The sequence below is a fragment of the Tetrao urogallus genome (assembly GCF_951394365.1).
Source record: "Tetrao urogallus genome assembly, chromosome: 29".
Taxonomy (NCBI): domain Eukaryota; kingdom Metazoa; phylum Chordata; class Aves; order Galliformes; family Phasianidae; genus Tetrao; species Tetrao urogallus.
The window spans coordinates 515,970-581,118 of NC_136842.1; the positions used below are offsets into that span (position 1 = coordinate 515,970).

The window sequence follows — 65,149 nt, forward strand, 5'->3', positions numbered from 1 at the left end:
GGGTGTAGTTGAGCTTCAAAACAACTCACAAGTGAATCTTGCTTCTCACCCATTCTGCTGGTTCCTACCACCAGTGGTCATTCATTCCCAGCAAGAAACGTTAGCCAAAAAACAAATACACTAAAAATGTAAGGTTATTTTTGTATTAAATTCTTAAATTAAAACTCAGGGAATGTCGAAACAAACAAAAATTTCAATTATTCGACCACTTGGGATTAGTGCTCTAAGATACACATGGCATTGCTCTGCTAGGCATTAACGAGGCTGTTTTCAACATGCCACATGCAGCCAGCTGTCCCATTTTCTAGGCTTAGAGCAACTCGGATCAAGTCTCAGGGAGAATCTGAACTCTTGGGAGAGGTTTGTGTTCATGCCAGAAAGCAGAGCAAGCAAGCAGAAATCAGAGCTTGCACAGCAGCCCAGCTATGGGCCAGTTACAGCCCTCAGCTGCAGTGCTGGCATCGTTAGCTGATTTCTGGTATTTAGGAGGCTTAAATTTCAACATCTGAAAACCAGAGGCCTAATATTGCAGCAGGAGGAGTCGTGCACAGAAGTTGTTTAAGCACTGATACGAAACTTGAGTTTGTTGGAATTGTATGTTATGTATGCTTGGTCAGCAATTATCAAACTCAATTTATTATCCTTTTTTAAAATTTAATCAGTTATTATCAAGCTCAACCCTTGTGCTGGTCGTACCACCTGTAAAATCTCACTCTGTGGCAATCACTGTTTGCATTAAAGTTTAAGGGACTTAAATCTCATTGCTGCTGTGTTTTTTTAGGCCCATCTCAAGGCATGGGTCTGTGGGCCCCCAGCCCATCAGTCATGGAACCAGGTGAACCAGGCCTGGACCGTGGGCACACATTCTATACGCAGCTGTCAGTGAAAGCCATTGACCAGGCTGGGCTCACACTGCAGCCTTTCCTTGCATTTGTTGGTCAGGTTTGTGTCGTCATATGTTCCTATGAAGTGTTCCTCATTTATGTCATTTCGCATCTGGAAAGTTCTTGACCAGAAACAGAAAAAATTTAGTAACATTTTTAACCCTTGAAATTCATTGAAAACATTCCCAATTCTTTCCCTGCCTGAAGAGCAGCAAAGTGGTAACTTAAAGTTCGAAAGAAGTGATGGAGACTTCTACCTTAGTCAGCCATGCTGATGAATGTATCCTTGTGGTTCGTGCATTAAGGGCTGTGGATCGTTGTAGCCCCTGTAAGTAGCTTCTGGATGGGAAAGTTTCATCCAGGAAAGAGCCAATAATGTGGCTCACATACAGAACAGACTCACGGTTCCTTTCATGAAGGAAAACCTGCAGCACAGTGCTGTGAGCCATAGCCCCTATCTAGGTGTTAGTGGGCATTTGTGTGCAGAAAAGCTCCAACAGAACTACCTCTGACACTGCTGTGAGTTGGGTATCAGGGTGGTTGGTGGTGCTCACATTCTCACACATTCCTGACGCAGGCTAAAGGTATAATTGCATAACAGAAAAAATCAAGCTTGGAGATGTACTGTTTTGTGAGGGATATCCTAACACCTCTACCAACTCCTGTGTTTCCTTCCTAGATCTCAGAAGTTACTTGTATTAACCTAGGGTCAGTGCTTGCCTCTTACACTCAGCAAAGCTAATAGCATTTGGAGAGCTGTGGGAGAGTCCTCTCTACGTGTACCTGGCCATTAAGGGCAGTAAGTTAGTGAGCAAGCGATGGAAACCAGTCCTGGTCAGAGCCACTGATCAGCAGGGCCATCTGAGAGCATAGAAAGGGTGATCTGGCCAAGGACTCCTCAGGGGTCTGCGCTTCTCTGGGTTATGTGCTCAGCTGTGTCGCAAAGGGGAAGTGGGGGCTGTGTCCCCATCTTGGGCAGAGACCTTGGGCAGCACGGCAGGAGGGGTGTGGGGCAGCAGCAGCTGCAGGAGGCTGCCACACTCTGCTCTCTGTGCACTGTCACACCATCCCTTCTCAGCTGCTTGTAAAACCTAACAGAAATGCTTCCTTCATTCACCTTCATTCACTTAAAGGTACTGAATTATCTTAGCATGACAACCAGGGAACAGGGGAGCATCAGAAAGAACGCTCACTTTTTAAGCATCACAGAGGCTTAGTAATGAGCTGCAGCAATGTTTTACATAGGACCACAGTTTAAGTCCTGGCCCTCTCGACTTCCCATTTGTTGAAGATGGCTCTATTTAGTATGGCACTGAGCACATATTTCAGCTCTGTGATCCGCAGCCATGACTTAGTTAATGATCTCAATAAGTCCTGCTTACACAGAGACAAGAAGAGAATTATGCAAATGCATTTCTGTACCACATCTATTGATAACTGGAATGGTACCATTAATGAGCCCCAGCATATCAACACCAATAACTTCCTTTTTGTAGCAGATAAGAAAAATGGGGTAGTTTAAGGAATTTTATTTGAGTTGAGTCACATCTGCAGAACGTGTAGCAAAAGTTGACAATTTTGTAAGAAAAGGAAACGTGACGTGGTTATACACACAAAGGGGGTGGTCAAAACTATAAGAGCTGACAAGATTTCTCAAACACAGCTGTGAAGGAGATCACAAATTACATTTCCAAACCGATTTTTCTAAAATGATGATTAAAGTCTCAGCACAGCATTGTGGCTTTCTGAGCAGCAGTCACACTTGGCAGCTGGATAAAATGTCTTCCACCAGTCTCTTGTAGACCCACGCATCCCCTCTGAGCCTCTGTCTTCTGATACCAACTGCTTCGTCCTTACTGAGCCCACACACTTCTAGCTCAAACTTCATGGATTCTTTGCCAAAATCTGGCTTTGTTTGGCATTTCAGGGTGTAGCTGTACAAAACAACAGAGAAGCAGAATAATCATTTAATCATGTTTCAAAGCTGGTGTTGGACAATTTCAAATGAATAAAAGCACTTCATTGCAGTACTCCACTGGCATTCATATTACTGAGAAAACAGCCCAGGATGAAGTCAGCTGAGAGCTGCGACACCCAAATCCAGCAGCGATAACTTTCTGAGGTCCCTTCCAACTCTGAGGATTCTGTAATTCTGTGATCTCTTGGCCAAATATTTGTGTGTTTTAACTACAAGAATGGGCATTACAGTTACACACAGTCTCTCTCCCAGTTGTACAGCTCACCTTTTGTATTACAGTTTTACAGGGGCAGACAACACTCACATCGGCCTCTAAGTGCCACATCATCATTACTGCTTCATGTTCGTCACAGAGCTCTACGGGAGCTCGTTTAACTCACTTAACACTGTTTTGCATCGTGGACAATTTTTCATGCACATATCCATTTACGTTCCCTATGCTTTTTCTAAAATGTTTGTATTTTACGGAGTGGGGCAGAGAAAGCAAATTAAAATGTTTGCTTCAAGGGCTGTGGAACTGACTATTTAGGCACATACAAGGTGAAGCCTTTCTGTTTTCCACTGACCCCTTTGAAAGGACAGAGATTATTTCATTCAGCACTTGGTCTGGATCCAGCAGTTGAGTCATGGTAACATCACAGTGTGCCTCAAAGAAGTCAGCTCCTTCAAAAAAATCAGAATCATAGAAATATCTTTTTCCTAAAACTGAAGATATTACGGAACCTTTCCACGCTGAAAGCTGCAGAACATCCAGCCATGCAGACAAATGCTTCAGCTCCCCAGTGTGATCATCGTACGACTCTGGAATAACAGCAGGAATGCCAACCAACAACTTCTCCACAACTAATATCAAAGCACTGCAAGTTCTAAAATCAGCATAGAACCCAAAGCAGCAGAGATGGGCCAGGGAAGCACGGAGACAGGCATGTAGCCAGAAGTGCTCCCTTGACAGGATGGCAGAAGACAGGCTTGAACCCATGTTTCAAGTATCCTATGGCACTGCCTCTACCACACAGCTGGGGAATTGCCTGTGCTGTGCTGCTCTGCTGAGACTGAGCGCTTCAGATGTCAAGGAACACACAAGGTTCCATGAGGCTTTTCTAGCCCTGAAGTGCAAAAAAAAACCACAACAAAACAACAAGGTACTTTCCAACCTTAAGTTAGTGGTTGCAGTTTTGTTTGTTTGTATCGTGTCTAATACTACATGCAACAGATTTGTCCACTAAGTAACTTCTGCAACCTTCAGACAGCCACGTGTAAAAAGAGACAGAGTACACCAATCGTCATGTCACAAAAACACTAATACTGCAACTGTCACAAAGACAGATCAGAGAAGGCAGGAAGGTAAAACAGCTTGAGAAATGAATGTAGGTTGTGGATGTAAAAGGCAGAGAGAGAAAAAAAAGAAAAAGAAAGTTCTTCAATTTCCCGTTCAACCTCGAACATGCAGGACTCCTTTCTGTAACATCTGCAGCAAAAATTGCATAAGGCTTCATCTTCCACTGTTGTAATCTAGTGCCCACAGAAGTGCATCAGTGATCTTGCATAATGCTGTGGGCAAGGGAAACTGATGCAGAATGATAAAAGCTTTTAGAGGTAAAAAATCTCACTTAGGTTTGTTTCCAATTACTCGACATCCTGAATTATTGGTGCAGCCTGGACGCTTGTCAAATTAGCTGGGTAGGTTTGTAGTCCCAAGTGTCTTGAACTTGTAACAGTGCCATCTTATATTTAACAAAGCGCTAATTGGATAAGCTTCCAGATCAGAATACAGAAGCTAAACTGCATTTAACCAAACTGCAGAACACAAAGTAATCCTCTTATTATAGACACGCTTGCATGCATTGACCATGAGACAGCTGATAACAGGATCTTGCATGGAAGAAACACAGCAATAATTAGGACAGCGGTCCTGGACTTCAGGAGATCCAACTTTGACCACTTCAAGAGCCTAACATCCCATGAGCTAGAGCACTGGAATGTAAGGGAGTCCAATAGAGCTGGTAGACATTCAAGCACCACTTCTTCCAAGCTCACAATTGGGGAATCCTTATGGGTAAGAAATCAAGCGCAGGTGGCAGGAAACCTACAAGGATGAGCTCAAGAGAAATCTCAAATGGAAAAAGGAAAGTCTATGAAATGTGAAAAAGGGTCTGTCCACTTCGTAGAAATATAGAAATGTTTTCAGGATGCGGGGTTACAGCAAGGAAGGCTAGGACACTTTTGGAATTATATCTGGTGAGGGAGGTCAAGGACAACAAGAAAGGCATCTTTAAGTAAATCAATAGCAAAAGGAAGGTGAGGGAAAGTGAGTCCCACTGCCGAATGCACTGGGTGTCCTGGCAACAAAGGACAGTGAGAAGGTGGAGTTACTGAATGCTGCTTTTGCTTTAGTCTTTACTGATAAGACTGCCCTGCAGAAACCCAGACTCTGAAGGTAAGAGAATGAGTCTGGAGAAAGGAAGATTTCCTGATGGTCAAGAAGGATCTGATTAGAGATAGGCTAGGCAAACTCAAGGCACACAGATCCATGGCTTTGATGGCACGCACCCACAAGCAGTGAGGGAGCTAGAAGAACTGACTGCTGAACAACTCTCTTTCATTTTTAAAAGGCCAGAGAGAACAGGATAGGTGCCTGAGGACTGGAGGATAGTCATGTCAGGTCACTCTTCAAAAAGGGCAAGAAGAAGCCAAGAAACCGTGGGCCAGGAAGCCTCACCTCTGTCACTGGGAAGATGATGGAGCAATTTATTCTAGATGTCATCTCCAAGCAGTGGAAGAAAAGATGGTTATCAGGACTGGTCAACATGGGCTCACCGATGGGAAGTCATGTTTGACTGATCTGGTACCAATTTATTTTATACATCCACATTTATTTATCCACCCTGTTTATTTTACACATCCACAAGTCTAATGAGATGCATCCCAGTCCTAATGGCATTGGCTGATACAATCTTCAAGCCATTCTCGATGATGTAAGTTGTGGCAATCAGGTAAAGTCCCTGGAGACTGGAAAAAAGGTCACATCATTTAAAAAGGATGACCCGGAGAACTACCGACCTGTCAGTCTCACCTCTGTGCCAGGAAAAATCACGCAACAGATCCTCCTGGAAGCTACATCTAGACAGGCTGCAGAGTTGGGAAGGGAGGAATTTAATGCGACATAACATGGGCGAGTGTAGAGTCCTGCATCTGGACAAAAACAACCCCAGGTACCAGGGTAGGTTGGGACAGACCTGTTGGAGAGGAGAGCAGGGGAAAGGGACCTGGAGTCCTGGTGGACAGCAGGATGACCATGGGCCAGCACTGTGCCCTTGTGGACAAGAAGGCAAAAGGCATCCTGGGGTGTAATAGAAGGGCTGTGGTCAGTAGGAGAGAGAGGTTCTCCTCTCCCACCACTCTGCCCTGGTGAGACCGCATCTGGAATATTATGTCCAGCTCTGGGCCCCTTCATTCAAGGACAGGGAACTGCTTGAGAGAGTGCAGGACAGAGCCACAGAGATGATGGAAGGAGCAAAACATCTCCCTCACAAGGAAAGAATGAGGGAGCTGGGTCTCTTCAGCTTGGAGAAGACCGAGGGTGACCTCATTAATGTTCATAAATATGTAAAGGGTGAGTGTCACGAGAATGGAGCCAGGTTCTTCTCAGTGACACCCAGCGATAGGACAAAGGGCAGTGGGCGCAGGCTGGAACGCAGGAGGTTCCACGTAAATATGAGAAAAAAATTATTTAGGTGAGCGTAACAGAACACTGGAATGGGCTGCTCAGATAGGTTGTTGGGTTTTCTTCTCTGGAGACATTCAAAACCCACCTGGAAGTTTCTGAGTGACCTAATACAGGAGCTCCTGCTCTGGCAGGGGGCTGGAATAGATGGATCTTTAGAGGTCCCTTCCAATCCCTGACATTCTGTGATTCCATACTAAGGCACATAGAAGGCAAAGAGGTGATACAGGAGAATCAGCATGACTTCACCAAGGGCAAATCCTGCTTGACCAACTAGCGGCCTTCTATGATGGTGTCACTGTATCAATGGACAAGGGAAGAGCCACTGATATCACCGACCTCAATTTCAGTAAGGCCTTTGATATGGTACCTCACAACATACTTCTCTCCAAATTGGAAAGATATGGATTTGATGGGTGGACTGTGGACAAAAAAGGGGAAGGAATCTTCAGCTGAGTCTGAAAGGACAAGGGGAAATGGTTTCAAGCTCAAAGAGGGTATTTTTTAGATAAGGAAAAACTCTTCTATGGTGAGGGTGGCGAGGCACTGGAACAGGCTGTCTCATCATGTGGTGGATGTCCCATCCCTGAAGACTCTCAAGGAGAGGTTGGATCAGGCCCTGGCCAACCTGATCTAGCTGTGCATGTCGCTGCTCCTTGCACGGGACTTGGACTAGATGGCATTCAGAGGTCCGTTTCCACCTCTAAGGATTTTATGATGTCATGACCAGCTGGGTAGATGAGGAAAGAGCAGCGGATGCTGTGTACCTTGAATTCAGCAAGACACTAATTGACACTGTCTCCCACAACATCCTCATAGGTAAGCTTAGAAAGTGTGGGATAAACACTGGATAGCGAGGTGGATTGAGAACTGGCTGACAAGCAGAGCTCAGAGGGCTGTGATCAGTGGCACAGTCTAGCGGTGCCTCCCTTATGAGGAAAGGCTGAGAGACCTGGGGCTGTTCAGCCTGGGAAAGAGAAGGTTGAGAGGGGATCAGTGTTTGCAAATACCTGAATCATAGGTGTCCAGTGGATGGGGTCAGATGATTTTCAATGGTGATCAGCATCAGGACAAGAGGCAATGAGTACAAACTGGAACACAGGAAGTTCCATGCAAGCACAAGAAATAACTTCTTTACTTTGAGGGTGTCGGAGCCCTGGAGCAAGCTACCCAAAAAGACTGTGAAGTCTCCTTCTCTGGAGATATTCAAAATGCCCCTGGATGTTTTCCAGCACTAGTTAATGTAGAGAACTTGTTTTAGCATAGGCCGGACTAGCTGATCTCCAGAGGTCTCCCTTCCAGACTCCTTGATCCTGTGACTGTCCTGGAGATGTCCCTAAAAGCTACAGCTCCAGCAGACAGCTAGCTGGAGAGATGCGTCAATTTCTTTTATGGAACTGTTTATGCCTTCCTAACAGCCTTGTTTTCACAGGAATCACAATTTTTTTGAACATGTCATCTACTGATTCAAATTTAAATTCCTCTCAAGTGATTTATACGATTCTGTTCACTTCATGGAAAAGTCAATGTATGTAGATTCTAAAAGTCTAAAACTTAGTTCCTGAACTAAGGAAAACAGCCAGCAAGTAATGTTATCAAAGCTCCCCCAAAGCAGAGGGAAAGCTAGCAGTACCTCTACAGAAATAACATCATTCAGTATTTTCAGCTAGGACTCCTTTAAACCCATCCTGCATCCTCCTCCAGTTTGGAGAGATGGCATGCAAAAAGCAATGGTCAGCCCTCTCCCATGACGTGCTGGTGACTCACCTGAGCTGAAGGCAGCACTAAATCCCTGGGCAATAACAGGGCCATTATATCAATAGAAAAACAGGACGAGCAAGTGCAATTTTCTACAGAGCGCAGGCAACTCAGATCACAGAATTTGTCACAAGGCCATTCCTAATAGTATTAAATGTTTTCAGGAGCTATCACTCCCATAAAATATTTCTCTAGCAAACATACCTTAAGCTTTCTTGGCCCCTGTCAGCTGAATCACTTCTTTGTGCCTGCTGTAAGCACTGTAATCACTTTATCCAGGCCTCTTTCAAGACTTCCAAGTAGTTTGGCCTTTCTCTTCTTTTGGCTGCTCTCCACATGAGCTAGGTTGAGATCTAAATCCACAGAATGACACCTGTTACAAAACCAAATTAATTAGTTACTTTTCCTCAGCAATCAGGCTGTAGTTATTTCATATGCACTATTAGAATATGATCAGATAGAACGAAGAAAACTAAAGGAAGTGTCGTGTATTATGAGAGTTTCTGCTTACATGTCAGTTGAGCTTTAAGCTCAGAGATGCTTTTTAAAACTGCAGCACTCAGGGAAAATGGGACAAGATGGGATTTATGTTATGGAAAACAGGAATGCATTCTGAAGATGAGTGACTTCTAGTTTTAATTTTTTTTTCTGCTTTCAGTGTTTCCCAGGGAATACAGCAAGAGGTTTTAGGAAAATTTTAACCAAGAGAAAGGAAATACAGCTTGCTGTTGTGAACAATGCTTCCTAGGCTGTTCACTGATTAAGGTAGCACTGCTCTAAACCAAAAACATATACAGATAACTGTACACCTACCTCCTCTCAGGAAGAATCTCTGTTGCTGTCAGTGCATACGTATTTGTTGGTGTTTTGGGCTTCTTAACTGCGATGACTGTCGTGCACTGGCTCTCTGAAAGAAAGTATCCAAACCAAAGCAGGTACATTTCTGCAGTAGAGGATTTACTTTTCTTCAGTCAGGATTTCTCACGATTAGCAATTACTTTTTTAAAGCCAGCCTCCTATCTATCTCTAGTCCACATCTTCAGCGTGATAAAATAGGTTTTAACTAGAACAACAAGACTAAACAGAAAACTGAGACTGATCCCCCCCGAGCTCTGTATTCAAGTCTTTGAGGGGCCGGCGCAGTGCAGTACTGCAGGTTTGGAAGGGATGAGGACCAGAACTGGTTTCTTGTTCTGCCACTGGTCTCAGGACAAACACTGAGGAATTTACTATGTCAAAAGGTTGCATTCCACATCAAGCATTTTCCTTCAGGTGAAAGGTGTGAATTGCATCACCACAGTTAATACTACATGTTGAGTAACGGCCTAAAACGTTCTACTGCCCACGTGTTGGAAAAGAACTCTGTGGAGCAGCTTTGCATTTGTGGAGACAACTCAATACAGCTTGAAGATTCAGCTTTCCACAGCAGCAGTTGGCCCCAGACAGCGATGTTCTCAACACTTCCAAGAGATATTCCCACCATTTATTGTTATATCTCTAAGCACTGCTTTAAGTGTCCTGAATGTAAGAACTTCCAATAGAACAACAACAGTATTTTAATTGCTTAACTCTCAGGAATATCTAACAAAAATGAGCTGAAATCACACTTCTGCACTTCTCATGTAAGAAATACCTACTTTTACTTTTTAAACTGACCAACATCAGAAGTTACCACATGCAGTCTTAAGACAAAAATAAAACCTGTGTGAACAACCAGCCTTCGTAATGCGCTTCGTTGAACACTTAGCAAAGGAAAGTGATATGTTCAGTAACTCTTAGTAACATATTAGCCTGCAGAGATGGAGCATTTCTGAACAATATTCCCTAGCACTTGGAACAGAAGAATCTTCAACTGTAAGGAGTGCTTAATACTTTAAAGGGCAGAGTGAACACGTGCAGTATCAACACTAAGGATGAGGACAAACATCTCTGTAACCCATAGGAGCTGATACAGCATGGACACGTTTCTGGTCCATCACGTAAATGCAGGTGTTAACATTGCTAGCCTCAGTATTTTCAATGCCACACCAAGCAGATATGTGAAAGTACAGGTTACATTTCATTTAGAAGCAAGATGCAATAAGAGCACAGTTAAGTAAAAGCATTTACCCTTTTCTTTCACTCAACACAGCAGCCCAGAAGAAAACAAACTGCAAGATAAGGAAGTAAGAAAGACTAAATTGAGACTCTGCAAGCATTGGCAGATCTCACAGTCCTGAAGATTGGAGAAAACAATCCACCAAGAGACAATGAAAGGAACCAATCCAGAGCAGGAAGATCTCCAACCTCAACAGTACTATCGGTCTTCACGGCCGATGGGGAACATGCAGCAAAAGGGCATTTCTCTGTGCAAGGTCCTTCTTCAAGAGCAATCACCTCGAGTTTTTCGTGTAACTTCAACTCTGTATGGCTTTTATTTTTTTTGGTGGGGAATCAACCACCAGCCTAAGAAGCCTGTATCAGCAGCTGACCACACTAACAGTAAATAAATGTTTCCTATTTTCTGGTCTGAACTTCCCCTGATGCAGCTCTGGGCCATTCCTGATCGTCCTGTCATTGGTTCCCAGGTAAACACAGCACCTTCCTCTGCTCTCCCCTCCTCAGGGAGTTGCAGAGAGCAAAGAGGTCATTTCCTGGCCTTTTCTTCTCTGGACTAGGCAATGCAAGTGCCCTCAGCCTCTCCCCAGAGCACACACCTTCCAGTCCTGTTAGCAGCTTTGTTCCCCTCCTCCTGGCTGCCAGGGCACACCACTGGCTCATGTTAAACTTGCTGTCCCCACCACCTCTAGACCCTGTCCTAGTACTGCTCTCCAGACACTTGTCTCCTCATCTGTATGTTTGTTCTTATTCCATTGCTGGTACAGTGTCTGGCATTTTCCTCTGCTGACTGCCTAACGCTCTGATCTATCTAGATTCTTCTGCAAGGTCTCCCATCCCTCCAGGGAGCCTCCAGCACTTCCCAGTTAAATATATCATATATATCATATATATCATATATCAAATATCAATAGCTGCAGAGGATGCACGCCTCTCCTGCGTCCAAGTCAATGGGAGCCCCATTCACTGTGACTCTTTGAGCTCTGCCGCTGAGCCACTCAGTATAGCCTGTACCTGTCCATCTCACATTTGGATGACTTGTCTGGAAGGATGCCATGAGGGACAGGATCAAAGGCCTCTCTGAAATCTAGAAAGATCACATCCTCTGCTTTCATACACAAAGTGAGTGGCCTTATCATAGAACAAGATTTGACGACCAAGACTGGTTGCACACATCTCTCTTACAGATGTTGAGGCCACCAGGCTGTTTACCCAGGCAGAGCTTTGGCACACAGAAGCGTTTTTACTGTTGTGCTGAACTCTAACACTTACCCCTGGCTTGCTGGCTGTGTTGTACTGCACGTCATTTGTGATGGAATTCTTAAGTGGATGCGCTTGCCACGAACCTTCCTGGATTGAAGCAAGAGATAGGTTGTGACATCTGGTCACAATTCCACCTGAAAACAAGAGTATTTAGATCTCTTCAGAGAAGTTGTCAGTACAAACAAAGCTTAGCATTCTAAACGTTTCTGCATGTCTGGAATATTTTCCCCTTGATGTGCAACCTTCACATCTGATCACATCAGGCTAGTTTCAGACCTTAGCTGCTCACACAACAAGTTTAAGATAAAGAAGCAGACTGCTCTTGTTTTTGCTTGAGAGCAGTACAATTGCTGAAAGAGAAAAGTAAAGCTGGTGCCAGAATGTCTCTACTGAAGTGAATGGCAAAGCTCCTATTAATGCATTTTGCACAAATATTCCATCTGAACTCCCATTTTTGGGGGTCATGTTTCAGCCCAGCTCCAAGGAGCATCAACATTCAACTTGATTTTCAGCAGCTTTTTGACTACTATGAGAACCATGGGTAAAATGCTTGATAGACTCACAGTGCAGTACAATCAGCTTGAATTACTTATAAGGCATTAGAAGTCCTCTGATAAAGGACTGTGAAAATATCACAGACTAACATGGAAGAACTTCTTCCCCTTGTAGGTAGATTGTTCTCATTATTTTCTGTACCTGAAAAAAAGTAGACATGTCTCTCCTAGGTAAAACTTACATTTTATATCTATTCCTACTAAAGTTACCTGGAAATCTTAACAATCCTTCCAAATTCTACCACTTTCTATTTAATAGAAAGACAGTTCAATTTCAAGAAACAGTTTTCAGATTCAGGTTAAAGCCAGAGTACTCATCGTGTTTTAAATCTCTTCTGCAGCTTGGAATGTCACTAGTGACATTGATACAATATCTCTAGAAGCACTCAGTTTAGCTTTTCTCATTCATTTTCAAAAGTTACTGGAATGGATTCATTTCTTTAAGAGTTTGTGAGTTGTAATTCCCAAAACTTGTTTGGTTGTCTGAGTGAGGAGTTGATATTTTCCACTTATTAATGAAACATTTCAGAGCAGTGAGTTCAGCCAGCACGTGACACCTGCTGTGCATCCATAAGTTTCTGTTTTGAGTCTATCTGGACTTCCAGAGATTCATCAGGATTTTAACATGGTAGAAAATAACAGAAAGGCTTAGGAAACAAAACTAAAGGAGAAAAATAGAATAAATGTGAACTTCAGAAATGTAGTTATTAGCTACAGATAGACTATGGAGTTCAGCAGGGGTACCTTAGCTCTGAAAGGTATGAAAGATTTCATGTTTGAGAAGAAGCAAGCATTAGAGTCTGTTAATACAGAAAGGTTATTTACTGTAGTAGTGAGCTTAAATACAATGAGTTACATACATTTATTACCTCTGATATTAATGCTGATATACTCTCTCTGCTCTGGTTGTGAAACACAGCAAGTTCTGTTACACAGTCTTCATCAAGGTGCCCCAGCTGCAAGAACAAGACCTGTACTGAAGAAACAGCTTCCGAGTCATCTCACAGAGCCAATATCACCATGATAGTCTTCTGATATGCACCAATCAAGTCAATAGTTAGCCACCATTTCAGATTTTCTATTTTAAATAGTTTGCATCAGGGCGAAATACTGCAAGGAGTAAACAGAGTCACCAAACTTCAGCAACTGGTCCCTCTGTGGCAACAGGTTCTGCATTCAAGTACAAAAGCCTGTCAGCAGATGAGATTTTCACTAGAGCAGAAGTTACACCTCTATCCCCTCTTAATTATTCAGTTGCACGGCATGCACAGCACAGTGGTGTACGATCAGCACAGCTGTTCTTCAGAGAAACAGTGGCACCCAGAGGCCAGCAGCAGCCATTGGCTGCAAATACACAGCAACTTCAGTATCCACAGCAAGAATCTCCCTCACACCCCCAATTCCCATCCCCACCCCAACCCCGCTACCCCAACCTCTCACACATGTCAGACAATTGAGAGATAAGGAGCACAAGCACAGTTCCAGAGAATCATAGAACGGCTTGAGTTGGAAGGGACCTTAAAGACCATCAAGCTCCAAGTTGCAAAGCTGCAACTCACCAGATCAAACTGTCCGGGGCCTCATCCAACCTGGCCCTGAATACCACCAGGATGAGACATCCCTACCTCCTGTTTGATCCACCGCACCTCTCAGCACGGGGCTGCCTGCAAACTTTCTGAAGGTGCAGAAGAACTGCAGACAGTTATTCTTTTTCTAAGAACTTCAAGGTGCCTGGAAGCACAAATAGAGACCAGCAGTATTTATTCACTTCACCAGAAGGAAGGTCAAACACCTGAGCTGTGAAGAACAGTTACAGCACCTGTGGTTACAGTAAATGTTCCACGAGCATTTTGTATGTGAGACTGCGTAGATACAGCCCAAAGGCACACTCAGTACGTTCAGCTTCCTTTGAGAAACAGCTTTTGTGTACAGATCACTTTTAATTACACAGCACAATTAAGAACATCCAAATGTAAGCTGCTTGAAGACTGTGTAATTATTAAAACTGTAATCATTTCTATAACCATTAAGTACTAGTAGTACTAGTACTACGTTATTATTGGAGAATTTTCAGCACAAGGTAATGCTAACCTTTTCTTCAAGGACATCAGGCGTGGAGCAGTTTAACTTGTTTAAACACTGCATATTTTCTAAGCACTCCATCAATGCTTTGAGCTGATGCAACAGCATTTTGTACATCACTCTGAATAGAAGCAGCTCTTTTACCTGTAGCAGTTGGTCAAGTAGCAGCATGCTGCTAGGGAAAAGCCATTTTGGAACAGTGTCTTTTCCTCTCTGCAATAAAAAAGTTATTTTCTTCACTAAAATAAGAGAGGATTGAGAATGAACCTTGAACAACTAGCTCAAAAGGAACTACTAAATTATTTAGATGATATTGACATCTCTTTTCTTTCAAAGCGTAGGAACAGAGATTACAAACTCTGCTTTAAGAACAGCTTGAATAAATTTAATGGAAAAAATTCACACGTGCTTGGCTGAGGGCAATGCTGGAAGGGAAACTGCTCACAAGAGCTACAAAATGCCCAACAGCACACCAGAAATACTTTGTTCTAACAGCAGTTATGGTACATAGTCAATTTCCTTAAGTATTTCCAAAATGAAGTGATGTGGAGCATTACAGGGAAAAGAACACTGAACTGTGTTTGGATTCAAGCAGTAGAATTAAACCAATTCTGAATTTTAGATTCCAGGATATCTCAGGATCTGTAACGTGTGACAGTCAATTACACAACAATGCCTCGGTGTCTGCATTTCAAGCACTTTTCAGATCACAGCCACATAAAATTAAAACAAATTCAGCGCAGAAATAGCAAGCCAGTATCTTAATACTTGTGAGAGCATCCATTTTTTACTGCATTCTGACTCAGTTCTGAAACTTGCCCATCCCAGTTCACTTAAACAAGTTCCACCAGTTCAAGCACTGCAGCCCTCAGCTCCTGTGTGCATCAGACAGATAGAACTAAATGGTGCAGAAACAATCTTGGACAGCTTTAAGAGCTCCATTCTGCTTACAAGCTCTCAGTCCAAAACTATTCACAATTTTAAGGAAATGTACACCTGAAGCAGTTGGATCATTTTCCATTTGCCACGTTCTGCAAATTGGAGTAGTGATTAGCACAAAGGATTTTCTGCAGTCCTGCAGAAATGGACAACGTCCTAATTACAAAGGGACAAAGGCTCAGTGCACAACACAGTTCACACCAGACTGAAAAGCCGTGTCACTTGATTCACACGCTCAGGTTGTTGTGCGCTCTGAAAGGAAACAGAACGAACTGCTGAATTTGAAGGCAATCAGTGGGGTCCTACATTTCCTCCTGATTCTGGAAGAGGAAATTCTGATAGCAGCTGCAGAACTTTGCTCTTCCTAGACAGGAGAAGAGCTGGCATTCAATAACATTCATTTCTGGTAAATCAAACGCTGTATTTCTATTTTTACTACAGGTAGTACAGGGAGCAGCCAGTTGAAGAGCCAGATACAGAAATTAGTCCATTGGCAAGTAAATACTTCTCCTTAAACTCTGCATGCTACCATGTTATATAATCAGGCTACAGCGCCACATAGGCCAACACAAGTGTAGAACCAAACCCACAAAATACTGGTAGACAAAGCAGCAAAAAAGGGGACAGTATTCAGCAGACAGGCCTTTCCACACACAGCACAGCTCAGCATGTTCTGCCATCAGAAAAGCAAGGCCTCTTGTCATGCTCAGCTATTTCCCTTCTCAGTGTATTCTAGCACCATCGATACCTCCTGTTATCCTCCTGTAGAGTGCCATCACATTGCCATCGTCAAAAGGAAGAAACCCACACAGCGGAGCGTACCGCAGTGCACCCATGCTCCAAAAATCTGCCTAAAAAATAAAAGGACAAGTTTACAAACCTGAAGCACTTAAAATGGCTTACTGACAGACTGCACTGTCTGCCCTTGCCAAAGGCCACATGCAGCCTACGAAAAGCTGGCTCTTTCCCTCAGGAAAAAAGCCTTATGGCTCCAGACAAAGCATATGACCCTAATTCAATTGCTCTTCCGCTCAACTTAAAGCACTACGAAAACCAGTATCTTCATCTTAGCTCATCACTCTTCGCAGTACCTTATACCTACAACGATTTCACTGGCAAAAATGAAATCAAACCCATCACAAAGGATTTGGCACAGTTAAGTGTTACTGGCTATGAGAGCTGTCAGCAGTCAGCTGTGAGGCGCTGCTGCTGTTCTCTTTATGTACAGGCACAACGGGGCTCTACACCTCACAATGCAATTCTCACTTTGGGTGTAAAGAAAAACGAGGCTTGAAAAGCAGTCTGTGGAAAACAAAGAAAGCAAGAATTAGAAGCCATCAACAGCGGTGCAATGGTACCCAAAAGAATTGCTCCATCTTTAACAGCAGAGCAATTCAACAAGCATGAGGGCATTTCAAACCAGACCAGTTGGGACAGATGAACAACTGCAGGTAGTGGGTTCCAAAATTCTAGACATGAAATCAAAGCTGGAAAAACTCTTCATGTTTTCATCTCTCAATTTTTAGTACATTGTGCATTACAGTGGAAGCAAGTCTTCACACACAACTTGGAAGCTAAAGACAAGTCTAACAAAACAAGTAAGATCCTGAGACCGCACAAAAGTTTGACCAATGATGGACAATTAGCAGAGCAAATCGCTCTTTCAAAAACTTACTAATAGAAGGAGATCTCTGAAGTTGCTGTTTTATAGAGCCCCAAAGTAGGGAACAATTGGTGGAGACAGATGAGGATCAGCCAGAGACAAACCAGCCAGCTGTGTGAACTGCGGCCCATTGTACTTTTCAGTCTGTGGCCATTGACAGCTTCTGAGAGCCACTGAGCAACGCAACCCAGCAGAATTCAGGAGGGGAACCAAGTGAGCGTATCTGAGCTCCACTGCCTTTAAACGCTCTCTGGGGAGGGAAAGAGGGGAGAGGTGCAAAACAAACAAACTCTGGTCTGCATACCTCTGAGCCAATACAGGCTTTGCCCTGGATTAGCTCTGGTGCTGCACATGCTGGGCTTCCACAGCATGTGTTCAGGCGGTCATCAAGGCCTCCCTGGAATAACACAGAAAACAGAAGAGTTTGCTTTAACAGAGTTCATGCAATGACACTTCAGAAGCCTCAGAGGCTTCTTCTCCTGGGCATACTTTCATTCATTATATATTTGGTTTTCATTCAATAGTGACCTCACTAAGCAAATATTGTCTAAGACCATAAGCACTGTACAACTGTACAGATCCCAAGCTGCTCACTTATCTGATGCATCCATGATCCATGATGCATTATTTCCCTTAGCTGATCACCTACTAAGATGAACTGCCTGTGCAAACACCAAACTGAGAAAGAAGTCATGCAAGAGCTGTTGTGTTTGAGGCTCGCTGGTCATTTAGAACAATTTAATGCAATCACTTTACAAACTTTACAAAGAACAACTGATAGAATACTTCCTTATTCAGAGTATCTTCTTACTCTACTTGGATTTTGTGCTAAAGAGGTCAGAGCAAGATGACATTATACCACTGGGACAACAGCCTGTTGGTCTTGGTTACCTGCGAGAGGCTCTAAATTTGGCCAGGAAAAGCGATTTGAGGATAAGTAATTCTCTTTGAATCAGGAAGGCACTCTTCCCATTGAATTCTTTCTTACCAGCACCCATCTGGCATGTTAAGTAAAGGTTCCTAGAAAGCAGTTTTAAGATCAAGAAACAATTCAGTTCAAGCATAAACAACCACAGGATCTGTTTGTCACCTGCAAAACTCATTTGGTTTTATCCATAATCTCAATCTACACACAATTCCTTCGAAGAGATAATGGCATGCCAGCCCAGTGCTCCTATGACAGGCCCTTGCATAAGACAGGTGATACACGTACAAGATTATCTACAGCTTACACTATGAAAATAGGAAGTCTGGGTAGAGAGAAGAATCTGAGTGTGCTTCTGAGCAACCCGTTCACTCTCACACAGCTAAGGCCCTTCCAAGCAAGATGCAACTGCATGTCAACCATAGAGACAGCTTGAATGTAGGGTGTTTGGGCAAGTCCCTGTTGCATACTGTAGAAAAACATGCATTACGTGGGGGCACATTATATTTGATTTAAGATACTCTTACCTTTGGCTTTGCACAGAGTCCAAAGTCTGTCAGCTTCAAATTATGAGAAACACGTTTCTCAACAATCAGCGGATCTTCCTGGTGAATGAAAAAGCAGTCAGGAATTATTTTCTCCTGAACGCTCAAGGAAACATATTTTCTCTTCTGTTATTTCTTGTTGTGGTCAGTGGTTAGCAGTCTACTAAAAGTCCTCTCTCTTTCTCTTAGAGATTTTCAGTGACTGCTAACAAGTTCCCATATCCCAGGTGGGAAATACTGGTTTGTATCTGTTAGAAAGGGCCCGGGGACTAGGAGGACAAGGGGTGAAAGACCACAAGATGAATGCAAGCCAGCAGTGTGTTCTGACAGGAAAAAAAAGCACAACAATATAATTGGCTGCATTAAAAAGCAGCACAACCAGACCAAGACAAGTCACCCCTGTTTCACACTCATTGGACCACATTTACAATACTGTATTTAGTTTTTGGCCAGGAAAGATAACAACCTGAAGCAAGTTTTGTGGATGGCCTCCAGTCAGTGCAGGGAGCTAAAGCTCCCACTCTGTGAAAAGAAACTGGGGAGAAAGAGGTTTGTTCAGAGTGCAGAGGAACCTCATGGCAACTTCTAAACGCCCACAAGGGAGGCATGAAGACAGACTGAGAATCTGTAAAGCAGGTCATGGTGGGAGAGTGACAGAAAAGTCATTCATTGAAACAGCAGACTGGATAGAAGGAAACAAAAACTTTTCAAGTATTGAAAAAGTTCTACTTTGTGTTGTTTTCTCCCCCCTTCCATTATCTCCTGCAATTCACTGGAAAGGAGTGGATTGAGTGAAGTACTGCGTGATGCTCAGGCACCTGTCAGGTTAAATAAACCACAACCACAAAGGAACAACTTTCTCTCCCAATGGAAAAACACGTTCATTATTAATTATGAAAGACTGAATACAGTTCAAACTTACTGGTTTGAGGTCTCTGTGGGCATGACCCTAACTGGGAACATAAGAGATTGCTGAAACAGTCTGTCGAAAAAAGACTCGAGCTTCCTCTTCTGAAAGGTGGTCCTTAGAAACAATATAATCAAACAGCTTCCCTCCAGGACAATGCTTTAATGACAAAGGTAAAGGTATCTGACAACGTATTTAGAGTGCATCAGAGAAAAATAAGCAGCAGTGAGAGCACAGCAAGCACAGGACACCATTCCCCGTGCTCAGTCAGAGCAGTACAGAGTGCTCCAGTTATGCCATGGGCCAGCACTGTGGCACACCACACAAGCTAAGAAATCTGACCCTTGCCTCCAATCTGGTAACTGAGGCACTGCACTCAATGTCGTGGGTGGCATAAATCACTCAGGAGATGGCAACAACGTGGGGGCTCTGGTGTCCTGCAGACCTTGCTGATGCTACTTTAAAAACTTAGTGTGAGTTAGGAATTAAAGCCAGTTCCCTTACTGTGAATGCTGATTAGTGTCTTTTACAGAAAGACAGAATATAGAACATTGTATTCTTAATTTTAAAACCAATGAATCTTGAACCCATTCACCATTGAGATATTTAAGAATCATTTCATTTCAGCTTCATTTTTATATTATTGTCTACTGCTAAAGATAAAAACAGTAGCCTTAAGTGTGGCACAAACACTATTTCTTACCTCCAAGACCATGAACATTTTCTTTGATGTCTCTGTTACATGATGCAATTGGCAAACATCTTGATGACTTAAGTTCTTCATGGCATCAATTTCTGTTCCAACACGAGGCAAGTCATCCTTAAGAGACCATAAAAGCAAGCTATGAAATTGCTAATTAATTTGGCACACCAGGTACCACATCTGACTACTGTGTAACATAAGATGTCAAAGCCTGTATGTGACAATACACAATTCAGCATCAACTCAGCAATGGCTGACATTACTCCCACAGGAATTCTAAAACACAGATCAAAGAAAGCTGAAAGGTAAAATATCCAGTATTTTCATTAGCACTTTGTTAAAGTTGCTGCAATAATGTTGAACTTCCTCCATTCTACAGCCAGAGAGTATTGCCCTCTGAAGAACGAGGAACAAGATTTGTGGTGTTCTGCTCATCTTTTTCCAATCCTACAGCATCCTTCAAAAGGCAATGGCACTAGTATGCTGCATTTCTATATACCACCTCCCTGTGTTCTTGTGAACTCCACAACTCCAACAGAAGGTGTTATCATATTTAAATATCTTTCGGCTTACCCCTAAAGCAACTTGGTCCATGATTTTTGTTGCAACTTTTTCATCAGTAAGAAAATGCCGTCCGAGTTTCACCTTTGCAAAACCACCTAAAATTCAAAACAAAAATGCTTAAAGTTGAGTGTGAATTCTTCTCTAATATAATGGCACAGGGAAAGCAGAGTACCTAGCATACATTGTGTGTAATGTTTTAATTAGAGGAAGAGGTGATCAGCGTAATCAATTCCCATCTGGTTTCAAAATTCAATTTCAAGTTTATACACGTGAAACCTGATGTAGGGATCTTATAAGAGCAGTTCATCTATTCTCAGATAAAGAGAGTGCTGAGTCAGACTGTTAGGCACGCTGTTTTTGTACAAAGATCATGCTTACCCGTTCCAGTTGTTTCATGTAATTCATAGTACTTGAGAATTTCCTGGTAGTCGATGGCAGACATCCTGAATTCCACAAGACCTTGAGATCCTCCAAGCACCTGCAGTGAGGAAGAGCCAGCAGGGTTTACATCCTACTTAGGACACACTCTTAGAAGCAGAAGGGGCAGCTCCAGCACTGCCCATCTCCTCACCAAAGCACATCCTGTCTCACCTGGCAGTAACAAATCACACTGCATGGCTCGGACTTCCCTATTGCTAACAGTACAGGGCACTGCTCAGAGCTTCGTGCCACAGAGCAGCAGCAGGGCTGGACTACAGCTTTAGAATCATAGAATCACAAGGTTGAAAGCCACCTGCAAGATCATCTAGTTCCAACCACCCTCCCATCACCACTGCTCCCACAAGCACTAAACCAGATCTCGCAGCTTCTCATCCAGACGCCTCTTGGACACTGCCAGGGACGGCGACCCCGCCACCTCTCTGGGCAGCCAGTAGCCTATCCTAATTCTGTTTCTCTCCCTGAGAGAAAAAGTTCTTCCTTATGTCTAACCTAAACCTCTTCTGGTACAACTTGGGGCCATCTCCTCGAGTCCTGTTTGTTGCCTGGGAGAAGAGGCCAAACCTCTCCTCATCACAAGGAGCTTCAGGAAGTTGTAGAGTGCTATGAGGCCTCCCCTGAGCCCCCTCTTCTGCAGACTGAACAATCCCAGCTCCCTCAGCCACTGTTCATAAGACTTGTGCTCCAGAACCCTCACCAGTTTCGTTGCCCTTCTCTGGACACGTTCCAGGGCCTCAATGTCTTTCTTGTAAGGAGGGGCCTAAAACCAAACACAATACTCGAGGTGCGGCCTCACCACAGCTGAGTACAGGGGGATGATCACCTCCCTGCTCCTGCTGGCCACACTATTTCTAATGCAGGCCAGGAGGCCGCTGGCCCTCTTGGCCACCTGGGCACGCTGCTGGCTCGTGTTCAGCCAAGCACCCCCAGGTCCCTTTCCTCTTCACAGTCATCCAGACACTCAGCCCCAAGCCTGTAACGCTGCATGGGGGTTATTGTGGCCAACGTGCAGGACCCGGCACTCGGCCTTGCTGAACCTCGTTAGGAAGCAGCGGGAGCCTCTCCCCATAGGGCTAAGCGGCCCAGTAGCGCTCTGTCCGTTAGCAGGGCCGTCTCAGCTTCGATCCCACCCCGCGCGCCGCTCCGGCACAGCGCAGCCCGGCCTTTCTGCAGGCCGCCCCAGGACGGGCCGCTCCACCCGATGAGCCCCGCCGCCTCAGCGCAGACACACGGAGCGCTACTCCCAGCCCCCTAACCTCCTTTCCAGGGCGACCCGGCCTCCGCCGCATACCGGAACCGCGCTCCGACGGGCCGAAAGAGAGCGGGGCAGCCGGCAGCTGCACAGAGCGCGGCCCGACCGGCAGCTCGCGTTCGAACTTCGCTGTCGGAACGCTCACTTCCGGTCAGAGGAGAGGATAGACCAATCACCGCAGCGCCGAAACCGGAACGGCTGTTGTCGCGCAGTGCATGATGGGAGGAAGGTAGGAACGGGATGCAGTGCGGTGCCACAGCGGCGCCATGTTGAGTGGGTCTCCGGTCCACTGCCGCGCCGAAGGGAGATGGAACGCGGTGGTGAAACTGAATTTCCGCAGCCTAAAGAGGCCTGGATTGCCGCATAACGCACGTTAATGACGAATCTGTCAGAGCCGTTTTATCACTTCCCCCCAAACGCACTTTGAGTGCTGTAGGAGCATCAGTGGAATTTTGAATAAACTCAGCATATTTTAGCAAAGCTGCAACAGCTGCGTGACAGAACTTTGGGAAAAAAATAATCTTTAACGAATGTTGAATAGTGTTATTTAATTATCATCTGGTAATTAAATTAATCAAACCAAGGGAATCAGCTGCCAGCCAATCAGCTCCCAGCCAAGCAGGTGTGACCAGCCCGAGCTGCTCCTACACTCCAGGGCCCATGGAGTCTCACCAAGGTGTCTCCAAGGACTCCCCTGTTGACCTCCGGCTTCCAGTGCCCCCTGATGTGCCACAGAGGTTTCTCAGGGCCCCACAGTTTGCTCTGCGGATATCCAGACGCCCCAGAGCAATCATGCGTGCTGCAGGGGGACCAAGAGACATCTCAGAGCACCCTAGTGCCTTCTGCATCCTGCTCAGTTTCTTGGTCAGTTCCTTTAGAAAGAAAGCAGGACAGTAGGAATGGATGTGATGTGCTCTCATCGGGAACTGAGCTACTCCAATCCTGAGCTCAGGCAAAGTCTGCTGTCCCAGCCCCCCACATCCACTGTCTCCCCCTCCGTTGCCCAAGGATATTTGGGACCTCCCAGGAACTGGAGGGTGCCGACCGTCTCATGCCTCCTCAGCTCCTATGCAAGACCCTCACACCCTGTGCTGTGAGTGTCACCAACCACCACAGCCAGCTATCTGCAGGCTGAAATTCAAGCTCCAGCACAAGCACCTTCAGAATCAGCATCTCCAGCCCATGGCTTTCACCACCTGGCACATCTCCAAGGCAGTTTCTCCCTCTGGGCAAGTCAGCAGTGCCTCCAAAGAGTTTGCTGTCTCAGTAAGTCTCTGCCCACTGCTTCTTCTGGAAGAAAGCCCTGAGGAAAAGTTTTGCCACAGAGCCCCATAAGACCTCATAGAGCCCCATAGTGGTGGGAGCTCGCAGAGAGCTGTGGTGGGCTGCTGCGGAGCACGGCATCCTGCCCACGGGCACGGAGCAACTCTGCCAGTCTGCGGCTGGCAGAGGGGGGCCATGCGGATGTGCCGCGGCGCTTCCCACTTTGTATCAGCAGGAGCCCCGCAAAGCCCTCGGCCGCGTCAGATTGGAGGCGCGGAGCAACTGGGGAAACGTAGAACGCACCTGCGTGTGCCGAGTGGAAATTCACGGCAATTCGTAAAAGACAGCAGAGATTTTTAGTAGCAATAATGAGAATAAAAGGTCGGTTACTTTCTACCCACGCTGAGGGCGGTTACTGGAGCGGCGCATTGGGGCCGGGCGAGAGTGGAGCTGCGGGGCCGACTGGAGAGAGATGCGCGGGGCCGTGCGACATCATCACACTGCGCCACGAGACGGAAGCGGCCGTGCGGAAGTGGTGCGGCGCCGCGCTGTGACGTCATCACCCTGAGCCGCAAGAAAAGAGGCGGCCTTGCGGAAGTGGTGCGGGGTCGCGCGCTGCTCCAACGCCGCAGGGCAGCTCCGGGCTCCACTTCAGCTTCTACAGATGGGTGTTCGGAGGGGCACTGGGGTGGGGGCCGCTCTGCGTTGGCCCCGTTGGGCCTCTGTGGTGCTCAGGGTCTCTGCTCGGTATGGGGAGGTGCGCTGTGTCGTCCTGCCCCCAATCCAGGGTACATCGCTGCCTCGGTCCCCTCCACGGTTCGGCCATAAACTCCCCCAGTCCCTCTTTCTGTCCCCCAGGGTCACACTCTCCCCCCGATCCCTCCTAACCCTGATCTTTAGAGACCCCCCAACTCCAGTTCCCCCATTCCTTTTCGACCCCCCCCGTCTCTCCACCAGTTCTCCATTTTTACCCCCAGGGTTCCTTCCCCACCCTCACCTCATTCCTTCCCTCCTTATTCCCCCATTCTGATCCTCTTCCCCCCTCCCAATACCCCCCTCAGTTCCTCTTGCGTCAGATCAGATGTCCACAACATAGACACCTCCCTGTGAGGTACCTCACTGCTGCTAATTAGTGAGCCACTAATGCTCACATGTGGAGATTAAGGATAGGAAGGAGCTGTTCAGATGCAAATATCTGGTGAAATGGGGGCTGTTACTCCCAGAGCGTGGAAGGACATTCCATTGTCCAACAACACCTGTACTGACAATAGATGCCCACATCTGGGACAGCTGAAGCTGTCCCTGCTGTTCATTATGAGGGCAGCCTATAAAGGGATTTAGCCGAACAAATGGAGTCGTGTGCCACAGGAGCATGGTTAAGCTTATTTCTTTCTCTTCTGCTTTATCACCTGTATTTTCTAGATCTTCCTTGACTGAAGTGGCTGTTGTGTCATGGACATTCCTGCGTGTCCTCAGCTGTTATCAGCAAGTTTGTCCCAGCTTTTGTGTCTTCTTGCAGGACTTTATTGGATACAGCTAGTGATAGATGGAGATAAAATGAGGGATTCCTTTGCAAACTGTATCCTTAAGTGTCCAGAAGTGAATGAGCCTACGACTCACATGCAGTACACCATGGAAAAGATTCTCTAATTTTGGTCACTTGAGCTATTACAGGATAACATCATTAACTGTTGCGTGGTCTTTGATCAGGCTGCTTACCAACTGCTTGATCAAGGAGAGCAGGCAGAAGTCAGCTCTGGCAAATCAGAAGTCAGCTTTGGCAGCTTGAAAGGCAAATGGGATCCTGGGCTCCATCAGGAGAGGGGTGGTCAGCAGGGACAGGGAGGTGATTGTCCCTCTCTACTCAGCTCTTGTGAGGCCCCATCTGGAGTACTGTGTCCAGGTGTGGAGCCTTCAGTACAAGAAAGACAGAGATTTTGGAAAGGGTCCAGAGGAGGGCGACTAAGATGATCAGGGGGCTGGAGCACCTCCCCTATGAGGACAGGCTGAGGGAGTTGGGCTTGTTCAGCTTGGAGAAGAGAAGGTTGCGGGGTGACCTCGTTGCAGCCTATCAATACCTGAAGGGAACCTACACCCAGGAGGGGAGTAAACTCTTCAAAAGGGCTGACAATAGCAGGACTAGGGGAAATGGATCCAAGTTGAAGGAGGGAAGATTTAGGTTGGATGTTAGGGGGAAGTTCTTTACAAGGAGAGTGGTTAGGCCCTGGAATGGGCTGTCCAGGGAGGTTGTGGATGCCCCGTCCTTGGACGTGTTCAAGGCCAGGTTGGACGAGGTCCTGGGCAACCTGATCTAAATGTGTATGTTTGGTGGCCCTGCTAGGCAGGGGGGTTGGAACTACATGATCCTTGAGGTCCCTTCCAACCCGGGTGATTCTGTGATTCTGTGAAGTCTTTTGTCAGCAATCTGAGGTGTCTGCAGATCAATGAGCAGCTGCCTATGGGAGCTGCAATTGCCCTGGCATTCTCTGGCCGAGCAGAACAACAGGCCACCGAGTTCAGCCAACTTCTTCAACAGCTGCTGGGGGGAAACACAAGTGATGCTCAGCTGGGTCTCACACTGGCCAACAGGGAGCTGGTCAGGGCTGTGATAGTCAGGGCAACTTTGGCTGCTTTCACCTGACATGGACCTGATACTCACAGAGTAGGGCAGAGTGAAGGCTCCAGCTGATAGAGTTTCCTTACAAGTAAAGGAGTAGACAGGGGTGGCGCGGGCCTACTGTTGTGTTAATAAGCACAGGAGCAGAGAGGGCTGATGTATCTCACGGCTTCTTTGCCTCTGTTTTCACCAGCAACGCTTCCCTGGCTTTCATGCCTGAAGGCAGGATTCCAGAGCACAACTACCAAATGGTGGGAGAACTCCTCGACAGCATCCCTGCCAAGAAGGTCTTGGGCTTCCCTGGGAGACAAAAAGCTTTACCTATGTCAGCAGTGTGTGCTGGTAGCCCAGAAAGCCAACAGTATTGTGGACTGCAACAAAAGAGCAGTGGGCAGCAGGGCAAGGGAGGCGGTCGTCCTTCTCTACTCTGCCTTCATGAGGCCCCAACTAAAGTACTGTGAATCCTCTTGTGGTGTCCTGGCCCATCTCGTGGCTTGGAAGATCATGGTGATCTTACTTCTGTCTCGTCAGCTGATGGCAGGTCACAGGAATGCTGGCGGGTTGGGTAGTGGGTGGTTGCTGAGATGATGGATCTCTGCTGAATGAGGCATCTGGAGGTGGGGGCTCTGGGGCCGGGCCGCTCCGCACCAGGGCCGGGCCAGGTTTTCATTTCTTTATGTACTGCTGTGTTGCTGCAGCTGCCCTTCTGTATTGTTATTGCTTTTTTTGTTCGTGAATATTAAAACGTGTTATCTCTGTGTTGGTTGTCATCCTGCTCTCTTTTCTCTGTTTTGCAGGTCAGCTCACGCTGGAAGTTGGTGGTGTCACTGTATGAATGAAGGTCAGTTCAGGAGTAGCTGCTGATGGAAGGAATGAAGTCCACGTTAACGAGCTGAAGCATCTCCTGGTAAGGTGTCAGAGCCGGCAGTAACCATGTTTGTCCTTGTGAAAAGCAGAGGGCTGGCTCATCCAAGTGCTTGCTGATTGATGTGTGAGAGCATCTGCCTTCTCCAACTGAACAATAAGAAAGCTGGATATGCTGAACCATTACAGCTCATGCAGAAGTTGTGAAAATGCTCTGAAATGTTTCCTTTAGTGATAAGCTGTGTTTTGGCACTGTGATGGTCCTGTCTCTGATCTGGAGCACTGCATCTCTTGCAAGGCTTGTGTGCGTGTTTCCATGAACCTTCCTTTCTTTCACACTTCAGAAGAAGTGCTGAGTGCTTTTGGGGGAATCATGCAGGAGGCTGTCAGAAAGCCAGCTGTGATTTTCCTCACATGAAGGGACACAATGGGAATGGACGTCATTGCCACCAAGCAGAAGTGAGCTGCTTATGTTGTGAAAGATATAATCTAGATTACTGATTATGAGCTGTTGCAGTGCGATAGGGGACGTGAAGTAACTGTTTGTTTGGGAGTTCAGGGAAAAGCCATGAGAAGTGAAATGGCAGTTTCTGTTTTGGCTGTCAAAATGGTGGAGCTTTCCTGGAGTGAAAGGTGTGGGCTTTGTGTAGGCAGGCCCCGGGTTTATTTCTATAAGCAGGCCCCCTCTCAGATTGGTTTTTGCTGCTTGCTGTGGCTACCTGCCTGCTCCCTGTGCTTGCTGCATCTGATACCAGTGGATGTGGCCAGGCTCCCCAGGGCTGTGGGCCTGGTCCTGAACTGCTGCTGCTTAAAGACCATCTGTGTTTGGGTTGTCCTTCCTGGAGCATTAAGTTGGACTTGGTGATCCTTGTGGATCCCTTACAACTTGGGACATTCTGTGATTATATTATCTTGGTGGTTTGCCTGGAAAATACCATGTTTTTTATCCCCTCATGTTTTTATCCCCTCATGTTTTCATGGCATTTAAACTTATAGTTTCACTTCTAAATGTGAGAGCGGAGTTGGATAAGGGGAGGGTAAGTTGCTTCTTTACTTGCTGTTCTCCCAGGTGGGTCTGTGTGTTTAGTGCCCAAGTTGTGGTAGCTCTGAACTGGGAATGTTCCCAATGGTCATAAAAAGACTCTGCTGCCAGCACAGAATTTTTCCACAGGACTGCCTGCTGGATTAAGCTCTGTAGATTGATTGTCTGCTATTTGAGATGGTATGTTCTGTTTATTTTTTTCAAGACATCAGGTTTGAGGTCACTGAGATGTACGGATTAATCAATTATTTGCATCGTGTTTGAGCTTGAAGCAGTTGAATCGTCCCACACAGCACTGTTAAATCAAACCTTATAATCGCTTTGGGATCGTAGCTCTGCGCTGGACTGTGCCACTGAAACGTGTTGGCGTTTGATGCTCTCGGTGGATTTTATGTTTTAAGCGAGCATTGGGAAGCAGTGAAGTTGAGCAGAGGAGCCTTAGTGGTGTGGTTGTATCAGGTGTGCCTGATTTCATGATGACAGGTGGCCTTTTAGTCGAGTTCAGGCTCTGAGCCCTCAAAGCAGTAATGGAACAAGTTCTGTGTGATACCAAGGCTAATCCAGAAAGGTTTGATGAAGCTGTCCCAGAAGAGTTACCGATCCTTAGTAGCCTTGCTGGTGTGTGATGTAATTACTGAGACGTTCCTTCCTCTGTGTTGATGAAGCAGATGCTGTTACGTAAGGGCATTAAGGCATTGGACCTTAGCTTCAAGCACAGTGAAGGCAGTTGGAAGGCAGGAAGGTGACGAGTTAGAATCATAGTGTGAGCCCAAATTCAGCAAACATTATTGCTAAACAGGGGCCTCGGGTATGTTTTAAGTTTTTCTGATTCCTATGAGACTTGAACGTCTGTTTACAGGTTTGCAGTGTAGGTGCCTAGGAGCCATGTTTTTCCTAGGGAGAGCGGTGTGCTTGCGTACCTTGTGTGCTCTTCAGCAAGGGCATGGTAAAAAGCAGTCCTGGATGTTGTGTGAGGAGCAGGGAGAGAGAGGAGCCCAGTCAGTGATGGCAGTCCTGAGCCAACGGGTTTGTGTGCCTCTGTCTAGAGCAGACGTTTGGAAATTCTCAGATTAGCTTTGATAAGCCTCTGAGCTTCTGAGTGCTTTTCATGACCAGTTCAGACCTCTCAAAAGCTTGAGGTTTGTCCATCACTAATTTTCAAATGAAGTTCATGGGGGGAAAAAAAATTCTTAAAAACAGAAACAATAATGAATATGCTAGTAGTGTCGCTGTCATGGAGGAGCACAAAGTAGTAGCCAAGCGATAGGAGAAATAAGGAAGAATGTCCTTTGTTTCTTTTCTCTAGGATCTCCAAGAACTGTTGATAAATGTGAAAATACGTGATGTACACATAAAAAAAAAAAAGATAGTTCTAACAGTTGGGAAAAATAATGTGAGGTACCCAAGTTTTACCGCAGGTCAAAAAGCTTTGGAACTCTCCCAGAGTAGAGAACAGTTTCTGTGATTTTTTTCATTTTGCTGAGCAGTTGAAAGCATCAGAGAGGACTTGCTGGCATGTGGATGGAGAGAGAGTGTTGAGAGGAAGAGGAAGCCAAGTTGTTAAGATCTGTGAAGAAGGAAGGAATTCATTACTGTTTGCATTGGTATGTCATAGAATCATAAGGTAGGAAACGACCTACAAGACCATCTGGTCCACCCGTCCTCCCATCACCATTGCCACCACAGGCACTAAAGCACGTAAATGATTTGGATTGAAGTCCAAAAACCTACCCAAGTATATTACAGCAATCATGGAATTGCTATTTCAAAGAGTTTTTCAAAGCTCTTCAAATGGAAAGGCTAAAGGAAATGGAGCTTTGGAGAAGTAAACAGTGCGTATTAAGAACAAAAGCATCTAGAAATCTTAAAGAGGACTAACTGATGAAAACTGACTCCAGTGATGTTGGCGTATAGCTTTCTTCATGAGGGTACTCAGGAATTCTTTTGATAGTGAATGATGCAATCCCAACACCAGGCGCACACTCAGCTTGGAAATGCATGCACGTGGTGTGTGCTTGGCCAGCTGCTTTGACTCCATCACATTGCATCATCGTGTCTTGATCTCTTTGGTCCCTCTGTCGAAGGCTTTGCTCAATGTAGACTCGTTGCAGGTGCTGAATCTGTTATTTTGATCCACGTGAGATTGATTCAGAGATTAAACAGAAAATAAGGTAGGTTTCTGCCACACTAATTCAAGAGTCTTAGGAGCATGATCTTGCTTAGGAAGGGTATCTGCCGCAGTGCCAACTGTTATCGCCCCACAGCCTTTGTGGGACTCAGACTTGTAGAATGAGCTCCTTGAAGAGAGGGGCTCCCGAGGTGTTAATCCACGTAAACTTCAGAGTGCCAGGTTGTGTGGTGGCATTTACAGGACAGAACCCGCAGAGAATATGCCTCTGTTGCCACTGTGCTGTGATGGCACAGCACCTGCTGTACGTGGGGTCAGTGGGCCTGCAGGCACAGCAGGGTGGGAGCTGAGCCGGCCACAGCCTGGCATCGGCCGTGCAGGGTGCCCTGCCTGCTGCTGGGCTCAGTGCTGCCCTGTGCTGGTGAGGCTGCTTGGGGTGGGTGTGGGGCAGCACTTAAGGCAGCTTCCTGCTGGCAGGACCCCGAGCAGCAGCAGGTTACTGGTGAGAGCAGGGGTGTGGGGGGAGAGCGCATTGCGCTTGCTGGTACTGCCTCAGAGCAGTGTTGTTACCTTTAAATGTTTCTGTCTGCTGTAGGACTCGTGTCATTGTCACATCCCACTCTAGAGCGCTCTGTCACTACCTGTGGGAGTACAGGCTAAGAGTACGAGCTTGTGGGATTCCATTTTATCTTTGCTATCCACAGGAAACAGTGGGTGGCTTCAAAAATAGTTAGAATTGTCTCTGCTAAGATGAAGTTTTGCTGCATGTAAGGCAGAACCCTGAGCTCTTGGTATTTTACAGCTGATACAACCAGACTTTCCGATCTACCGAAGCAGTAGGCTTAGGAACACAGAATAAGTCTCAGCTGCAGTAGATGATCGTGTAGCTTGAGAAAGGCTGACCCTGGAGCTCAGGTAGTTCAGATCTTGGTACCTTTTGGTCTTCTGAAGCGTGAATAACTCAGCTGATGTACTTTTCCTTGTACTCTTGCCTCTTCATTGCTGACGGATAATTTCAGTAGTTTTTGCTGGCCGGTTGCTGGTTAGCAGACAGGCTTTTGTACTTCTCTTCGTAAGGCAGGTGGATGCAAAGACTAAAAGGCAGAGTGATTTTAGAAATCGTGAATGTTCTGCTTCCAAGTGATTTTTCTCCCATTTTTTGATTCAAACATGAGGAACTTATGATTATTTTTATTTTTCGTAATGCCAGGCATTGTGTTCAACTTAAAAAATGAACACCTTAAGCGTAGCTTTGTTTACGTTTTGGTAACTGCTGAGGCTTTGGCTGACAACAGCTTTCAGCTGTGTCTGAACTCGAGTGGATTTGTCTCATGCTCTTAATATGTCAGTATTTCTCTTCCAGACCTGTGAATCAATTATTTCTCTGCTATCTCTCTTTTCTGGTTGCTGGAGAGAAGAGTTGCTATGTTACATGCTGATTTGTAAGATCAAGCTTGGTGATTTTCAGTAATGCAGGATTTTCTTGCTTTTCTTTAAGTGAAATAAGTGGTAACTTGTCATCTTGTGACATTTCTTTTCCTTTTCCTGTGCGTAATGCAAAGGGATGGGGTTGGAGGTCCTGCTGGTTCAGGTGGCATCCCAGATTTTCCTACACAGCTTAAAACACATAACAGGAAATTCTGAAATATGGTAAAATCTTGATTTCCGGTGTTTTGGTATATGTGTTAAAGTCAGTGTGGTTCCAGTTCAGATAGCATCGCCTCGCATACGTTTGTTGTCTCGTAGTAAAAAATTTTTCTAATACTTTGGCTACGTACGTGTCCACCCATAGTTTGCATATTGTCGTCTTATGGTGAGGTTTGCCTGTTAAGCAGAAAGACAAAGTGAGCTTAGATTGCAGAAGCAGAGAAGCAAAGAAGCTCAGAGGCTCACCACAGACCACAGTACAGAGCAGTAGAGTTTTACTTCAAAGCTGTAGTGTTGTGGGTCTTATGTGGGATGAGATACGGGTGTGAATGTTACAGACAAGTGTTTTTCTGGGTACATGGGTTACCTGCTGCCATGCAAGGCAGCTCTTCTTTTCTCTGCCTCTGCTTTTATTGTCCATACCTATCTGCATCACCAAACCTCTAACAGATTTTGTTTCTAAAATTGTATGGCTAGAAGAAGGGCTGATCTCAGCCTTCATATTGGCATCGGATGGACATTGGCAGTGTATGGGAGTTTGCATAAATTATTAGCATCTTACCAAAACCAAGGAACAGGGAAAAAAAAAAGCCTGAAGGAATGATTATAGCTGAGCCAGGAGGGAACGTTACCTTCAGTTTGTGAGTCTGTCCTTTGTCCCCATTCTGCTCAGCACTGACTGGATGGGGTTAGCATTGACCGCTGGTGAAAGCGCTCTGCTACCTGTCTCACGGTGCTTCGGTCTTTGTTGCTGCGTTATGAGTGAACTGCTCCTGCTGACGTGTTTTCTCACACCTCGGTTGTTATCTGAGCAGTGGTAGCCCTCGCAAGCTGTGCAGTCAGTGCCTGCTTGCTGCAGGTGCTGCATAGGAAGGATGCCAGGGGGCTTGCAGATAGTGTCTGCACTATTCTGGCTAACTGTAGAAGAAACCATTTTTTTCCTTGATAAGATCCTTGCAAACACAGTATGGAAGCTTGTGTCCAAATGTCTTTTTGCAGTAGGTGCAATGAGCTTATCTGTTTTTCAGGAAGATAATGAGACAGTGAGGAAAAGTGCTGACTCAGGCTTCACCTCATTGCTGTGTTACCCACTCACAGGTATCATGTCTTTGTAACTGTGTAACACAGTGAGTCCTGTACCAGCACTGCTGTCATAGGCCAACAAGGGCCTGTGATGCCAGGGTGAAGGCTGATACTGCAGATGACTTCCAGTCACTGGAATACGTGGAGTTCTTGGACATGGGGCTGTGCTCCTTTATTTTTCTTTTTTGTTTCCTTCTTGTTGCAGGGAGACAGCTGTCCCTTCTGCCCCTGTGGAATGAAAGGTTCTGCAGCTGTGGAAGGAGGATCGCTGCGTCAGGAGAGGCTGCATGTTCAGACACATGGAAATTGGTGTGTTTGCTTACAGATGTGTTCTCAATCCACAAATCCACTGAATTGCTGTAGGAGGCTAAGTGTGCTTTTAAGGCTAGATTCATTTGCTTTGAAAAGATATGGTTTTGATGACAGGGAAGACAAGTGAATGCTGCCAGAGATGTGTGTTGATCAGACAGGAAATAGTGGGTGTTGGCCTCCTGTGAGCTGGGCTTGATACTGATCCACCAGGACTCTTCTGTCCTGGATTTCTGCAGAGAACGTTGTTCTGGCTGCTTGTAGTTTTGAAGTGTGGGGAAGGAAAGAGTGGTTATGAATTGAGAACCTCAAGATAATATGGGATAGGTATAACTAAGGCAGTTAAAGACAACGTTTCCCTCTGAAGAATCCAAGTGCTTTGCACCGTGTATTAGTTCAGCTCCCCCAGACTAATGTTTGAGTGTGCCTGTCTTCTCCAACTGAATGATGAGAAAGCAAAATATATTAATTAGCTACAGCTAGTGCAGACTTTGTGAATATGCCCTCAAATTCTTTCCTTTACTGATAAAGGATCCTCTGCAGTAATGTTTCAGCACTATGATAGTCCTGTCTCTGGCGTGACCTGGAGACGTGTGTCCCTGTATCAACCTTAGGTGCCTATTTCCAATAAGATCATGGTTGTCTCAACTAAGCATCTCCCAAGAGCTGCTCATGGAGTACTACTTTCTTACAGTATGAAGATGATGCAATTGGCCTTCCACTGAAGAACAGAACTGCTGAAATGCAGGGGAAGAAAACAGTCTGAAAAATGAGCCAAGTGAGAGGTAGAGATAGACAACAGGATTGGATGCAGAGCTTTTCAGTTCAGGTTTTCTGTATGTTCTCTTTGCATGTTGATTAAGGTCGTAAACACTGGGATTTACAGTTAAAGATAGTTGTATTATTGCATTTCCACTATTTTACCACTACGTGAAGCAAGTGCTTTGGCTTCCTCCAGAGAGATGCTTTGCTCTGACTGGCAGCCGCAGGCTCCTTCTGGGCTGGCAACCCTGCAGTTGCATCTGTGCTGGAGGAAGCAGCATGCCCAGTAGCTCCCCTTTCCTCCTCCCAGGCACGGATGCTAAGATTCTGGCCTGCTCCAGACTCGGTGGGTGTCTGTGCTTTGCCCTGACGGTGCATTCTTTTTCCTTGGTTTCCTGGGCTGAAATCTGGGGCAGTGGGGTGAGATCCGGATCACAGGGGTGTTTTCTGCGGCTCTGGGCTGAGATGTGGGATCACAGAGGTGAGATGTGGGGCGCTGGGGTCAGCTGGAGCATCAGAGCAGGGGGAGCTGCTGCCTTACCTGCCATGACAGCTGGAGAGTGGCCGCTGGGGGAGCCCCTCCCCCCACGGGGGTTCCGTGACCGTTGGGCTCAGCCCCTTTCCCCCCGGCTTGCCATGCTTTGCCTTTTCGTACCCAGATATCCTTCCCATGCCAGTGGTTTCCCATCCCACCGATCAGTGACCGTATGGATGGGCATTTTGCAGCCAAGTGCCCTTCCTTCCCAAGGGTCTGCCCGTCCCAGTGGGGATTTGCCATCCCTGCAGTGCATTCTCACCTCAGAGATGGTTTCCCCTCCGTCAGGATATCCGTCCAAGCGATTGCCAGTCGTCACCACCCAAAACCGTGTTTATCCAGCCTGTGGCTAAGGACTTAAACAGCCTGCATTAATTACCAGTTCTGGAAAGCGGATGCAGCCGTGGTGGGCCAGTTAGACAGGTGGCAATGAAAAGGAGTGATTTCGGTGGGACAGCCCTGATTGAGCTGAGAACAGTGCAGGAATGATCAAGGCCCGTGCAGCGTATGCCGTTACTGTGAACTGGTCCTGTGTGCCTCCAGAACGTCACTAACTTCGAATCGTGGACTTTTTCTCCTCGTTCTGGCTATGTTTTGGGGCATTGCTAGCAAGGACAGAGCAGACAGCGTTGTCTTTTCTGCTCTTCCCTCTTCTGAGCTTCCCTTTTCTGCTGTCTTCCTTACCTGCTCTTCAGCTCTTCTCCATTTTTCTCTTTCTTTCTGCTCATCTGCAGTTCTTTCTTCCTTGTATCCCGACTCCTCTCCTGCATCTGTGCTCCTCCTCAGCTTTTCTTTCTTACCCGTATCCTTTCTTCTCCTGTTGCTCTCCTCATCCACTCTTCTGACTTAGCTGTGTCCTCCTTGCACATCTTATGCTCTCCTGTTCTTCTGTTCTGACCGCTATGTGCTCTTCTACTTTGCTGGTCTTTTCCTTCTCTGCTCTCCTGTGCTTTCTTTTTCATTTCTGCAGTTCTCCCTGGCCTGTGTCCTCTCTGCCCATCTTCTGTACTTCTGCCATACCCGTGATCTCTCTTCTTCTCTTCAGCTGCTCTCCACTTCTGCTTTTCTGTCTTACCTGTGTTGGCTTACCTCCCTTTCTGCTCTTTTCCTCGTCTGCACGTCGTTCTTACCTTCATCCTCTCTTTTATGCTTCTGCTCTCCTCCTCTTCTGCTCATCTCCTCATTGCTTTGCTGTCTTGCCTGTATCCAACAGTTTTCTCTGTTGCACTTTTCATCTCCTGCACTTGTTTCTTACCTGTATCCTTTCTTTTTCTTCTCTTCTGCTCTTCTTTATTTCTGCCTTGACTGTATGTGCTCTTCCCCTCTTCTGCTCTTTTAGAGCTCTTGTCAGCATTCGGTCATTGCCCCCCAACTCTGTGTCGGACTTTATTTTGGGGTGGAGGAAGGCACGTAGGGCCTAGATTTGTGCACGAAAAGCTATTGTGCTGTGCCCAGGAGGTGATGAAAAAGAGCCCTGAGGAGCCAGGAGCACAAAGGCAGCATGTTTCTGTGAAGGCCGCAGCGTAAGCACATGTGAACCTTGAAGGGCTGCTTTGTACCTCTCCAGGAACTGCTTTTGAGTGGGAAATTTTCTGGAGTTGTTTCCAGTTGTTGCTCGGAGGAGCTGAGGCCTTTCTCCTTGTATCTTTGCAGGAAAGGGAGCGTCTGTGGTGAGATGCTCAGGTGAAATTGCCTTCCCTGCACCAGCAGCCTGTTTGTGTCCACGTGATGCATGGTGAGGAGAAGCCTGCAGTTCTGTGAGCAAGCCTGGCAAATGGAATAATGGTTGTGGCCTTCTTGGCAAGTGTGTGAGGAGGGGTCTTTGGACAGGCTGCTCTTTGGTTGGTTAGTTGTTTTTTGCAGGGAAATGCCATTTCAGTCGTTAGTTGTGACGGTTGGTTGGTGCTTGTTTGAAAAATACTTGTAGTCTAGACAAGCAGTGCTTTCGCACCAAAAAAGCGAGAAATCTCCTATGCATCCAGTGTTCTCCATGAGCTTTCCATTTAGAGACATTTAGTGCCTCTAAATGCCTCTAGCAATGGTGGGGGGATAAATGGGGAAGAGATGAGGTGCCATTTGTGTGCATGCTCTGTGCATGGAGCAGGCGTCATCTACTGCGAGCTGGGAGCCCTGCAGAGCATGCTGGATTTGTTTTCTTGTTGGAGCGCAAAGCTTTTGTAGGTGCTGTGTGCATTGTAAGTAACTGAACTGTGCTGAGACAACCAGTGTCCTAGAGAGAGCCCCGCTGCAGCCTTTTTGTTTGGGCGTTTTTATTCCCTCTGCGGATTAAAAGGGACTTGAAAAACTCACAAGTACAACTTGCTACTGCTCCAGCCTGTCAAGTGGAGGTGATGACTTTCCTGCCATTAGGGCAGGGAGGAAAGTAGCAAAGAAATTCATCTGCCAGTGTGAAGAAGCAGGACCGGAAGATGGTAACAGGCACGGTAGGCCAGTGAGCAAGATGTTAGAATCCTAGAATCCGCAAGGTTGGAAAAGACCTCTGAGATCATCAGTCCACCCATGCACCGATCAGCAATAGTTCTCACTAATCCATGCCCCTCGACACAGCATCTGAACGTCCCTCGAGCACCTCCAGGGTCAGTGACTGCACCACCTCCCTGGGCAGCCCTTTGCAGCACCGACCACTCTTCTGGAACAGCAGTATTTCCGAACATCCGGCCCGAATCTCTCCCGGCACAAATTGAGTGCTCTTCCTTCCCAAGGGTCTGCCCGTCCCAGTGGATGAGAGAGAGCCCCAAGGTCCTTAGTTTAATTAGGGCCTTTTTTCTCCATCTCTCAGTTGTTTTTTCCTTCTTCTTTTCTCCCTGTTAGTGTGACATATCTGGCCCATCAGGTAATTCAGCAGGGAGTGGTGTCTTCTTGCGAAGCTGTGGCAGGTGGGTGCATGCGCTTCACTGCTGGTATGACAAAGCTGAAGATGCCTGAGGTGTTTGAGAGCTTTGAGATGGAGAGTTCTTGACTAAGGAAGAGCCCTTTGGTCCTTGCCCCCTTGGGAGAGGGTGGGATTGCTGAAGGGAGAGAGAGATCTTTGAGTGATCTGAGGGGTCTAGGAAGGGAGCTGACAGGTTTAGGGTTCCTTTGCCGTGCTCTGCACAGGCTGTGACAGTGCTGGGATTTGTTTTTGAGTCACTCTGAAGACAAAATCAGACAGGGTTTTTTGTGCAGCCTGAAACCCTGCAACTCTGCCGTAGGGGCTGCAGCCCAGGGTAGGTGCCCTGTATCCACAATTGCTGACCACACTCTTCCCTTCTCCACAGTGTCCACGGCCATCCCCTGAAGCTCCAGTCATGAAGACCCTGTACATCATGTCTGATGGCCATCTGTCTGCGCTACCCATGGCTGTGATGGGTGCAGCTACCTCATGTCCCTTCAAACTGCCAGGCATCCAAGCTTCTCCTCCACCAGCTCTCCACTGACTCCAACACCTTTGCCACCTCCCGTGTCGTGTGGTGGAAATGCATGGTGCTGGGGCGGGCCCAAACTCCCACCCTGACAGCAGGCATGTTTCCAAAAACTCTGCTCACTTCCTCATCCTGCTGGCTCGTGAGAAGATCCTGTTGTCAGCTCTGTCAACCAGCACAGCAGAGGTGGGATTGTTATGGGCAGCTGGAAAACAGCAGGGGAATAACCATTTCCCCCTTTGGCTGTTATTTGTTGAGAAATGCTGCCTGGTGAGTGTTGAGTCAGGGCCTGAACCACTGATGGAGCATCTGGGGAAAGGACCCAGTCAGCCCTGGGAGCACAGGTGAGGGCAGTTCAGTTGCATGATGAAATGAGGGGAGCCTGGCTGCACCTCTCCTAGACCTCACTGAAGGGCTGACTGTGCAGTGGGCAAGGAACAGCAGAAATGGTCCTTCAGAGCTGATTTACCCCCTGCGCCTGCTGTGTTTCTTTTCACTATTTGTGGATGAGCAAGTGTCCCTTTAGAGATGAGCATCTCTTTGCTCCTTCCATTTTACAGCTCATAGCAGGGTGCCCAGGACACCCCACAGTTGTGGGGAGCAGCTGGTACAAGAGAAGTAAGTCCTGAGGCTGCAGCAAAAATTTTGGGTCATTTGCAGTGGCTCAGTGGGAGCTTGCAGAGGCAAAAAGCAGCTGGAGATGTGCTCTGCAATTCTGTGCTGGTTTGCAGATTCCTCAGGAGTGGTCCTGGGTCATCTGGCTTCCACCAAAAGTGCTCCTCTTCTCTCCACAGATCACATCCCAGGTGCTGTCTGTCTGTCTGTGGTAGATTCCAGAGCAAGGAGGCCTCTCCGTGCCATCGCTGCACATTGATTTCAGCCTGTGGCACCCACACTGGGACACATGGATGCTCCAGGAAACAGCTGTGAACTCTGGGGCTGGAATAAAGATGCCAAAAACAATGTAGAAAAAAAAACAGACGTAAGTCTCAGTTTGTGCAGGGAACTCTTAGGAAACACACCTGCTAAGGTGAAGCTGTTTTTCCCCTGCAACCTAGCCCTAACTCCAGGAATCAAGCATACCCCACACACCACCAGCTGGGACCATCCAGTGAGGTTTGTTTTGGGTGCTGCTCTCCAGCACCCATTTCAAAGCAGCCAGTGTGCTTCCCATGGATGCTCGCTGCTGTCCTGAGCCCTTTGTAACCTCAGTAGCCCCTGCTGTAAGGCAGTATACTTCAGAACTAAAATGGCATGGTTTTGTAGGAGGGAGCAGGGGCTTTGTACCAGGGAGCTGCAGGACATCCTGGGCACAGCATGGCAAGATGGGAACATCCACTGTGTATTTGCATTGGCTCCACAAAACTGCACGGGGACACAGCATCTCTAGCAAGAAAACCTCTGCAGCTCATTCTGCTCCCTTATCTTTTTAAAACATGACATGGTCCAGCTCATTTTGGCCATGGGACACAGCAGCTCTGACAGCATCCCAGTGCTGCGGCATCCCGCTGCCTGCCTCTCTGAGGGGCCAGGGCTGATCCAGAGCAAGGCAGCAGCTTGGTGCTGCAGTGGGAAGCGGAGGTGTGTGGAGTGCTGTAGGTGTGCTGGCTGTGCCACGTCGCTGTGGGGTAGAGCTGGTGCTGCAGTGAGCCCTTGTGGGATGTTGGTGGTGCCTGCGGTTGGAGGGCTGCGCAAGCTGGCTATTACAGGGCTGGGGAAAACAGGGATAACAAAGGGGATAATGGAGAGAGATGGCTTTGGTGGGGCTGCCTGGTTTTTTAGGTGCTCTGGAGGGTTGCTGAAGTTAATCAGGAAATGTAGCATCTCTCCCTTGTAAATGTTTGGGGCTGAGGCACTGGGGTGAGAGTGGAATGGCATAGCTGGGTCTGGAAATGATGGCTTTGTGTTTGGCCAATCCTTGGTGGCCCCTGGGTGAGCCAATGCCCTTGCCCCTGCCTTCAGTTTCACAGACAAAGGGGGAAACAGCCTGCAGGCCCAAGGCTGCCTTATCCTGGTTCCACTTGGCTGTGGGTCGTGTGGGGCTCTGTGTCAGTGGGCTGAAGCTGGCTCCAGGGAGCACCCAGCAGGCTTTGGCAGCAGCAGAGGTGGCTGGCTGCAGGCTCTCTCTGCTCCACACTTTGGTTCGCAGGTCTTGGGCTGCTCCCAGTTGTCCTCCATTGTTCTCCGGTTGTGGTTCCATGAAATCCTTCAAGTTGGAGAAGTATCCCCCAAAGGGGTGGCAGCTGATGTGTTTCAGCACCTTATTGCAGTATGTATGAAAGAAGCCAGTGAAGACAGCGGGTGCAGCCTCAGCTCTTGGGTAAGGCTGTCTGACTGTCTTCCCAGGGGAGCACTGCGATGGGTCCTGCCTCCCAGGGGGGTTGGCTGCCAGCCGGCTGGGCTCTGGGTTGGGGTGAGTGCTGCTCGCCGCCCCATTGCCCTCCAGGCAGTGCTGTTAGTGGCAGGACTCTGCCTCACTCACCTGGGCCATCAACTTCTTCTTGGCCAGCAGAGAGGTGATGGGATGGTTGCCTTTGGAGTAAAAGCTGGAAAAGAGGCATTTGCAGGCTTCAGTGTGGGCACAGCAAGTGCCGGGACACCCCAGAGGGGCTGTGCCAGGGCCGTGGGGCTGGCACATTGCTCCACTGGCCAGCCTTGCTTGTGGGCCTCTGTTTGGTCTTCCTGGGTGAGGGATGCAGCCATCAGGAGGTACCCGGAGGGGCAGATCTGTCCAATACATCTTTGAAATGGGGAAGAAGAGTATACATATCTGAGAATACCTCATGGTGTAAAAATGTCAGCACTGATGGATATCTGTGATGGAAACTTGTGTGGGAGCAATAATTCAGTAATAAAATAGGTCAAATCCTTACGCTGAAGGGGGTACCTTACAAGAACCATTTTGTGATTTTGTTTGACAGTTTGCTCTGCATGATGTGGATGGTGGAGCTGTGATGATGTAATCCATTTCCAGTTGTGAACAAGATTGCTCAAAGAGCTGCTGCAGTACAATGCGTATTGGCTGACTTTAAGCTGAAACGTAATTGCCACTGAATATCAATGTGTGCGGGAGGATTTTGTTTTTAATTCTGTGATTTCATCCTTGCCCTATTAGCAGCTCTGAAGAGGCCCTTGTTTTCCCAAACCCTGCTTTGCTGCTAATTGAGGCTGATGGCAAGTGCTGTGCTTTGGGCCCTTTGCTTTTAGTTTCTGTGGCCTGTGTACCTTGGAGGCTGCTTTCTTTCACTTTTTTTTTTTCGTTTGTTTGCTAGTCACCTTTTCGGTAGATAAGATTTCTTAGGGATGTTCTTGCTTTCCTGTGGTGGCTGTATGTAGGTGCTGGACCAGGGGAGGTTACCAGAAAAGGGAAGGATTTGCTGCACTAATTGAATTGTAGCCCTTTTAGACAGATGGAAGTTAAGGTGCTGATACTGCGCTGTGTAGCTAGAGAACTTCCTCATGAATAATATGGGACCTGATCCCCAGTTCCCAGTTTGAGCTTCTCCATCTGTTTCTCCCATATTGGAGCAGACCTGTATCTTGGAGGCAAGATCTGGGCAGTGAAAAGCTCAGGGGATGTTGACTGGCCACGTTAGTATATGAAATGTTCAGGCATGGAAGGGAACAGCCAGTTTACAGCTGAGGAATGGTTTGCCTTTCCTCTTAAATTCTTGCACCTGGTTTCTGTGAGCACTGTTACCCACTGCTTGCAGTGAGACTCAGCACTGGGTTTGGGGGACCTGGTGCTTAGCGAGGTGTAACTGCAGCTCTGCACTGGAGCAAACTGCACCCCAGCAGTATCACAGGAGCTGGAACATCTGGTGCGTGCTAGGTTTTAAACTGGACATGCTTTAATGGTACGGGACTTGTGGGCTGCCACTCGTTACCTTGGGAAGCTTCTGTAAGACTGTTTAAAGATGTTAGGACTGCCAGGTGGCCTGCATGCCCTTCTGTCAGCGATGACTATTCTCAAGGCATATGTATAGGTGGAGTTATACATGCCTTGTTCTCTGTCAGGTTTGTTTTTTAAGTGAAGAGACAAAAAATAAATCGGGCATTTTTAGCTTGGATCAGTTCCCTAATGCGGTGCAGTGCGTGGTCTCATACTGAGAAGGTGATGGCTGAGCAAGGCTGGGGACTTCTGGAGCTCCTTAAGAGGGCAAGGTGCATGCTGACTTGTGCTCCTGGCTGGAGCTAGCAGGTCTGTAAATGGCTGTGCTGAGGGGTCAGGCCTTGCAGAGAGCTGGGGCCAGCAGCTGGGAGACAACGGCTTCACAGCCAGCCCTCCTGCAGATCACCATGACTTGCGTTGGGCTGCAGCCTTGCATCATGCCTCGGGTTAAGCAGGGGGCTGGAGGCAGGTGATGTTACTGGGTGGGAACCACTAAACCGACAATCTTCGACGTTCCTGTGCCTTGTACAGGCTGTGGGAACTGGAGTTTATTTGTTTTAGAGTGAGTTCAAACTTCTGCAGTGTCCAGTCTCCAGTGGTTCGGTCTGACCACTCTTAAGTCAGTGGGAGTCTTCCTGGTAGTTTGGTTATTTGGTTATTTGGTTATAACTGCTCCACGAGAACCTTCCCTAAATAAAAGTATTTAGCTGTGGAAACATTTGACTGTAGGCCAGCAGGCAGAACAAGTGTGTGCAGAGGGGTTTGTGGAAGCACCTTGCCCGTTAAGGAGCCTCTCTCTGTGCTGTGACTGCTTCAATACCATGATAAAAAATAATATAAAGGATTGTAATAGTCTATTAACGAACAAGTTCATTAGTTAAGTGTTGTCTTAAGGGGAGCAGTTGGAGTCCATCTAACAAAAGTTGGCTGGAGGTGTGTCCTGTGGCTATGGCAAACTTTGCTTTATAATAGCACGTACTTTTCAGTAGCTGCTTGCCACGCTGTGATGTGGTTGAAGCGGGAGAAACAGAGCACTGGTCATTTCCCAGCAGATAGCGATAAGTTTCCACTCAGTCACAATGTTCCATGGTCTGACAGGTTTATAATTATCATCCTAAGATTGATGTCTCTGAGGGGACTGTAAAGATGGGCAGCATTAAGAAATCAGTAATCATTCTGTCCTGAAATGCAGTTTCTGTACAGCATTATAAACGCACATCAAAGATTTGATTCTAGGCTTGTCATCCCTCTCCATCCTTTCCTCTTCCCTGAACTCCCAGGTTCAACGTCCTTCGCTGTGTCAGAAAAGGGACTGTATGTGGTAGGACATTTGTTTCCTGATGGAAAAGCAGGGATGGTAATGCCAGCACCATTTGAGCGGCTGTTAAGCTTGTTGTGTGATCTTTCCTTTCCCCACAGTGCTGTTTTGATCTTGGGAAAGTTGTTGCAGCCCCCATTCTGAAGGGTCAGGCTGCCTTAGGACTAATGAATGACTAGGGCCATTAGCGACTCAGACATCAACATGATGGAGAGACAAATGGCATATGCATACACACAGGTATCCATTTTTGATAGCCCCAGAAGATGGCAAGCAGAAACTCCCTAAGCAAGTGCAATAGGAGCACTAGTAAGCTAAACCAGAATCTCTCTAAGCAAGCACAATATTACTTACTGACCTTGAGAGAGGGATGAAATTCTGGGAAGGAGTCTGCCTGCAGTGCTTTCAAAACATATCAGCAGGGCATTCCCTGCTTCAAAGTGCATCTTTCCTCTCTCCTCCACTGCAGCCTCCCTCCTGCTTCTACTCTCTTCAGAGTCTGCAGCATTTTTTTCTACCTGCGTGCTGTATCCGTGCGGCCAACACATGGTACAGAGCCCAAGTGGAACACCTGCTTGCAAAACAAATCCTTGTAAAACAAGATACGTTAGCAAGGTTTCTCCCTAATTAAAAAAATCAATAAAATAAGATGAAAGGAACATATATTTGCATCTACAGCCTTTAAAACTGTCAGAATACTTTGTTCCATCCCAGGATCATTCTCCTGTTGGGCCTTTAGACTCTTTCCAAATTCATATATTTTCAAATTGTAATCTTCAAAAGCTGACACCATTTTCTTGCAAAGCATTAAGCATGGGGCCATGCTATTTGTCTGCACTGCACTACACCCTCCCTGTGCCCCTTGGCCAGGCTGGGCTGCTCCAGGAGGCAGATGATGTGGCAGGGTGAGCAGGTGGAAGTGTGAGCTGAGCTGGGCTGCGTGTGTCCTGTGGGTTTCAGGTAGGACAAGCCTAGAATCTTAGTAGAACTGGTTTTTAGCCTTACCAAATAAAAACCAAACCAAACAAAAGAAAAGAACAATTTGTTATGTTATGTTTATGGTAGTTATAAAAAGTTAAAAGCCTTGTGATACAGAAATGCACAACATACTGTGAACAGGAAAAGAATGAGATACAGTTCAATCAGAGAAGGACATTAAAATAGCAGAAATAGTGAAAGAAACCACCTCCTTCCCTACCTTCCTCTATAGAAAAATTAGACTGCCTTGAGGAAGGTACAAAACAGATAATCTTGCTCCTTACAACTTTTAGTAACAAATAGTGCAATTTGCAGTTGCCTTTTCATACTTCTCCAATTTACATGCAGCCCTAGCATACTGCTGACTGTCATGCCCTGACACACATAACAGATACTGCTCTAATCCAGTTCAGGATATGCAAAAAATGGCAGAGCTCACAGCCCTTAAATTAAGAAGAAATCACTCACCCCTTCCTGAGGGCCAATACTCACCCACACTCTCTGGAAGGCATTCTGCAGGTAGAGGTGGCTGCCAGCCCTTAAACGTGGCCAGGACCCCCCCCCCGCCCCCCAAAACAAAAAAAAGAGTTCACAGCCCTGAAATAAAGAAGGGACCACTCATTCCATTTCAAAGACAAACACTCACCCCACACAATAAAGAAAATAACCACCAGGTACAGATGCTGCCCTCATGGCTGCCAGACCTTAAAACCTTAAATGTGGTCAGAATCCCCCCCAAAAAGGAGAGAGATCACAGCCCCAAAATACATTAAAAAAATCACTCACCCCAATTCCAAGGACTAGAGCTCATCCCACACTCCTAAGGAAGCAGTCTTCAAGTAAAGATGTTGCCCTTACGACTGCTAGCCCTTCAACGTGGACAGGATATCCCTCCCAAAAAAGTGCATTGCTGCCCTGAGATAAGGAAGTAATCCCTCACCCCATTCCAAGGACCAATACTCACTCACGCTCCAAAGAAAACAGCCTCCAGGTTGTTTTCACCCCTCCATGCCCTTCAACATGGTCAGGATCTCCCCCTCCTCAAAAAACAAACGAACAAAAAAAAAAAAACACCTCACAAACAGGGAGATGGAGATGGTCTTCCTCACTAGTGCTCCATCTCCACTCCCACCCCCACGTCCCCATGCCCACCTCTGTGTCCCCTTTCCCTCCATCCCATCCCCAGTGCCCCTACAGTCACCTCCCCAGTGTCCCCAAACCCACACCGTGACCTCATGCCCTCCTCCCAGTGTTATCCACCCACCCCCCACATCCCCATGGTCCTTTCTGTGCCCCCAATGTCCCCACGCCTTCCTCGCCATCCCTAGTGCCCCCCCGTCCACACTATCCCCATGTCCACTCCCAATATCCCCATGGTCCTCTTTGTGTTCCCAATGTCCCCACACCCCCCTTCCTGTCCCCATTGCCCCCTGCCCACCCCCACCCCTCAAGGGCAGGGGGGTCTGGCAGGGAGTACATCTTCAGGGCAGAGAATGATTCCCATCCTGAGACACGCTGCACCCTCATCATCGTCACTGACTGCGATGCCACCCACAGCAGCACCGTGCGCACAGTTGAGGAGTGTGGCATCATGTGCTACATCATTGGGGTGCAGCCCACACTGCACCATGGGGCCATGCAGGGACCACTGTGTCTTGAGAGACTGCCATCCAGGAGCATTAAAGAGGTTTAAATCCCTTAATGTTCAGTGCTTTAAAAACTATTTTATGATAAGGCAATTAAAAATGACCTGCTGCAGAAAGTAACAGGATCCCAGAGTGTGTTACAGGTATGGCTCAGCAGAAAATGAGCACTATGTCCAATTTCCCCCCTTGGCCTCTGCTTATCTCATAAAAACTGTCACTTTCAAAAAATAAAGGAAGCAACCCAGATCTCTGCTGGGTTGAAGGATGATGTTTTGTTGCAGGGTGGAAAGTTGCAAGTTCTGAGAAAACAATGACTGTTTAAAGGGGTCCGTTCATGGTGCAGGAAATCTAATTTCTGGAGCTGTGTGTGCATGTGTGTTCTCACTTCACAACTGCTTCCAGATAATGGGGCTACCAACTCAGGCAGGAATGATAGGGCTGTCATCCTTAGTCTAAAGTTCAGATCTTCTTTCTGCCTTGTTATAGTTCATTTGAGGTGTTTGTAGCAATGGTCGTGGCGTTCTCTGTTTGGTTGCAACTCTGACTGAATGGAATAGAATGATGAAGGAAAATACAGAAGCTGGTATTCTCTGGGCAAATTTGCGTGCCAAATCCACCTTTAGCAGAAGAAAGATGTGGTTTTTCAAAACTCAGGAGAGCTGTACCCGCACATAATACAGGCATATTTGATGAGCTTGCATTCCTCTTCTGTTGAATCAAAAACCTGGGCTAAGAAGGAATGTTCCATGTAGGGAGAAGAAGATGATAGAACGTGTTCCTTTCAAGGCTCACATGGGAAATGTCAGGTCTTTCTGAAGGCACCATTCAGCCACGGGCCTTTTTTGCCAAAAAAGTAACAAGACAGGCAGCGCTGCAGAACTGAGTATTCTCCATGGATTTACTCATTGCCTGAACTAGACTGTGGCAATTGTCTTTATGATCATCAGCATATAGTTAAAAGGGAGCAGCTGACAAAGGTAAGGGCATACCAGTGAATCTTTCCATTTTGAAAGATTTTCATGTAGTCCTTGCTCATCTCTAAGTACTGAAGATTTATCACAGTCACAGATTCCATCTGTCTTTCATCATCACCATGGAATATTATTCCAAAAGCTGTTAAGCTATTGCAAATGACCTTATCTGAGCCATGCTCTTTTTTCTTTTTTAACTTGAAATGCTTGTTATGTATTCATTTCATGTATCTCTTATTTTTGCCTTGCCTCAAGCTGAAAGTCACTTTAAGAAAGCCATCCAAAAAATTCTCTATTTAGTATGTGTGTACATCTCAGTGTGAATTGTAGTGTATGCTATCTTTGGTTCATGCTGTACTCTGTAATGTGGCAGTATGGCTGTACTCTTTCCAAAGCAGCATGCCTTTTCAGAAAGCAGTTCACCTACAGCTGAAGTTGTTCCTGTTTTATTGAACTGTAAGGGGGATAAGAAATGCCACGTGGAAGAAGCAGCTGTGCTGGCTGCTTCTCCTCTGTTGTCCGGGGGAACATCTGATAAGGGGCCCATCTTGTACCTATCTGTGGCTCCAGTGGAATGTGTGGCAAGGCAGAAGCGAAAGACTTGAACTTTGCAGCTGGGAAAAAGCCTACAAAATAAGACAGTTACGCACAGATTGAGATAAAAGTGACAGATGTGAATGATGAAGAAGTCCGTGTAATATCTGACCTTCTTCCTCAGAGCAGAGATTCACTGTCAGACAGGCTGCTTCAGACATTGATCTCATCACACAACTGAAGCAATGACAGCGTTTGCTTACTGCTAAAGGGAGACCTCCAGGGTAAATGCACAAACAGGTGTACAAGAAGAGTTAGCAGTTGTCACTCTTCCCAAATGCACTGTGATATGGGATGTGTTCAAGGTAGCAGACTTGCTGGAGGGGCAGATTTACTTGCAGCTTTATAGAAGACCTGAGATGTCAGTGCAGAACTTTATGATAAAACACCGTTAGTAAAATCTATTTAAGAGATGAATCCTCCTAGTTTCTGATTTCCATGAAGTTTGTGACTCCCTAACAGTGAAATTAAAATTTGTGTTATTGAAAATCATATGTTTGGTTATTTTGATCCAGCTGGACTTTAGTTTTAATATTTACCTTCCTGCCTATCGGGGAACTTGAGTAATTTAAACCTGCTATGATATTGTGCAGCTCCTCCCTTTGACAGAGTGGTGTAGGCTGTTATCAGCTTGGCTGAGGGAGCTGGGATTGTTTGATCTGCTGAAGAGGAGGCTCAGGGGAGACCTTACAGCTCTCTCTAACTACCTGAAGGGAAGTTGCAGTGAGCTGGACTCGGCCTCTTCTCCCATGTAAGCAGTGAGACGACCAGAGGAAATGGCCTCAAGCTGCACCAGGGGAGATTCACATTGGACGTTAGGAAATACTGCTGCTCTGAAAGAGTGGTCAGGCACTGGAATGGGCTTCCCAGGAGGTGGTGGAGTCACCGGCCCTGGAGGCATTCAAGGAATGTTTGGATTTTGTCTTGAGGGACGTGGTTTAGTGAGAACTGTTGGTGATGATCTTGCAGGACTTTTTCAACCTCGGTGAATCTCTGACAGCAGGAGAAGCAGTTATTGCATATACTTTTTTCTATTCTATGTCACTTTGTATTTGGGCTGCTGCTTGGGATCTGCTCAGGAACACCGATTATCTTAGATACTTTTGATCTGTAAAGATGAAAATGAGAATGAAGATGGGGTGGATTTTAATATCAGCTATTAGGTGAATACCAAGGATGTAAAAAGGGATTTGAAATATTTGATGGATTGAGATAAAAAAGACCTAGTGGAGATTGTAGTGATTGAATTGTCTTTCCTTCTTCATGTATCAAATTGGAAAGTGCTCTTCAATATCAGGTGAAGGTGACAAATTTCAATTCAATCATATCTTTACAGATTTTTTTCCTGTTCTCATAAAAACGTTGTACAGAAGACTGCAATATTGAAGAGGAAGAGTGAGATTCTATTTCCAGTCAACTACTTTCCTGAACATAGGTGTCCTTCTGTCGGTGTCCACATGGGAGCTAGGAACTTGACTCAGGTCCCCACATAAAGGCACCTGATGAAAGTTGAGGTGCTGCAGGGTGCTCCTTGCTTCCTGCTGCTGGTACAGACAAGTCTGGGTGTCTCTGGAGCTGCCTGTCCCATTCAGCAGTCCTGTATGTCCTGAACTGCTGCACAGTTCTGTGCACTTTTAAGACCGTGCTGTTGGATAAGGTGATGAGAGCACTTGACCAGTATAGGACAATACAGGAACACGGGATTCAGTCTTGTCTTGAGACTTTGGAGAGAAGAAATAAAAGTCAGCTTCAAATAAGCCCAGAACTGGGAAAGGGTCTTCCATCCCAGGCAGATCCTGCTGATGAACTGCTCAGCGTAGAGTTGTCTCATGCTCATAGTGAGGAAACATCAACAGGAGCAAAGCTGAAAGCCTCATGGTCAGGGGCTTTGCCTGAAAGAGAGTTAAATGTTAATCTGCTTAGTTTTACACAAATTACTTTGCTCCGAGTCCCCAGCGAACGCAAGATCCTGGCCAAAAGGCAGTGCAAGGAACAGCTGTGCACTGCAGGAGAACCTATTTGACGGTAAATCTGGACTTCTCACCTGTAAGATGAAACAGACAAATGCTCATAAAAGAAAGCACTTCAGAAATGTTTAAAAGGTGTATATTGTGGATGTGAAGTCAGAGAGCCCCATGACATCCAATTCTCCAAGTTTAACATTTGCGTAATTAGTCTCTAGACTAATGTTACTAGAATGCCAACGATAATAATTACAGATCTGTACTAGTACCAATGAGGCAACCAGGTGATTCAGCTCATCAGCTGGAAGCTGCTCTTCTGTCAGAGGTGGGTTGTATGCTACCTATAAGAAAAGAATGTATATTAAGCTGGCTTGTTTAACCAGAATATCAGTGATTAAACAGATGCTCTTCAAGGTTTCTTTGAGTAGATGTGTGCATGGGAGATCCACATGAACACAGAAATCTTTTAAGGATACGAAGAATATATTAAAATTCCACATGTACAAAGTTAAGTATAGCTGAATTGTTGTATCTAGTATTTTCTGTTCTCACATCAGGACCAACTGCAAGTAGAGTTCAGTATTTCACTGCTAACTGTAATGTCAGAACCTTGAGAAACAAATGAGGACTCAACAAATCAATCAACAGAATTATGCTCTCCTTTTAATGTAGCTGTCCCTCCTTGATGATAGCAGAGAAGGGACAGTTTGCATTAGTGTTTAATCAGTAGGTTCCCTGACTTGGTCTTGAAATGTCAGTTCTTAGTCCCCCTTGCCTTGAAAAATGAAGATACTGGAATTTGGTGTAACTCCTTTGTGTGAGAGGTACAGTCCTCCTCCCAGTATTTGCCTCATGGAAGGGCTTGCTCATAACCCATAGTGTAGTGCTCATAACCTCACGTAGCGCAGTGAGTCTTGACAGAAGACTCAGTGGTAAACTCAGAAGTTTTCTCTGTTTATTTTCTTCAACCTTAAACACATTAATTTTTAGTCATTTTATTTAAACCTTGGTTTCGAGAAAATCTTACCAGTAAAACCTGGTCAGGAAAAAAGCATGATAAAATTATTCACTCTGCTAAAAGTTTTCAAATTATGAAGGTGAATGAAATCCCATCTATTTGAAGTTTCATAGTTTCAGAAATACCCAAGCATTTTCCTTCCTACCCCGATATACCTTAACCTAGAGGTGGCAATTAAGTATTTGTTATCCTACAAAAGGAGGTTGAGTATGAACTGAGAAATCTCTCAATTTCTAATGGCATTTCTGTACGCCTTGTGGTGAAAGTGGTGAAGACAGATGAAAGGCAAGTAGGTTGGTATATTAAATGATCATTCTTCACACTGAATAGCAATTTCATGCACTCTGAATCCAAGAATCTTGTTTTGTAACTTGATCACAGCACAGTAACTCCTAAGCTAATTTCTTCAAGGCTCATCTGTAGTCTTAGCTGATTATCCTCCCACAGTGAAATGTTTGGGATGGAAGACAGCAGCAAGTATAGATCGCTGATTTATTTTATTGCAGCCATTATGGCTACCCTAGGAGAACGTGTGAGCAAATTCTGTTTTCCATGTATTCAAGCTAGAGTGAACCTTTGCTCCAACTGTACTAAATGTAACTATGTGAAATGCTTGTTAGTGTCTCAGTAGTAAGGGTGAGCACTCTATTCAGAGTCACTGCAGTCAAAGACTTGCAGGTAGTTTTCAGAGTTCAAGACAAGTGGCTCTGTGGGCATGTTGCCCAGCCACGGTCCCTCATGCATCCCTACTGGTGGACTGCCAGAGTGCCCTGTGCTTCCCTTTCAGCCTCTGCACCTTTGTTTCCTTCTCAGGGAATTGGGTAAGAGATGAAAGGCAGAGATAACATGCAGAGTGCTTTGCCCACCTGTATTTTCTGGAGAAGTGCCTTCAGATGTCTTGGCACAAGTTTTCCCTCATGATTTCGTAGTGCTTTGCATATGGCTGCAGACTAGCACTGTAGTACTTTGAACTCATAACATAAAGTTAATGTAGGTGCCCTGCTCACAAAGAAGCAAAACTGCTTCTGACAGATTCTTGGAGATAGCAGGCAAAGTATTCACAGGTAGACCAGTAATCATAGAAAGAAAAATTGTGCTCACCCAACTAGTGAAGGGGCTCTATGGCTACACAGCACTCCGTCACAGGAAGCAGCCTCGGTTCAAGAGACACTCTCTTGTCCTGGTTTTATGTTTTTTGGTCAGTATTCCACACCATCACATCTCGCAGTGCACTGGAGTTAAAGGGTTAGTACTGCCGTTCTGTGGCTTGTCAACATTTCTGGTTTCCTGGTCTCAGAAGACAAGAGTGAACTACAACTCCCAGAGGACTTCGTTGTTCCATTTCCATTCGAACAAACAGATAAAATGGCAGAGTCTCAAGACTGCCTCTCTTTGCTGTCTGTGCTCCTGGCTGTCTCACCTGTAGCATTAGAGTAAGGAATGCAGTTTTGTAAACTCTCTCCTATTTTATTGATGAGCTTCAAATCCCATCATATTCTATTATCGTACATTCCGCTATTATATTTTGTAAATTAAGTTTTTCCCTTAGTTCACTGCTGCTGGTTTTCTTGCCTAGGCCTAACTTCCCCAACCCTTTTCTCTTCTCAGTACGTAGATCCCTTAGCTCCCTGTCACCAAACCTGGCCAAACTACAACAGCTTTCTTCAGTGACTGGCCCTTACAGTAGCCTAGGCTAACAGAAGTGGTCTTATTTTCTGGAGAACATTTCTGTTCTTTTGTTTTTCTTTTAGGAACTGTGCAAGCTTTGGGTAGCAATGTCATGGTAGCGAAAGGAGAACATGTGAACTTACCAACAGGCAGGACAAAGTGCCACCTGCAGAGCTGGCTTCAGACAGAGCACAGAGGACACCTGAAGAATATGGGATAGGGCATAGTGGATATAGCTCATCTTGCTGGAGGATCATTAGACGAGGTAATTGGAGGTAGAAGGTAAAGGAGTTTACACTGGACAGCAGTGTATCTGAGCATCAGCTTAGTAAGGGCTGTGCAGAATATCTCATCGTGCCAACCTAGCTTCTCCCCATCTCACTTTTGAGCATTGCACAGACTTTTTGACGTGCTGTACATTCTGACATGGTGGGACTCAATAGTCAGGAACCAGAGGAGACAGACCATACCCTCTCAACCCACTTGGAGGGTTTGGTTTGGCAATGTCTTGGGCTGATGCAAGTGAACAACTCTGAACCACTCAGGAAATAATTTTTGCTACTTTATCTTCAGTTAGTGAGCAGTTGTAGCTTGTGAGCTCTCAGGGCCAAATCAGATAGTATTCAGGAAAAGCAGCATTACCTTTAGGTGAGGGTGGAGCCGCTCATGTGATTCAGTTCTGAAGTGTGGTCTAAACTACTTAAAAATAAACTCCAGGTTGAATGAATATAGCTTCACATAAAAAATGAAGATGCGTAATTGCTTACAACACAACAGTCTTGAAAAATACAGCTCTCTAGGTGTTAGATTCTTATGTCCTATTGGGGAAAGAAATTGTGTGATTCCTAGTGATTTGATCTGGGAGCATCCAAAGGTACAAAAGGAGTAATTTCAGAGAATCTCAATTGGAATCACAGAATCACTGATTCTGTGAATACTTCACTGTTCCATTTCCATTTTCTGTTTAGAAGGAAAGAGAAAAGTGGGAGTCATGAGACTTCTATTTCTGCTTGGCTCTGTAGTGTATGCTCCCTAGCTGTCCCACCTTCAACATTAGAGTAAGGCCTTCAGTTTTGGACAATCTCTCTCCTGTTTATTTGATTTATTAGCTACAATTCCAATTGTATTGTGCTATATTGCATTCTCTCACATTGTGCTATAATTTCTAGTAAATTAATTTTCTCCCTTAGCTCGTTGCCGCTGTTTTGTTTTTAGACCCACCACAGGGCGTGGGTCCATGGGTCCCCCTGTGCCATTTAGTCAAGGATCCAGGTCGAACCAGGCCAGAGCTGTGACCATGCTGTATCTGATTAACCGTGTAAAAGGCACTAAGTGCACTGAGTAGGACTTCTGCGTATTTCCGTACGTTTTTGTTGAGTTTGTAATATAGAGTTGGTTGTATTGAAACGGAGCTTAATTGTAACTTTCCTAAAATCAGAATGCTGTAATGTCATAATTCCAAAGATGCTCACTGTATGTTTCCCATTTACAAGTATTTATAGCTGACCTACTGTTACTGAATCCTCGCTAATTTTACATTTACTTTTATTCTTTAAAAGATACAACTGTTAAGTGAGAAGATGAAAAATTCATTGTACTCTGCAGAGAAGAAAGACAATTTTCTTTGTATGAATGACAGAACAGCCCCATGGCAGGATTCGTAGGGTGAGTTAATATCTTTTTCTGGACTAACTTCTCACATAGAGAAGACACGAAAGCTGCTTGCAGTTTTGAAATGGGGGATGTATGGCAGAATAATTAATATTGACCTTCAAAGGTAAATGCAGACTGAGAACAGTTGTAATGTTTATAAATATCTGGTTTATTGTAAGGTTTATAAATGCCTGAGGTGTGGGGGCCACAGTGGTGAGGCCACTCTCTTTCCAGTGGTACGTGGAGACGGGACAAGGGGAAACAGACATAAGCTGCAGCATAGGACGTTCCGCATGAATGTGCGCAAGAACTTGTTTAGGTGAGGTGACGGAGCACTGGAACAGGCTGCCCAGGGAGGTGGTGGAGTCTCCTTCTCTGGAGATGTTCAAGTCTCGTCTGGATGCCGACCTATGCGACCTGCTGTAGGGAACCTGCTTGGGCAGGGGGTTGGACTCGATGAGCTCTGGAGCTCCCTTCCAACCCCTACAATTCTGTGATTCTGTGAATGACTGCAGCTGCACAGTGTTGCTCAGTTAAGAAAAAATTAAATGTAATGCAGTGAAGAAAAGGGGAAAGAAATGAAGAGTTGAGTGTTCAGATCACATACACTGAGCCAAAAATTTCCATATATCATGTGTGAGGTGCTTCTGCCAAGTGAAAAAGTATCATTGATTTTTACCCCTAGAGTCTAATGGGAGAAGTGAGAGGAAGCACCATGAATTTCCACCAAACACTGTAGGTATGCTTGCTTCATCACTTTTTTTCCACTCTCTGTCCAGGCTAGTGGGGTAAGAATCCTCAACAAGGGAAAAACTGGGGCGAAAGTACTCAGAGAATCTGCTGGGAAAAGGTGAAAAGGAATTGGGCAGTGTTGTCTATGAGAGTGGATGTGGTGATGCCCCAAACTGCAGGTGTATTTTGTGTTGGATGTTGGCAGCAGTGTTTTCTTTGTGTAGCTCTGCTTCACGGTACGAGTGGTGAGAGGCAGTCAGAAAGCCCACTTGGCTGTCTGCTCAACAGGCATCACATTGAACCTCTATTTCAATGGCGAATACATGATGTCTGCTGGCAGTCAGTTTGGGTATGCAATTTCTGTGGGAAGAAGGATGGGACTGAGGAGACAGCTGGCCTTTAGAGAATATGGCCTTCCAGTTGTCCCTAAAAGCAGCTTATGCTACCATGGCCCGGAGTCACAGAATCATGGAATCATAGAATGGCCCGGGTTGGAAGGGGCCTCAAGGATCACGAAGCTCCAACCCCCCACCACAGGCAGGACCACCAACCTCCACGTTTCATAGCAGCCCAGGCTGCCCAGGGCCCCATCCAGCCTGGCCTTGGACACCTCCAGGGATGGGGCATCCACAACCAGGCCTTCCTGAAAGATCTGAGCATTCACTGTAGGGACTGCATGAGTTCAGTAACTCCTCTGCTATCCATAGAAGTACATGAAAATTGTGAGTGAATGATACTACAGCACACCAACCAATATTAGTACTGCTGCTAATGCTGATGGAGGTAAATGAAGAGATGTAAGAGAAAATGTGAAGTTAGAAGACACAAAGTTCTCCTAAAACATTTGCTGAGAGTTTTACTCTCATAAGTGTTTCCATGTATTAAAGTGGTATTGTTCACATGAATAAAGGATTCAGTCCTTAGCCATGCTGTCTTTTTCAGTGTAGAAGATGTTAATGTGACCATTGTACATTCTTTAAAAGACAAACAGATGTTTTACTGCAGTATTCTTTTCTTCTACATCTTTTCAGTTAAGTTTTACAGAAACTGCTTTACATATGTGATTTTTTGAGAGCTCTTGTGCTTCTCTTACTGTATGATTGTCAATTTCTATCTTTGATTCAAATTAATGACTTTTTAAATTGTAATACATTCTATTGGTTGTATTGCAATGAGATTGCAGTTGCAATATGCGATAATGCATATCACAAATATGTCTCATGCTCAACTTCCTCTCATTCCCTTTGATCACTCTGTATGACTGATTTCTCAATACTGCTGTGCTGTCTTTCATGGTTTTTGTCTTTTCCTTTTGCAGAAATTGCTGACCTTCACAAACCGTTCATCCATACTCTGTTCTCATAATAGTTAATATAACCCCAAGCTTTAAGCTTCTTTTTAGCTTTACTCTTTCTCATCTATCATAGATAAGCTGCATTTAAGTTACAGCCAACAGTAGCTCCTTGCAGGTCCATGCACTGGAGATAATGGAGGTCCTTGCTGTGAAAAAAGGGGAACAGAGATGCAAGGCAATGATGGAGCTGGAAAGAACAATAAGAGAGTTTGGCAGACTTTTTGCACAGGACATTCATCGATCAGTTAGCTCTCTTCCATTAACGAATCATCTGGAAGTGGGCTTTGCCACAGTGTATGCTAATCTCTGAGTTGCTTCTGAATTAATTACTATGACTATCGGCCTTTCTATTAATTTGTAACGTGTAATAATCCAAATCACCTGTGTGATATCTTTCCCTTGGTTCAAAGGTTCATTAATCCCACAAATGGCTTTCAATATAAATGTGAATACGTTGATATAACTTTCTGTTCACAAATTTATGTTCGGAGAATAGAAGTTGTCCTATCTTAAATTTTTACAAACTGCTTACAAACTGCCATAGAGCGCGCTTTCAAATTTACATGAAAAGAACACGAACAATTTATTGAAGGAGAATTTGCAGATATACAGATATCATTGTGTAATATTTGCCCAAATTTAAGTGTTTATATAAGTATCATACATGAGGAAGAATCAGAAACCCATTAACAGAATTTTATGTACCTTTAACATAAACAGTATCTACTAAAGACTCCAATTAGGAAAGCATAACATGGTTAATGTCTGTGACTCAGCTGAATCCCAGTGTTAAACTTGCTGTGATTAAGTAATGGATGGCTTTTGGGAAATGAATTGATGCTCCCAGGCTTGTTCCTGCTGCACAGTTATCACCGTCATACAAATGAAATTGTTGTCCTATTGCTTTTCGAACTAAGGAGAAACATAACGAACAGAATAGATAAAGCAGCAGAACTATTCCTTGTCCTTAAAACAAATGGCATTTAATCATCTGGATGATATGGTAGTAACTTATTTTCCCACTGAAAAATTTTTCTTGCTGAAATCTTTGGGGCGAAAAATATGACTTCCAAGGTCTCTGAATCTTTCTTATCAGTGACATCTCAGATATAAACATTCACGCAGGTTCCTACATCAGGTTGCTCTTTTTACTGTTAGGGTTTTACACAGAAAGCTTTACTGCTTACTGCAAGATGAGTTTTCACTTAGAAAGAACCCGGCCCTTGAAAACCAAAATGTTGGTTAAAATAAAGCAAAATAACAATATGCAGTAATGCAACATGAATTAAATAACTTGTCTCGGGGAAAGAGGTCATAAAGTATTTTTCATCAGCTCACAAATGTTCAAGAGGAGCCCATCTGTTAAGAAGAGCTCAGATGCTTTCAGTACTTAGAGCTGAAGATGCATATTATGACGTGTGAAATGTCAGGAGATGCCTTAAGATACCGACCTCTCCGTCAGTGCCTGGCAAGACGTGATCAACCACAGATGTATCATTGTGTACCACTGTCTGACTTGTTATTGAAACTCTCAGATGATGTAGATCCTGTCTGTTGAACCAACAGTACATCTCACTGTTTAAGTAGCTCTGCTTTATTTTTCCTCATGTCTGCTTGGATTCTTCCTACTTCAGTTTAAGCCATGTTTTATCATATTGTCAATGGATTTATGTAATCCATACGTAACATGGATGTATGATGCCATGGGCTTCTCCTGCCTTATACCCTACAAGGCTTTCTCCTCTCCATCGTATAAACCAGTTGTGAAGATTCTCTTTTAATCCTAATGATTAATATTTTTCTTTTTCATCTTTACTATTTTGTCAGTGTTCAAGGAATTGAGAAAATGACAACGTGGCATAGAACTGGTGGCTCAAACTCTCTTGTAACAGCTGTCACTAAACCAGCTGACTGTGCAGTATCTGTAAGAATTCCTAAATATTCACTTTTCTCTGCTTTTCGTTTTAGAAAAGATGATGGCTGTACCATGAGACACAAAGGACCCGAGAAAAGGTGAAACAAAGTTCACTCATCTCTGGGCCCTGCGAACAGTGCAAGGCAAAAAACTCTCACCATCCCAAAGGCCCTTTGTTGAGCAACCACTGATGAATCATCACACATCCAGTGTGGAACCCTGCAGATATCAGTAAGGTGTGCCAGTTAACAGAATAACGATGTAGATTGCTCTTAATCATAATAACCCATTAATTTGCTGGGAACTCATAATACAGATAAGACAGTAGCTATCCAAGCATCCCTTGGCTATCCCTATCCAAGCAATCCTTGAATCCAAGTTTCATCCAGTAGTTTCCCTCCAATGATTTTCTTCCCACTGGGAGACTGTAATATACAAACAATATTAAGTGATTGAGAATTGTAAATCTGCCTTTAACACAAACAGGGAAAAACAAGGTTATAGCCCCAGAAGTTTCAGAAATCTTGAATAAAATGTGCTTAGGAGTGTGGGTATCAGGGATACCTAGCAGACCCAAAAAATGCAGCCCTGAACAGAAGTTCAGTTAAAAGCAAGAGTTAGCCCAGGCAGGGTAAAGCAGTGCCCTTTGAGGATATGTGACTGTAGAAGGATAAAAGATAATTTTTGAAGTTTGGATTACTAATTGAATATGAACGCAAATACAGTACTCCCTAAAGAATGTTGCTGAGCCTTTTCAGCATCACCAATCGTCTGGCTTGCCTGGGTGGCATCAGCTGAAGAGTCGTTGTCTTGGGCTGAAGATAAAATGCTATGTGTAATGCACAGTGCCCACCTTCAAGGTATCAAGAAAAAAACAAAACCGAGGGGCATGGGGTAATGTGGGGAGAGGAGGGAAAGGCCCAGATCTAGTAACAGTAAGGGGGAAAAAGGGGTCAACAGATGGATATAAAGCGACTGCAGGGGGCTGGAAGAAAAAAAAAAAGAGAAAAGAAAGGATAAAAAGATGAAAAAAGAAAAAGCAGCCAAGAAGCAAACAAGCGTCAGCAAAAACAAGAATTGGGGAGGGTTGTAAGGAAAATGGAAAGAGGAGAAAAAGAGAATGAAAAGTAGAAAGCAATGCATGTAAGTGTAGAGAAAGCAAATGTGGAGAGAGCACTGCATAGCACTGCAAAGGAAAGCAAGGCAAGAGTAGCAGCAAAAGGCAGGATAATGCAGAAGAATTCAGTGAAGAGCAGGAGGGGTAAATTGGGCATAAGGCAAGGGGGAAGGGGAGGGGAAGGGAGAAAAGATGGAGAAGGGGATGGAAGGGGAGAAAAGAGGGGGAAGGGGGGGGAGGGAAGCAAAGTGAAGGAGGGGAGAAAGGAGAAAATGAGAGGTAGGGGTGAGGGGAGGGGATATGGGGTGGGGTGGGGAGGGTTGAAGGGGAAATGTCACTGCAGGACCGGCTTCAGTTTTGGCACTGAAAGAGCAAAGTTAGGGGGGTAATTAAACAATTAAGAGGCTCTGTCTATGCTTATGTTGTAAAACTGACATCCGAAAAGTTAAGACCAAACGTTTGTGAAGAAAGCAGTTGTTAGAAGGCAATTATCCCATGAAGACGTGTGTGTTTGAGAAGCGAAGATTTGTGTCTGCTCGGTGTTTGTGTGGTTGGTGAAGCGTCGCGAAGGAGTGCGAACCTGCAGTGCTCAGCCAGGGAGGAACCGGGGCAGGAAGAGATCAGCGTCGGGCCATGGGGATAAAAGATGGAAGGCTGTTTTTGGGGCTCTCCTCCTGCAGGAGGCCGCCATCGCGACTGCGAATAGAATCTGCTTTATCGGAGAAACCGTCCTAGGAAATGATTTGGACATTTCCAACAGGCGTGAAAAGAGCAAAGTGAAATCTCTTGATTTGCACGAAGTACAAACAACGCCGCAGTGATTTTGTTTCTCCTTTGACAGCGTCTCTGTCCCTTTAATGTCCATTCCACGTCCCTTCCCAGCCCAGCCGTTCCACCGCTCCACATTTCCCTGCCTCCCGCTGCTCCGGATGGCTGGGAATCCTCCCCCAACACGGCGGCGCACCCAGCGAGCCCAGGGGCAGCCGGCCCCGGTGGCGGCGCAGATGCGCGTCGTGCCGAGCTCACAAAGCCCCGCGTCGTGCCGAGCTCACAAAGCCCCGCGTCGTGCCGTGAGCTCACAATGCTCAGCCCGCGCCCCAGGCGCCCCGTGCCGCCCGGCGGCACTCACTCGGCTGCGGCGCCGGTGGTGGCAGCATGGCACGAGTGTGGGGGGCCACAGCCCCCGCCCGCCTCGCTCTCCTCCTCCTGCTGGCGGCCGCGTGTTCCCAGGAGACTCGCGCTGCTCCGTGGCGAGCGCCGGGTGGGTGAGCAGAGATGCGGCCGTAGCTTCGGCCCCAGTCTGCGTCCCGTGGGCCGAGCCCTGCCCCGTCGCTGAAGGAGGAATCGCAGCGTGCCGTGCCAACGTCCCTCTCGTGTTCTTCCTTCCAGATGACGGCGCTCCTTCTGCGGACGGTTGGGTGAAGACGGCTGTTGTGCCTCGGGGGAAACCCGGAGGTGAGTTGGAGCGTCTGCTTCCTTGCGGGCAGAGAAGTCGGTGCAGCGGAAGCTCTCCTCACCGTGTGATCACATCTGTGCCCGCAGGTCCTCTCGGTGAATTACCGAAGCGGAGACCTGTTCCCGAGCCTGGGCTGGATGCCGGAGGTGAGTCACCAGCCTTCGTCTCGCTGCTCACTGCTCTGTGCTCGTATATGGCTGTGGGAGTTCAGGCACGGTTCAACTTCTCTCTGCTTGGTGATTTCTACTCCGCGAGCAGCCTGGGTGCCGGCCAACTGCTCACCTCTCCAGCTTTGCAGCTTTCCACCCAGGTCTGGGTGCCACGTTGCCAGCTGAGCCCCTCCCAGTCACTGCAGGTCCCTAAGGAAGAGAGATGACGACATGCAGTGGGAATGTTTCTCATTACAGCTGTGCCTATCAGCAGCATCTTGCCAAAGGCTCGGCGAAATCTGCTCCATAAGCCTCCTATGGGGCTTTCCCAAGGAAAAGGGCTTTAGATCTTCCCTCCCCTGCCAGCCCCTTCCCTTCTGCAGGCAGTTCCGCACACCGTTCCCTCTTGGACCGGCACGGTGCTGCTACAGGCACCTGGCAGCTGTTTGCCAGATGCTGCTATGGAGCAGGGAGAGAAGAGTGCTGCGGAGCAGTGCTGGCACTGCAGTGTACACGAGTCCCTGGCCATGTGTGACAGGAGCTGCTCCGTGTTTGTGTACAGGTGCGGGTGGAGCGGAATCGACTCCAGCTTCCCAGCCGAGCTCCAGGACAGAAGCCCCAGCAGCTCGCATGGGTGAGTTTTTGCTTCCTTTGAGAGATGGCAGCTCGCTTTCCTCACGTCAGCCAGGCACGCCTGCAGCTGTGAGTGAGAAACGCAGCTGCGTGTGCTGCCCCGTCCTCACGCGACCCCCCGGTGCCGTCTGCTATTCAGTGCTGCTCTCGTGCCGTTCTGGAGGTTGTGGTGCATGCTGGGAAGTTCTGCTCAGAGAACTTCGGGTGCAGAATTGCCTGCAGGGAAGGCTGTGCCAAATCCTCGGCCGCCTCCTGGGCCCGAGCCCCGCAGGGCGGCTCTTGTCTTTATTGACTTCAGCGCTCAGTTCAAGCCTTTGTTTCTCTGAGATTTCTCTTACTGCTTTCTGTTCAGGTCTTGGGGGATGGAAAGTGGCATGGGAAGACGGAAAATATTCCAAGAGACTGTCCAACTTGCTAATGAAAATCATGGCGAAGGCGGCACGTGGTGAGTGTATTTCTGTCCGTTCCCTGAAAGACTTGGGCAGCTGAGTTTGTAGCGACAGACAGGGAGGAAAGGACGGATCAGAGCAGTTACTTACAGCCCCCCTCTCTCACCTCCTTTCTAAAGAGGCAGATGGAGAGCCTGTGCACAGGGCTGCATTTCAGCAAGGCAGCCATCTCATGCCGCCTGTCCAGCTGGGAGGAACAGAGGCCACGCAAACAACTGGTGCTCCAGGTAAAGCCCCTCGTAGAGCTCCGCGGCCGTGGTTGGAGGCTGCTCCCCTCCCGCTGCACCCAGTTCCCAGGCACCCAGGAACTTTGCCCTTTTGGGAACAAGGCCAGGGGAACCCCATTCAGCAGATGCGGGGAGGAAATAGGGCCCTCCTACATACCTCCTGCCCAGAGTCCCTGCACTGCAGAGCTTGAGGTGCCTTCCTGGAGGCACCAGGCACAACAGCAGCCTGGAGCTGGATCCCTCCTGTGGTGGTTCTTGTCCGTGTCACACATCACAGAATCACAGAACGTCCCAGGTTGGCAAATCCATGGCCCAGGAATATCCGGACCGTGGCAGAGCCAGAGTGTAAAGAAAGCTGAGAGGCCAAAAAGAGGCTCTGGAGTGCCTTGATGCATTTGGGCGTTCCCTTGGCTTTGCTGGGATCAGGGAAGCATTGCAGCCTGAGGATTTTCATGTCTTCCTGGAGGCCAACAAAATGAACGGCAATATTTTGTGGCCGTGTCAGATCTCCTGTGAGACTGCCAGTAGGGCACAAGACTCAGCAGAGACCACATTGTTCCTCCAGGGGTGGAAGGTGAGGACCGTGCCGCAGAAGATCCGGTGCTCCTGAAGTACTGCCTGGCGCTCCTGGCTGCAGCTCTCGTGGTTTCCACGCTGGCAGCGCTGATAACATGCTGTCTGCTGATCTGGCGACGGAGGCAGAGAAAGCAGTGAGTTTTGTTGTTGTTCAGCCCACCCCCATCCCGCCCAAGTCTTTCCTGTGGGGCTGCCGTGAGCCAGGAGGCACTTGTAGTTCCAGCAGCGTAGAGAGGACGATTTACGCCGTCAGACGTTGGAATGGCGCGGCCATTCCTGCAGCCCATTCTTAGTGCTGGGCCTGAGACAGGCTGAGAGCCAAGGGTTGCTCTGCCACTGAGGAAGGACAGCAGGGGTTCTGCTGCGCCCTCAGCACGTTCCTCTCTCCGCAGGCGCCTGGCTGCAGCTGATGGAGCCCAGCACGAAGTCCGCGGCCACAACTTGCCCTCATTTGGACATCCTGCTCTCCTCAAGGGGCCTGGCAGATGGAGATGATGCCCACGACCTCACAACTGCCTGCCCCCCGGCTGCACGGCACCACCGGGGCGGCCCCTGCCAGCCCCCCAGCTGCCCTGGGCATCACCACCACCCCCCGACCCCACCACCATCCTTTGGGGGTCGGGAGCAGTCCCTCAGGGAGTCAGCCTGGGGGCAGCCACGGCCTCGGGGAAGCTTGAGAGCCTGGCAGCCCCCAGCCCCACCTCTGCCTTCGCTCTCCCTTCCAGCATCCATCAGAAGATGGAAGAGAGCCCAGCAGAGTGCAGCCTTGGGGGCAACCAACAGACAGACATCTGCTGCCTGGGGGAAGCCAACTGCCCCAGCAGCCCCCCGACCCCCCCAGGCATCATCACCACCCTCCCATTCCCCTCCACCATCCTTCAGGAGATGGGAGCGGACACCCAGGTTGTCAGTTTGGGGGCATCATCCATCACCCAGAAAACCACAGCCTGGGGAAGCATATCAAGCCCCCCAGCCCCCCCCCCACAGCACCACCTCTGCCCTTCCGCTCCTCTCCATCCTTCAGGAGTTGGGAGTGGCCCCCTCGGGGGGGGCATCGTGCAACACCTCTAACAGCACTGCCTGGGGGAAGGACGACAGGCACAGCAGCCCCCAGACTCCTCCAGCATCACCTCTGCCCTCCCACTCCTCTCCAGCATTAGTCAGGAGGTGGGAGCGCCCCTGGTGTGCAGATTTGGGGGCATCACCTGACAGCCAGAGAACCACCACTGCCATCAACGGGGCTTTCCATGCTGTGCTGTGCCAATAAATATAAATTACCATCACAGTTGTCCACACTGTCCTGTTGTCATGTCGTTTCCTGACCCGCTGCCAGACCCAGGTCCCTTTCCATCAGGCAGCTTTCCAGCCACTCCTCCCCCAGCCTGTGGGGTTGCCTGGGGTTGTTGTCACCGAAACGTAGGACCCGACCCTCGGCCCTACTGAAATTCATACCGTTAACCTTGGCCCATCTGTCCAGCCTGTCCAGGTCCCTCTGCAGTGCCTTTCTCCCCTCTGGCACATCAACACTCCCTCCCAGCTTGGTGTCTGCAAACTTACTGGGAGTGCCCTCAACCCCCTCATCCAGAGCGTTAATCAACACGTTGAATGGAAGCAGCCCCAGTGCCGAGCCCTGGGGGTCTGCACTCGTGACCGGCTGGACTGAACTCCACTGACCGCAGCTCTTGGGGCCGGCCATCCAGCCAGTGCTTCACCAGCAGTGTACGCCCAGCCAAACCTTGGACAGTCGGCTTCTCCACGGGGATGCTGTGGGGGACGGCATCAAAGGTGCAGGCAGAGCACATGGACAGCCTCACCTTCACCCACTAGCGGGGCACCTGGTCAGAGAATGAAGCCGGGTCTGTCAGACAGGACCCCCCCTTCACAGACCCATGCTGACTGGGCAAATACAAGACAGACTATTCAGAGCAGCGGCTGTGGAGCAAGAAAACAAGCATGAGAAAGCAACGCTGAGAACTGATGGCGCCTCCAGAGAGAAGAGAAAAGCGAGTCAAGCAAGCTGTGCAATGGCCACGCGATAATTGCCCTGCAGGGCTGTTCTGCTCCCCACCCTGCTCCCCACCCCTGCCTGGCAGCACCAGGGGCTGTGTGCCCAGCAACAGCCAGCAGAGACCAGAGGCAAGAAGGCAATGAGCTCCTCAGCCTGACCTGATCCTTGCTCACTGCGTTCCCCTCTGCACCCACAGGGGATGGAGATTCTCCTTTCTGCCCCTGCTGCTGCTTTTCCTTCTTCCTCTCCTCCCTTCCTCGTCTTTCTTTTCTCTCTTTCTTTCTGCTCCCTTCTCCTCGCTTTCCTTTCTCTTCCCCTTCTTTCTTTCAGCCTGGCTCTCACGCCGCTCTCCAGATCCCCGTCTTCCTTCTCCCACAGCTCCGTGTTCTGCCCACATCCCACCGTTTCGCTGCATCTCCCTGCGCATCTCCCACCCCACGGCCCCACTCGGCGCCGCCATCCCCGGAGCTCTGCCCTCCCCCCGGCCCCTCCCTCGCCTCCCCAGCAGCTCCCTAAGGGCTCTCCGTTCCCCCCACTCCCGGCTTCTTCGCCCCCCGCTGCCCCTCGAGCCCCACTCGCCCTTCAGGCCGTGCGTGCGGGCTGCGTTGCCATGGCGACAGCGCACCGCCCCTCCCCCCAAACCCGCACCGCAGCGCTTGCAGCCGTCCCTGCGGCCACGGCGCATGCGTGACGGCGCCTCCAGAGACGGCGCCTAAGCGACGTCCCCGTCGAGTGACGTCATCACGCTGCGACGCGAGGCGCCGGCCACGCGGAAGTCGTGCCGTGTCCCGCACCGCTCCGCCGCCGCGCGGGGGGCAGCCTCGGGGCTCCGAGCGGCGCCTCGGCTTCGAGAGGTGGCTGTTCGGGGGGCACCGGGGCGGGG

The 65,149-nt window shown here is 47.0% G+C and overlaps 1 protein-coding gene and 1 pseudogene across 2 annotated transcripts; both read right to left on the minus strand.

Moving 5' to 3' along the window:
* Positions 1–2,640: 2,640 nt before the first annotated feature.
* On the minus strand, positions 2,641–21,028 carry LOC306956408 (maternal embryonic leucine zipper kinase-like; the record flags this gene model as incomplete). The annotated part of the gene is given in 16 exon segments (XM_079547687.1): positions 2,641–2,818; positions 3,429–3,525; positions 8,593–8,717; positions 9,158–9,251; positions 11,739–11,816; positions 11,819–11,837; positions 13,128–13,214; positions 14,485–14,549; positions 16,028–16,130; positions 17,247–17,339; positions 18,395–18,472; positions 19,335–19,361; positions 19,365–19,478; positions 20,023–20,139; positions 20,596–20,681; positions 20,965–21,028. Coding segments are annotated over 16 exon segments (1,425 nt in total).
* Positions 21,029–22,448: 1,420 nt separating this feature from the next.
* Positions 22,449–40,651, minus strand: LOC306956409 (AT-rich interactive domain-containing protein 5A-like; annotated as a pseudogene). The gene is made up of 2 exons: positions 39,465–40,651; positions 22,449–22,627 (listed from the first exon to the last, which is right to left on the minus strand). The product of its transcript is annotated as an AT-rich interactive domain-containing protein 5A-like (transcript).
* Between the last annotated feature and the right edge of the window lie 24,498 nt (positions 40,652–65,149).